The 72,089-nt window shown below is 42.8% G+C and overlaps 2 protein-coding genes and 1 long non-coding RNA gene across 4 annotated transcripts in view; all 3 read right to left on the bottom strand.

The window, feature by feature from the left end:
• ap1m3 (adaptor related protein complex 1 subunit mu 3) overlaps positions 1 to 3,528 on the bottom strand; it is an 87,845-nt gene extending 84,317 nt beyond the window's left edge. For both annotated transcript variants that reach the window (XR_004562978.1, XM_034179528.1), the window contains exon 1: positions 3,332 to 3,528. Coding sequence is in view for 1 of the 2 variants with exons in the window: in XM_034179528.1 (XP_034035419.1) it covers positions 3,332 to 3,373 (42 nt within the window). In the remaining variant the exon portion in view is untranslated. The remainder of the gene's footprint in view (positions 1 to 3,331) is intronic.
• A 26,121-nt stretch (positions 3,529 to 29,649) lies between these two features.
• Positions 29,650 to 31,088, bottom strand: LOC117518412. Its single transcript, XR_004562977.1, has 2 exons — positions 30,215 to 31,088; positions 29,650 to 30,100 (listed from the first exon to the last, which is right to left on the bottom strand). It is a non-coding gene; the product is annotated as an uncharacterized LOC117518412 (long non-coding RNA).
• Positions 31,089 to 32,104: 1,016 nt separating this feature from the next.
• Positions 32,105 to 61,962, bottom strand: c10h1orf210 (chromosome 10 C1orf210 homolog). The gene is made up of 4 exons (XM_034179527.1): positions 61,820 to 61,962; positions 38,613 to 39,030; positions 36,479 to 36,673; positions 32,105 to 32,470 (listed from the first exon to the last, which is right to left on the bottom strand). Exons 2-4 carry the CDS (start codon positions 38,668 to 38,670, stop codon positions 32,250 to 32,252), a joined length of 474 nt encoding a protein of 157 aa, XP_034035418.1. The 5' UTR covers positions 38,671 to 39,030; positions 61,820 to 61,962; the 3' UTR covers positions 32,105 to 32,249.
• Positions 61,963 to 72,089: the final 10,127 nt, after the last annotated feature.

Here is a 72,089-nt window from a genome sequence, read left to right as displayed (position 1 = left end):
CGGCACCGCCCGTTGCCACATCCACCAAATTACAGAACCAGTGACCTCTCCACCTGTTCCCTTGTGTCTTTACAGCATATTTTGTGTAATTTTAAATGGGTTTGACCAGTGCTACTTTCTACCAGCCAGAGCTACCAGTGTTGTGATTAAAATCACATCCAGACCGGATATTTTTTTTTCTTTGGGGTGTAGTAATTTAAGACAAGACCTCATCTGGTCCAGCGAGCAAGCGAGAGGTCTGAAGGTAGCAACTTGCCCCAGGGCAGAGAGAGAGAGAGAAGAAAGAAGCAGAGAAAGAAAACCTTTAATCTGCACAATTAGATGTCCACACTATAATGGACTGATCCTTTTTTCCTTGTGGGTATTGTCAAACATACACGGCTTCTTCAGAATTTCACTCTCGTTTTCAAAGAAATTAAATCACTGACGCTCAGATGTGAACAGTAAGAACGACACGAAATATTGAGAACTGAAAGTGATGCCTCCATATGTCTTGTATGAAGATGGGGTAACTGCATTTTAACGAGAAAAGAAAGCTACATATATCCTAAAGGTGATATATAAACACTTAGAATTTATTGCTATAGCAGTAGTGCCAGAAAAAAAATGAGTGGATTAATTGACCAACAGTAAAATAAGTGTCAAATATAGCAATTAACAAGAAGTCGCTGAATAAAAGAGCTCTCTAATTTTAACTAGTACTAGTGTTTGAAAGGTGAGGATCGATTTTCTACTTCATTACAAGTAGTATGACTACAGTCTACGCTGCACACCCTGGATAATTTGGTTGAAATCGTGCACGTGTCCTGCCCAACATGCATGTTTTGTGGACGGCGCGCCACAGGACACACACCGCGTCATGTGGAACAGAGCTCATGTGGGTTACGTGACATTCAGATCGCCCACTGCATGTTATGATCTGACAGTCAGTTTCACCTGTGCGCGCCGTGCGTATGCTCACTGCAGCCCATTGCAACACCAATATATGTTTTTATGTTGGGTCTAGCTGAGGACAGCAAGCAGACACACACGCGTCACAGTGGAGAGTTGTTAGCTGATGTTCGTCCAAACACGGTACGTGTCCCCCAGCCGTGACGTCCATAACACAGATTTCCATAGCCGATCGTATCAGCGGACAGACCCCTTGTCAGTTCAACGCACACACCAACGTGTGACTGTGTCTGTTTGCAAAGCCACACTCATGGGGGCACATAGACAAATTTCATTCAGCTCAACAGTGATCGTCTCCTGACTGTTGTCGCGTTAATAGTGTGAATGGCCACACAATTTCTAAGTGCCAAGCGAGCAGTGTTAGATGTTCGTGTGTGCCAGCTGGAATTTAGCCGACATCTGCCGCGAGGGGGTTCGATGGACTCTCACAGCGCACACTCTGTCTTTCAACTGCTGGTGTGCGCAAATAGTTATAGCAACAGGTGTACGAGGCACTGGAGGCAGCTACGATTTTACACGTATTGCAAATAAATCCTGCTTCATGCGCACTTCATGCGCAATTCGACCACATCCATACTAGGTGTGAAGGGGCCCTTAACAATAGCAGAATGTATAAAATCATACTTTTAATGGCTGCATGGACTACCTCAGTCTACACTGCTGCACATGCTTTTTTGGTGCAAACATTATTATGACGTCTTCAACCATTGTCATGTTTAATGTCAGAAATTTTTAAGAGAGACTGCGGTGCCCTTTGAACAGCTGTGTCAAATTAAAGGGTGCACTGAAGCATTGTGCAGTGGCAACTAGTGTGAAACACTTGCGCTCTTAACAAAATTCTACTGTGCCTGCATTAATGGTAAATGCCCACCAGGTGGAGATATTGCTCCATTTCAAGGACCTTGAGTAAGTACATCCTGGTGTGGGGCATGACATCAAACCTGTTGCTTAGAGTAGTAGATATGTATAGATTTCTGTACGTAAAGGAGCAAATAAAACTTTGGGGTTTAATTTTTCTGAAATGGATAAATTCCACAGTTTACAATCAGAGCAATTATTTTAATGGTAAGCTAAAACACAGCCAGATTTTGCTGTCACTGCAAATCCATTACTGTTGAATCACCTAAATTCAAAAAACGTTTGGAAATTTGAACAATACTTCTATGGCTTTGTACCGATCTGCTCTGTGTTAGCCTGATCCCGTCAGATCTCAGAAGCTAAGCAGTGCGGGACCTGGTTAGTACTTGGATGGGAGACCACTTTGGAACACCAGCGGCTGTGCGTGTTTCTCCAATTAAAACTGTAGTTGCGTCAGGAAGGGCATCCAGCGTAAAACTTGTGCCAACTACCAATGCGGATCTGACTGTATCTGCTGTGGTGACCCTGAACACAAAACGGAAGCCGCCGAATGGACAACGACAACTTCCATGGCTTTTTACACTTCCAGACATCTTGCACAATCACAGAATTCAGAATCAGCTTTGTTGGCCAAGTTTGTCAATGCAATTTGACTCCGGTTGCACTTGCTTGCAGCACTATCACAAACTAGACAACTAGACATAAACAGGACAAGGATGAGGTCGTAAAGAACAGAACAAACACTGAAAAACAGAAAAAGTACAGCAGAACAAACTACAGAGGCTATCGTCCATAGTGCCATCGCCGTTCCCACATGATCCAGAGCCAATTTCCGAATGTCATATTAACAATTTGTTTTCGATACCTGCCTATTCCGATCAAGGGTGGGGGGTTCTGCTGGAGCCTATCCCAGTGGTTAGTGGGCGAGAGGCGTGGTGTGGCATTAACATAGGGTTTACAGTTTTCCCAGGAGTCTTTGCTCTACAGACCCCACCCAGAGAGAATGCATTGTCTGGTTACCACAACACATCTACAAGTATCATTTACATACCTAACTCTTTAAAAAAAAAAATGCATTTCAACCTCATATGCAGATATTTTTTTTTAACATTTTCTGGAATTTCCCAAACAATAATAATAATAATCTAAAGATGCATTATAAGGAGCTTTGAAACAGGACAGATCAGATAAAAAAAAAAAAAAAAAAAAAGTGCACGGCTGCAAAAGAACAAACCCTGAGTGTGAGTCAAACGAGTTTATCAAGTTTAACCTCTCTTCCTGACTCCTATCCCCTCTTATGCTAACACGAGGACACTTTCTTTTCATTCAATAAAATGTACTATAGATATTCTACGTATTACACAGCTACATGGTTTAAAAATAAATATATCTCACTTTTCAACCATTCGCAGACTTTACATCAGCTGAACTACTGTTAATACTATTTTTTTTATTTTTTTATTTATTTATTTTTTTACGGCAGATGCTTCCTCAACTCACCGACAAGTCGAAACTAACTTACCTTCCCTTTAAGGTCGAGGATAAATATCGCAGACGCCGACATGTTGATGGTGACAAATCCTCGCCTACAACCGAATAGATTTAAAAAAAAAAAAAAAAATCTGTGGCAAATATAAAATATGGGTCACTTAAAGGGAGTAAAAGGAGATCCCATCATCCTGCTTCCTCATCTCTCCTCCTCACACACTCACACTGCTGCTGCTTTTTCCGGACCACGCCGTCAAGCTACACATCATACACACACACACAACTTCCGGTAACAGGAAAAGCGCAAAAGGAAGTTAAGAACACTTTTGCTCAAGTTCATTTTCAGGACGTCAACTTCACTTCATACGGCCACGAATTTAAATAAAAAGAAAAATTACTGATAACATAAAACCTTCCTAGACAACATAATCCATCATAACCATCAATTCAACTGTTTCTAACGCACATAAGGGTAAATGCCATCACATGAAATATTTGAATGAGTGAATTTATTCGGCATACACAGGTCCAGAACAACAAAAAACATACAACAAAAGAGAGAAAGAAAATAGTCCAACAATGCACCCATGTGCCAGAAAGGGTGTGGGCAGAAGCAAAAGCTTGAATAAATGCCTACCCCTTTAACCAAAATTAAAAATTATACATACGAGGTCTGTCCGTGAAGTATCGTACCTTTTTATTTTTTTCAAAAACTATATGGATTTCATTCATATGTTTTTACGTCAGACATGCTTGAACCCTCGTGCGCATGCGTGAGTTTTTCCACGCCTGTCGGTGACGTCATTCACCTGTGAGCACGCCTTGTGGAAGGAGTGGTCCCGCCCCCTCGTCGGATTTTCATTGTCTGGAAATGGCGGAATGAAAAGGACTTTTTTTCCATCAGAATTTTTTCAGAAGCTGTTAGAGACTGGCACCTGGAAACCATTTGAAAAAATTTATCTGGCTTTCAGTGAAAATTTTACGGGCTTCACAGAGAATAAGGACTTTAACTACAGGTTTAAAGACCCCTTTAAAGACGGTCGGTGCGCCGCGCTGCGAGCTGCGACGATGTTGGGACATGTCTATCTCGGCTTTCAGTGCTTACCAGCCCAGTGAGTATAAAAGAACTTGTGGAGAGCTGGACATGTCCCAACTTGTCCTCTAACACTCCGAAACGGAGGTGTTCCTTTGTCTCGCTTCATCAGCGAATCGGTCGTGACGCGCGAAGCCTCCGCGCGGCTTTCCATGACAAAATCTCTTGTTAAAAGTGAAATCTGCCGGAAAATGGCTGATGTCCAGGTCTTGTGATAACCAGAGAAAGAGCACACGACAGTCTCGTATCCACAGAGCCATCAGCTTAGAAATGATCCAGTGGTTTGTGCCACATCGTCGCAGCTCGCAGCGCGGCGCACCGACCGTCCTTTAAAGGGGTCCTTAAACCTGTAGTTAAAGTCCTTATTCTCTGTGAAGCCCGTAAAATTTTCACTGAAAGCCAGATAAATTTTTTGAATGGTTTCCAGGTGCCAGTCTCTAACAGCTTCTGAAAAAATTCTGATGGAAAAAAAGTCCTTTTCATTCCGCCATTTCCAGACAATGAAAATCCGACGAGGGGGCGGGACACTCCTTCCACAAGGCGTGCTCACAAGCGAATGACGTCACCGACAGGCGTGGAAAAACTCACGCATGCGCACAAGGGTTCAAGCATGTCTGACGTAAAAACATATGAATGAAATCCATATAGTTTTTGAAAAAAATAAAAAGGTACGATACTTTACGGACAGACCTCGTATGTATATAAAATTATACATACAGTAGTGTTCAGAATAATAGTGCTATGTGACTAAAAAGATGAATCCAGGTTTTCAAGGATTCAAAGGATTCAAAGAAATTTTATTGTCATATGCACAGAAGAACATGTTCCCTGCACAATGAAATGTGTCTACTGCATTTAACCTATCCTAATTGCCAGTAGGAGCAGAAGTCACCATTAGGCGCCCGGGGACCAGCTCCAGAGGTACATCCCTGCCTTGGTCAACAGCAGGGCTGAGCAAACCAACACCGACCCATAACAAACAACACACACACAACACACAACACATAGGCCGGCCCGGTACATAAAACATATATATGAAAGTAAAACACGAGGGAAAAGGAGAAAAAAAAACCTCATAGCCGCTGCATTACACAGCGGCAATGAGGAAAAAAAAATCCCCATCAGCACAGAAAAACAATAATCACACAGACAAAAACAAGGACACAGGACGACAACCGAGATTTGAAAAGGTCCAGTTTATCAGAACACTCCGGAGGCAGCCTGTTTGGCGCCGTCAACGGCCTTGTCCGACAATTCTGGAGGGGGAGGGGCAGCCCTGAGCAGTCCGAGCAGTCCTGAACAGTCCTCACAGTCAACGTCAGAGCTGGAGAAGCTGAGGGGAGGGGAGAAGACCAGGGAGCGAGGCTTAAGTGTTGATCTTCTGAGGAGGTTTTATCACAGCGACCTTGAAGTGCAGCTGTATTTGGGGAAGCCAAATGAATAGCCAGATTAGCAGACGCCTGAAAGATTCCACAGTTCTGAGAACAGAGTGGCTCTCAATGCATCTGAATGTAGAATGTGGTCTTCACAGACGGTCAGAGCAGGTTTCCAGGGCTGCAATTCTATTCGAGATGATTTCCAACGCTGCGCAGCCACTGCCTTCCCAATTGAATCAATCATGTAGGGCAGCCTGGAAGGACCAATCAAAGCTGCTTCCACTTTTTTGATTTTCCGGTAAACCAGCATAGTGCCCGCTCCACACATCAGAAAGCCGGTCACCACCAAGCCGAATATGTACACATCTTCGACGTCCTCCACAGAAAGCATGTAAAGGCACATGACCTGCCATCTCCTCCACGAGTCCATCACGTAACCCATCACACGCGTCCCGGCAGGACAGGTCAGGTCCTCCGCCCCCGAATGTCTTGTAGAAAAAATAGTGTCAGTTGCGTTCAGAGACCACTTTAACAGATCGATTTTTGTCGTTTTCCAGAAGAGCAAAGCTGAAGCCTCACAGACAACACACCACAGAAGCAGGAAAGATAAGGAGGGAGGGAGAAGAGAAAAGTGCGTCCGTCTCGGCCGAGTGCAAGCTGACTATATTTCTTATGATTACATGGGAAACAAGGTACCAGTAGATTCAGTAGATTCTCACAAATCCAAGAAGACCAAGCATTCATGATATGCACACTCTTAAGGCTATGAAATTGGGCTATTAGTAAAAAAAAAAAGTAGAAAAGGGGTGTTCACAATAATAGTAGTGTGGCATTCAGTCAGTGTGTTCGTCAATTTTGTGGAACAAGCAGGTGTGAATCAGGTGTCCCCTATTTAAGGATGAAGCCAGCACCTGTTGAACATGCTTTTCTCTTTGAAAGCCTGAGGAAAATGGGACGTTCAAAACATTGTTCAGAAGAACAGCGTAGTTTGATTAAAACGTTGATTAGAGAGGGGAAAACTTATATGCAGGTGCAAAAAATTATAGGCTGTTCATCTACAATGATCTCCAATGCTTTAAAATGGACAAAAAAACAGAGACGGATGGAAGAAAATGGAAAACAACCATCAAAATGGATAGAAAAATAACCAGAATGGCAAAGGCTCACCCATTGATCAGCACCAGGATGATCAAAGACAGTCTGGAGTTACCTGTAAGTAGTGTGACAGTTAGAAGACGCCTGTGTGAAGCTAATTTATTTGCAAGAATCCCCCGCAAAGTCCCTCTGTTAAATAAAAGACATGTGCAGAAGAGGTTACAATTTGCCAAAGAACACATCAACTGGCCTAAAGAGAAAAGGAGGAATATTTTATGGACTGATGAGAGTAAAATTGTTCTTTTTGGGTCCAAGGGCTGCAGACAGTTTGTGAGATGACCCCCAAACTCAGAATTCAAGCCACAGTTCACAGTGAAGACATTGAAGCATGGTGGTGCAAGCATCATGATATGGGCATGTTTCTCCTACTATGGTGTTGGGCCTATGTATCGCATACCAGGTATCATGAATCAGTTTGGATGTGTCAAAATACTTGAAGAGGTCATGTTGCCTTATGCTGAAGAGGACATGCCCTTGAAATGGGTGTTTCAACACCCCCTTTTCTACTTTTTTTTACTAATAGCCCAATTTCATAGCCTTAAGAGTGTGCATATCATGAATGCTTGGTCTTGTTGGATTTGTGACCTTTCAGACCTTTTGTCTGACTTAGTGCTTAGCTCTTGCTTGCCTCTACTGGTGGTTGACTCTCACTGCGGTATTGTATCACTTCCTGTTCCGGAGCACAGCGGTGTTTTGCTGTATCTGTTAGCTGTTTAATCTGCGCAGTTAGATTGATCTAGCTAACTAGATAACGATTTGTTTCACAGTGTAATCTTCACGTGCCTTAACTAAAGCACTCCCTCTGCTGAATCACCTCTAAATTATTTACACATTATTCACTTTGTGTGTTTTTAGGAATCCGCTAGTTTAGCGCAGCTACTAGCTCTTAGCCGGTTTAGCATGGCAGCTTCTCCTGTCTCTCCTGCACTTTTCTGCTCTGGGTGTGAAATGTTTAGTTATTCCTCGGCCTCCTTTAGCAGTAATGGTACTTGTAATAAGTGTAGCTTATTCGTAGCTTTGGAGGCTAGGCTGGGCGAATTGGAGACTCGGCTCCGCACCGTGGAAAATTCTACAGCTAGCCAGGCCTCTGTAGTCGGTGCGGACCAAGGTAGCTTAGCCGCCGTTAGTTTCCCTCTGGCAGATCCCGAGCAGCCGGGAAAGCAGGCCGACTGGGTGACTGTGAGGAGGAAGCGTAGTTCTAAACAGAAGCCCCGTGTACACCGCCAACCCGTTCACATTTCTAACTGTTTTTCCCCACTCGACGACACACCCGCCGAGGATCAAACTCTGGTTATTGGCGACTCTGTTTTGAGAAATGTGAAGTTAGCGACACCAGCAACCATAGTCAATTGTCTTCCGGGGGCCAGAGCAGGCGACACTGAAGGAAATTTGAAACTGCTGGCTAAGGCTAAGCGTAAATTTGGTAAGATTGTAATTCACGTCAGCAGTAATGACACCCGGTTACGCCAATCAGAGGTCACTAAAATTAACATTGAATCGGTGTGTAACTTTGCAAAAACAATGTCGGACTCTGTAGTTTTCTCTGGGCCCCTCCCCAATCGGACCGGGAGTGACATGTTTAGCCGCATGTTCTCCTTGAATTGCTGGCTGTCTGAGTGGTGTCCAAAACATGAGGTGGGCTTCATAGATAATTGGCAAAGCTTCTGGGGAAAACCTGGTCTTGTTAGGAGAAACGGCATCCATCCCACTTTGGATGGAGCAGCTCTCATTTCTAGAAATCTGGCCAATTTTCTTAAATCCTCCAAACCGTGACTATCCAGGGTTGGGACCAGGAAGCAGAGTTGTAGTCTTACACACCTCTCTGCAGCTTCTCTCCCCCTGCCATCCCCTCATTACCCCATCCCCATAGAGACGGTGCCTGCTCCCAGACCACCAATAACCAGCAAAAATCTATTTAAGCATAAAAATTCAAAAAGAAAAAATAATATAGCACCTTCAACTGCACCACAGACTAAAACAGTTAAATGTGGTCTATTAAACATTAGGTCTCTCTCTTCTAAGTCCCTGTTAGTAAATGATATAATAATTGATCAACATATTGATTTATTCTGCCTTACAGAAACCTGGTTACAGCAGGATGAATATGTTAGTTTAAATGAGTCAACACCCCCGAGTCACACTAACTGCCAGAACGCTCGTAGCACGGGCCGAGGTGGAGGATTAGCAGCAATCTTCCATTCCAGGTTATTAATTAATCAGAAACCCAGACAGAGCTTTAATTCATTTGAAAGCTTGACTCTTAGTCTTGTCCATCCAAATTGGAAGTCCCAAAAACCAGTTTTATTTATTATCTATCGTCCACCTGGTCGTTACTGTGAGTTTCTCTGTGAATTTTCAGACCTTTTGTCTGACTTAGTGCTTAGCTCAGATAAGATAATTATAGTGGGCAGTGTTGCCACAGTTACTTTGAAAAAGTAATCCAATTACTGATTACTGATTACTCCTTGAAAAAGTAACTTAGTTACTTTACTGATTACTCAGTTGGAAAAGTAACTAAGTTAGATTACTAGTTACTTTTTTAGTTACTTTCCCCAGCTGCCGACAACAACCCCCTGCCATCTCAACATGACAATAATACTTGTTTTGCCAAAACTCACTTTATAGTCATGCTTTCTTGACTTCAATGAAAATAAATACTTGTTTTATAAAAAGTAAAATAAAGACCTCTTTCTTGACCTCATATTTAACTGTTGACATCACTGTAACAGTAAAACTTGAAATTTCTAACCTACATTGTTTATAAATGTAACTATTAAATTTTTTTCTAACATTTAAATTCTCTCTAAACATTTTACTTGTTGAAATTATTATTTTAAGTAGTAGTAGTAGTAGTTGTAGTAAAAAAAAAAAAAAACGGCTTCAAAACTGGACCTTTAATCTAGGGGTGTTGTGGGGAGGTACATCCCTGCCCCACGCCCCCATTCCATCTGGATTCGCCCCTGCCTTGGCGTTTGGGCAAAAAGAATGGATAACATTTATTTACGCAGGAAACATGACCAGATTTACAGGTAAGAAAGTTTTATTGTGTTTTCACATCATGTGGTCCTCAGAAAGAGAGTTTAGGTGTATTTGAGTGGAAAATAGTGTTAGTCGTTGACGTGCATGACGCGTGGCGGAGGACCAGCTATTTTTAGCAGCAGATACGGAGCGCCTCAGAGAAAAAAAAAAAAAGCATAAAAATGTCTTTGTAAAGCTCAGTGCATTTGTGCTGTTGTCACTGCTTTAAGAGGTGAGGACAAGTTGTAGCTGCTGCCCGGGAGCTGCTGCAAAAAACCGTGGATGAAAAGCTCGCAGCTCACTTAAAGTGGGCAGTTCAGTCTTCCTGCCCACGGACCACGTTTAATGCTGCTATCGACCCACAATGCAAAAATAATAGTAACGCACAGTGACTTGGAGAAGTAACTTTAATGTGATTACTGATTTGGAAAGATTAACGCGTTAGATTACTCGTTACTAAAAAAAGTGGTCAGATGAGACCGGCATCAATGATAGTGGGCGATTTTAACATCCACACAGATGCTGAGAATGACAGCCTCAACACTGCATTTAATCTATTATTAGACTCTATTGGCTTTGCTCAAAATGTAAATGAGTCCACCCACCACTTTAATCATATCTTAGATCTTGTTCTGACTTATGGTGTTGTGAAAGTGTAAGTACACGGACCCACAACAGGGGGCGCAAATGAACGGACAATGGAGTAGGTCAAATAACACACTTTACTGTTGTGAATATGCACAACAAGTACAACAGATTACAATAATGGACAAAGTCAAATTCACACAGGTGTCGTGTGGGCAGGCTCGAAGATAGGAGACGCCTCTCCAAAGTAGAACCGGAACCACACAGTTTCCTCCGCCACCAGACCCCGGGAATACTGGAGCCGCCAAGTCCCGAATTCCCAGGTGGCCACTGCCTCCGCGTGTCGGACCTGGTACTGCTGGCGAGGAATAAAGAACAATTAAAGGAGGGCGCGTTCGCACCCAGGAATCCGAACGGCAGGTAAGCTGCCTCCACCTCTCGTTGGAAAGTTCTGCAATCACTCACAAAAATCACAAAAGTTACTGTCAAGCAGTCAGCTGAGATTATTACCTTCTCGGTAGAAACGATATCTCGGCAAAGAGGTGGAGACGTCGTCCTGCTGATATACTCCTGCCGATCAGATGATTGGTAACAGCTGTTGCAGGTGATGCGTGACAGCTGTCACCCTGGCTGCTCCTGTGAGGCGGCTGCGCCCTCTGGTGGTAGGCCAGCAGTACCTCCTCTTCTGGCGGCCCACACAACAGGACCCCCCCCTCAACGGGCGCCTCCTGGCGCCCGACCAGGTTTGTCCGGGTGGCGGCGGTAGACATCGGCCAGGAGGGCCGGGTCCAGGATGAAGCTCCTCTTCACCCAGGAGCGTTCTTCAGGTCCGTACCCCTCCCAGTCCACCAAATACTGGAAGCCCCGGCCCATCCTACGGACATCCAAGAGCCGGCGCACAGTCCAAGCCGGCTCGCCATCGATGATCCGGGCAGGAGGTGGTGCCGGACCGGGAGTACAGAGGGGTGAGGTGTGATGGGGCTTAATCCGGGACACGTGGAAAACGGGATGGATCCGCAGTGAGGCCGGAAGCTGAAGCCTCACTGCGGCTGGACTGAGTACCTTGATGATCTTGAACGGACCGATGTACCGGTCCTGCAGTTTGGGGGAGTCCACTTGAAGGGGTATGTCCTTTGTAGACAACCACACTGCCTGCCCTGGCCGGTACGTAGGGGCCGGGGTCCGCCGACGGTCTGCATGGGCCTTCGTCCTCATCCGGGCCTTCAGCAAGGCAGAACGGGCGGCACGCCACACCCGACGGCACTTCCGTAGGTGGGCCTGGACCGAGGGCACACCGACCTCTCCCTCAACCACCGGAAACAAAGGAGGTTGGTACCCCAGACACACCTCGAAAGGGGAGAGGCCGGTGGCTGCCGACACCTGGCTGTTATGGGCGTACTCGATCCAGGCCAGATGGGTACTCCAGGCCGCCGGGTGCGCGGCTGTCACGCAACGCAGGGCCTGCTCCACCTCCTGATTGGCCCGTTCTGCTTGCCCGTTGGTCTGGGGATGATACCCGGATGAGAGACTCACCGTGGCCCCCAGTTCCCGGCAGAAGCTCCTCCAGACTTGCGAGGAGAACTGGGGACCACGATCCGAAACGATGTCCGATGGTATCCCATGCAGCCGGACGACGTGGTGGACCAGGAGGTCCGCTGTCTCCTGGGCCATCGGGAGCTTCGGGAGGGCCACGAAGTGGGCCGCCTTGGAGAATCGGTCCACTATCGTGAGGATGGTGGTGTTGCCCTGGGACGGCGGGAGGCCCGTGACAAAATCCAGGCCGATGTGGGCCCAGGGGCGATGGGGCACGGGCAGCGGCTGGAGCAGTCCCGAAGCCCTGCGATGGTCAGCCTTGCCCCTGGCGCAGGTGGTGCAGGCCTGGATATAATCCCGGACGTCGGCCTCTAGGGACGCCCACCAGAAGCGCTGCCGGACAACTGCCACGGTTCTTCGCACCCCTGGATGACAGGAGAGCTTAGAACCGTGACAGAAGTCCAGGACTGCAGCCCTAGCTTCTGGTGGGACGTAGAGTTTGTTCTTCGGCCCAGTCCCGGGGTCCGGGCTTCGTGCCAGGGCCTCCCGGACGGTTCTCTCTACGTCCCAGGTGAGGGTGGCCACGATAGTGGACTCCGGGATGATGGGTTCCGGTGGATCCGACAACTCCGTTTTGACTTCATCTTCATGTACCCGGGACAAGGCATCCGATTTCTGGTTCTTGGTCCCGGAACGGTAGGTGATCAGGAAGTCAAAACGGCCGAAAAACAGTGACCAGCGGGCTTGCCTGGGGTTCAGCCGCTTGGCGGTCCTGATATACTCCAGGTTCCGGTGGTCAGTGAAAACCGTGAATGGCACGGACGTTCCCTCCAACAGATGTCTCCACTCTTCAAGAGCCTCTTTCACCGCAAGGAGTTCTCGATTGCCGACGTCATAGTTCCGTTCTGCCGGGGTCAACCTGCGGGAAAAATAGGCACACGGGTGAAGGACCTTATCGGTCCTCCCGCTCTGGGAAAGCACAGCTCCTATCCCTGAGTCCGAGGCGTCCACTTCAACCACTAACTGGCGACTAGGATCGGGCTGCACCAGAACGGGTGCAGACGAGAAGCGCCGTTTCAACTCCTTGAACGCGGCATCGCAACGATCCGACCAGGTGAAGGGGACTTTTGGTGAGGTCAGGGCTGTCAGGGAGCTAACTACCTGACTATACCCCTTAATGAACCTCCTGTAAAAATTTGCAAAGCCAAGGAACTGTTGCAGCTTCCTACGGCTAGTGGGTTGGGGCCAGTCTCTCACCGCCGCAACCTTGGCCGGATCAGGAGCGACGGAGTTGGGGGAGATAATGAACCCCAGGAAGGACAAAGAAGTGCGGTGAAACTCGCACTTCTCGCCCTTCACAAACAGCCGGTTCTCCACCAACCGCTGCAGGACCTGACGTACATGCCGGACATGAGTCTCAGGATCCGGAGAAAAGATGAGGATATCGTCTAGATATACGAAGACGAATCGGTGCAGGAAATCCCGCAAGACATCATTAACCAATGCTTGGAACGTCGCGGGGGCGTTTGTGAGGCCGAACGGCATGACCAGGTACTCAAAGTGACCTAACGGGGTGTTAAATGCCGTCTTCCATTCGTCTCCCTTCCGGATCCGAACCAGGTGATACGCATTTCTAAGATCCAGCTTAGTAAAGATTTTGGCTCCATGCAGGGGGGTGAACACGGAATCTAATAATGGCAACGGGTATCGGTTGCGAACCGTAATCTCATTCAGCCCCCTGTAATCAATACATGGATGAAGTCCGCCATCTTTCTTGCCCACAAAAAAGAAACCTGCCCCCATCGGGGAGGTGGAGTTCCGGATCAGCCCGGCAGCTAATGAGTCCCGGATGTAGGTCTCCATTGATTCGCGCTCAGGTCGTGAGAGGTTGTACAGCCTGGTGGACGGGAACTCAGCGCCTGGAACCAAATCAATGGCACAATCGTACGGACGGTGCGGGAGAAGGGTGAGTGCCAGATCCTTGCTGAAGACGTCAGAAAGATCGTGGTACTCAACCGGCACTGCCGTCAAATTGGGAGGGACTTTGACCTCCTCCTTAGCCTGGGAACCGGGAGGAACCGAGGATCCTAAACACACCCGATGGCAGGTTTCGCTCCACTGAACCACCACCCCAGACGGCCAATCGATCCGGGGATTGTGCTTTAACATCCATGGGATGCCCAAAATCACGCGGGAGGTAGAAGGAGTTACAAAAAACTCAATCTCCTCCCGGTGGTTTCCAGACACCACCAGAGTTACTGGTGGTGTCTTGTGTGTGAGTAAAGGGAGGAGGGTGCCATCTAGTGCCCGCACCTGCAATGGCGTAGGAAGCGCCACCAGAGGGAGCCCTACCTCCTTTGCCCATCTGCTGTCTAGCAGATTCCCTTCTGACCCCGTGTCCACCAGTGCTCGGGCTTGAAGGGTTAAATCCCCGCTCAGGATTGTGACTGGGAGTCGTGTGGCAATTTGTGTGTGTCTCACTTGAATTTCTTGACCCCCCCTTAGCCCAGTCTCTAAGGGTGAGTGTTGACGTTTTGGCCGTTTGGGGCAGTCTCTCTGTGTGTGCTCTGTTGAGCTGCAGAGAAAACACTCTCCACGGATCAGCCTCCCCATTTTGGCCCTGTGCGTTTCCCTAACAACGTCAACAGGGGGTGCTGTTGCCCCACAAAGCGCTGCGGCTGTGGAGCGTGGGGAGGGCGGCCCCTTTTCGAACCCGGAAGGGAGAGGGGCGGCGCGTATCCGGTCACGTCCTTCGCCTCGCTCCCGACGGCGTTCCTCTAACCGATTGTCTAATCGTATAACGAGATCAATAAGCCCGTCTAAATCCCGCGGTTCGTCCTTGGCCACCAGGAGCTCCTTCAGGACCAACGACAGTCCGTTTACGAAGGCGGCGCGGAGGGCAGTGTTATTCCAGCCGGACCTCGCAGCCGCGATGCGGAAGTCGACTGCATAAACAGCTGCGCTCCGGCGCCCCTGTCTCATTGACAACAGCACGGCTGAAGCGGTCTCTCCTCTATTTGGATGATCGAACACTGTTCTGAACTCCCTCACAAACCCATCATATGTCAGAAGGAGCCGTGAATTTTGCTCCCAAAGCGCTGTAGCCCAAGCGCGTGCCTTGCCGCGAAGCAGATTAATTACATAAGCTATCTTACTAGCATCAGTCGTGTACATGACGGGACGTTGTGCGAAGACGAGCGAACACTGCATAAGAAAGTCCGCGCATGTCTCCACACAACCCCCGTACGGCTCTGGAGGGCTTATGTATGCTTCCGGGGAAGGTGGGAGGGGTCGTTGAACGACCTGTGGAACGTCACTGTTACGCACAGGGTCGACAGGAGGGAGAGCCGCAGCAGCGCCCTGAGGGCGCGCTTCCACCTGCGCGGCGAGAGCCTCCACCCTGCGGTTAAGGAGGACGTTCTGCTCGGTCATTAAATCCAACCGAGCCGTGAAAGCGGTGAGGATCCGCTGCAACTCACCGATCATTCCTCCTGCGGACGCCAGTGCGCCCTGTTCTTCCATTGGCCGTTCAACAGCTGGTTGACGCCCCACGGGGTCCATGACGTTGGCCGAGATATCCTGTTGTGAAAGTGTAAGTACACGGACCCACAACAGGGGGCGCAAATGAACAGGACAATGGAGTAGGTCAAATAACACACTTTACTGTTGTGAATATGCACAACAAGTACAACAGATTACAATAATGGACAAAGTCAAATTCACACAGGTGTCGTGTGGGCAGGCTCGAAGATAGGAGATGCCTCTCCAAAGTAGAACCGGAACCACACGGTTTCCTCCGCCACCAGACCCCGGGAATACTGGAGCCGCCAAGTCCCGAATTCCCAGGTGGCCACTGCCTCCGCGTGTCGGACCTGGTACTGCTGGCGAGGAATAAAGAACAATTAAAGGAGGGCGCGTTCGCACCCAGGAATCCGAACGGCAGGTAAGCTGCCTCCACCTCTCGTTGGAAAGTTCTGCAATCACTCACAAAAATCACAAAAGTTACTGTCAAGCAGTCAGCTGAGATTATTACCTTCTCGGTAGAAACGATATCTCGGCAAAGAGGTGGAGACGTCGTCCTGCTGATATACTCCTGCCGATCAGATGATTGGTAACAGCTGTTGCAGGTGATGCGTGACAGCTGTCACCCTGGCTGCTCCTGTGAGGCGGCTGCGCCCTCTGGTGGTAGGCCAGCAGTACCTCCTCTTCTGGCGGCCCACACAACATATGGTATGGAAATTGAAGACTTAACAGTATTCCCTGAAAACTCCCTTCTGTCTGATCATTTCTTAATAACATTTACATTTACTCTGATGGACTACCCTGCAGTGGGGAATAAGTTTCATTACACTAGAGGTCTTTCAGAAAGCGCTGTAACTAGGTTTAAGGATATGATTCCTTCTTTATGTTCTCTAATGCCATATACCAACACAGTGCAGAGTAGCTACCTAAACTCTGTAAGTGAGATAGAGTATCTTGTCAATAGTTTTACATCCTCATTGAAGACAACTTTGGATGCTGTAGCTCCTCTGAAAAAGAGAGCTTTAAATCAGAAGTGCCTGACTCCGTGGTATAACTCACAAACTCGTAGCTTAAAGCAGATAACCCGTAAGTTGGAGAGGAAATGGCGTCTCACTAATTTAGAAGATCTTCACTTAGCCTGGAAAAAGAGTCTGTTGCTCTATAAAAAAAGCCCTTCATAAAGCTAGGACATCTTACTACTCATCACTAATTGAAGAAAATAAGAACAACCCCAGGTTTCTTTTCAGCACTGTAGCCAGGCTGACAAAGAGTCAGAGCTCTATTGAGCCGAGTATTCCTTTAACTTTAACTAGTAATGACTTCATGACTTTCTTTGCTAATAAAATTTTAACTATTAGAGAAAAAAATTACTCATAACCATCCCAAAGACGTATCGTTATCTTTGGCTGCTTTCAGTGATGCCGGTATTTGGTTAGACTCTTTCTCTCAGATTGTTCTGTCTGAGTTATTTTCATTAGTTACTTCATCCAAACCATCAACATGTCTATTAGACCCCATTCCTACCAGGCTGCTCAAGGAAGCCCTACCATTATTTAATGCTTCGATCTTAAATATGATCAATCTATATTAGTTGGCTATGTACCACAGGCTTTTAAGGTGGCAGTAATTAAACCATTACTTAAAAAGCCATCACTTGACCCAGCTATCTTAGCTAATTATAGGCCAATCTCCAACCTTCCTTTTCTCTCAAAAATTCTTGAAAGGGTAGTTGTAAAACAGCTAACTGATCATCTGCAGAGGAATGGTCTATTTGAAGAGTTTCAGTCAGGTTTTAGAATTCATCATAGTACAGAAACAGCATTAGTGAAGGTTACAAATGATCTTCTTATGGCCTCAGACAGTGGACTCATCTCTGTGCTTGTTCTGTTAGACCTCAGTGCTGCTTTTGATACTGTTGACCATAAAATTTTATTACAGAGATTAGAGCATGCCATAGGTATTACAGGCACTGCACTGCAGCGGTTTGAATCATATTTATCTAATAGATTACAATTTGTTCATGTAAATGGGGAATCTTCTTCACAGACTAAAGTTAATTATGGAGTACCCTGACCTCTAGTAATACTGTGAGAAATCTTGGAGTCATTTTTCATCAGGATATGTCATTCAAAGCGCATATTAAACAAATATGTAGGACTGCTTTTTTGCATTTATGCAATATCTCTAAAATTAGAAAGGTCTTGTCTCAGAGTGATGCTGAAAAACTAATTCATGCATTTATTTCCTCTAGGCTGGACTATTGTAATTCATTATTATCAGGTTGTCCTAAAAGTTCCCTGAAAAGCCTTCAGTTAATTCAAAATGCTGCAGCTAGAGTACTGACGGGGACTAGAAGGAGAGAGCATATCTTACCCATATTGGCCTCTCTTCATTGGCTTCCTGTTAATTCTAGAATAGAATTTAAAATTCTTCTTCTTACTTATAAGGCTTTGAATAATCAGGTCCCATCTTATCTTAGGGACCTCATAGTACCATATCACCCCAATAGAGCGCTTCGCTCTCAGACTGCAGGCTTACTTGTAGTTCCTAGGGTTTTTAAGAGTAGAATGGGAGGCAGAGCCTTCAGCTTTCAGGCTCCTCTCCTGTGGAACCAGCTCCCAATTCAGATCAGGGAGATAGACACCCTCTCTACTTTTAAGATTAGGCTTAAAACTTTCCTTTTTGCTAAAGCTTATAGTTAGGGCTGGATCAGGTGACCCTGAACCATCCCTTAGTTATGCTGCTATAGACTTAGACTGCTGGGGTTCCCATGATGCACTGAGTGTTTCTTTCTCTTTTTGCTCTGTATGCACCACTCTGCATTTAATCATTAGTGATTGATCTCTGCTCCCCTCCACAGCATGTGTTTTTCCTGGTTATCTCCCTGAGTCCCAACCAGTCCCAGCAGAAGACTGCCCCTCCCTGAGCCTGGTTCTGCTGGAGGTTTCTTCCTGTTAAAAGTGAGTTTTTCCTTCCCACTGTCGCCAAGTGCTTGCTCACAGGGGGTCGTTTTGACCGTTGGGGTTTTTACGTAATTATTGTATGGTCTTGCCTTACAATATAAAGCTCCTTGGGGCAACTGTTTGTTGTGATTTGGCGCTATATAAATAAAATTGATTGATTGATTGATTTGTGAGAATCTACTTAATCTACTGGTACCTTGTTTCCCATGTAACAGTAAGAAATGTACTCAAAACCTGGATTAATCTTTTTAGTCACATAGCACTACTATTATTCAGAACACTACTATATACCCATCATAACTAATACAAAGTATACATTGATCCATGAACTTGCATTTTAAAAAAACACAAACATGCAAGCAGCAGTGCATAAAAACAGGATCAATCAAAATCAAATCAGAATCAAAAAACAGAATCAATAAACCTAATTTAACATGCCATAGCAAGTAATCAAATAATTTTTACAGAGCCTTTTAAAACCAACCAAACTACTGAGTGATTTGACATTATCCAGGCAATTATTCCAAATATTTACACCTTTAACAGAAATACAGTGGCTACGTTTACATGCTGTTAATATTCAGGATAAGGTCAATATTCCGGTTTCTGAATCATTAGGAATAACCCGTTTACATGCTTAAGCAGACAGTTACTCCTGTATACATGGTCATTGGTATCATTTGGAATATCCCCATCTAAACAGCGACGCACGTCTTCCACCGGTGCTTGATTTGGTCTGGCGTTTGTGCAAATCCTGCTTCGCGTAACTTTTTGGCCACCTTCTTGTAAATGTCGCTATCTCGGTACTTTCTACCGTCAATAAAAGACATTATATTCATGTCTTTCATGATACTAATGAAGTACTCGGCTTCTTCCTCGCTCCAAAAGTGTGGTGCTGTGCTGCCGCGTCTGGATTTCCCCATGCTTGTTTACCTCTGCTTCTGTGGTGTCTGGTGGGTTGGGCGAGCCGCATACAAGTAGTTGCCGTACTCAAAAGGCCGAGATTCCTTGTGGATAGGACATGCACAAAACACAAAATAATGTTCCTTTCTATGGGGATATTCCGATGCGCATTTATATGACCTGATATTCGGGTTAGAAAAGGAGTAACCCAGGGGTCATATTCGGGTTTTTGCGGGTGTTTACATGGCCATGCGCAACTGGGTTATTGCTAATATTTCGGTTATGAAAGGGTTATGAAAGGGTTATTGGCTGCCTGTAAACGTAGTCAATGAGTTTTTACAATAGTTTGAATCTTTGATTTCTGAAATAATAATGTCCCTCACTCCAAACACGTCATGGACGTGTTGTGGCAGAAGTACATTTTTCACTTTGAACATAATTTGTATTATGATGTAATCAATCAAGTCCCAAAATTTCAAAATATGCAAACAAAGGATTAGTTGATTTAATCAGTGATGCTATAAAAATGTCACAGCAGTGTCACGTTCTGCATTGTAATCATGTCTGCAATAAAGTGTGGACTTATCACCAACAGATTCAGAATGGATGAAATTGTGTATGTGTGTGTGTGTGTGTGTGTGTATATATATATATATATATATATATATATATATATATATATATATATATATATATATATATATATATACACACACTCCTCCCACTTGTTCCCCTCAAGACTCAAACCTACAATCTCTTGCATGGGAGCAAATGCCCTGACCAGTCAGCTAAAACCCGGGCTCCGGCCTGAGTGGCCAGAGTATCCTTTGGCTGTCGTGGGAGTGAGGCCTCTTGACGACACAGTGACTCCTGCTGACCTCCGTCACATACACACAAGTACCTTGCCCATAAGGGCAATGGACACAGCTATAAGTTTGATGAAAATAGTTATCTTATTTCCCACAAAAGTTTACTTTTCAATGAATAAACAGTGGAGACCTTGTTGCACATTTGAGCAGCCTTTTTCGCCATCTAGCGGTGATGTGAGTATTACAGGGCTTCTGGTACATTTCTTGGAAATGGAACCCAGATTTCAGTTAAAAAAAAAAAAGCATTTCAAAAAGTCAGAAATGCATGATTTTTTGTCACTCAGAGCTTTGACCTCCCAGTATTAATGTATACAAAATTGATTTTTAGAATTTTATGGTTCTTGAGTTTTAAGATGCAAAAAATTGCCAAGAAGGACTTAAAGAATATATATTTCAATTTCAATTAATTTCATTTTATATACTGCCAAATCACAACAAAGCTGCCTGAAGGTACTTCACACAAGAAAGGTCTAACCTTACCAACCCCTGGAGCAGAGGTCTTCAACTCATTCCAGAAAGGGCACCCATTTTCATATACAGTCCCTTCATTGTCAAATGACATAAGTAATAGTTAGTCATGCAAACACAACCTGATATTATTTATTTCAACTCCACTAGAGCCATAGTTACTGAATTTGTGTCACTGTCCAAATATTTATGTACCTGCCTGTATTTTCACCGGTATTTTTGCTTGTTTATTTAGCAGCATACTAACATTAAATATGATGAGAGGTTCACTCAGAGCAAATATTGCAGCAGGGATGTCTTAGAAGGTCCATTAGGAGTTCATTCATGATATCACCAAACAACAAACAACATAAAATTTTAACAAGATGTTACTGTTGTATGAAATACATTCACATTCTATGTACACTTAGTTAAGTTAGCAGCACCATACACCAGCAAGAACATGTTTGATGATTTCATTTATCCCATTAGCCTAGCTCTACTGTGATAGGCTAAATAGTTGTGTCCGAGGTAATCTTATGAGCACACTTTTTCCGTAACTACGGATTTTTTATGTCGGGTCTTTCCGAACTTCCAAGTGTTCTGATTGCAGCATTATACCAGCTGTCTCTCATTTTTTGTGATACTATGACATGAATTCTATGACATGGTCAAGTTTAGGTCACTACTTTTAACCCTAAGCCTAACCATATGTAACGGAGGCCAGCAGGTGTTGCTGTGCAGATGTAGTTCGTAAACTTCACTCTCAACAGCTCAAAAAAAGGATTCTCTGGTCACAATTAAGGCCAGAGCCCTGGGTTTTAGCCTTCTGGTTAGACAGTTTGACTCCCATGCTGGAGATTGTGAGTTTGCATTCCAAGGGGAGCAAATGGGCGGAGTCATAACAACACAATGCAGAGTGCAGCCGCTACACATAACCCCAACGGAGGTTTGTAACCCCGAATTTCGTGATACAATTTCCATGTTATATTTTCCTGATGGTATCACAAACTAATAGACTGTTGATGATGTCATCACGAACTTCGTGTGAGAGGTTGGTGATTATACAGAACTTTATGGCTTAAAATGTTTTAAACTACGATGTTCAAAAAAATTCACATCCTGTACAGTTGTCATGAAGGAGGAGTATGGAAGTAAATCTGTGCCGTCAGAGTTTGAATTTGAATTTTTAAGGTAGAATTTTTTTAGTATCAAAATCATAGTTTGAAATTGAATTTCTAAGGCTGAATTTGTTTGCCATCAAACTATTCAGTCTCAAAAACTTCAATCTAAAAAAAAAATGCAACCTAAAAAACAATTCTACCTCAAAAAAAAAAAAAAAAATTCAACCTCAAAAAATTCTAATTCAAAAAACAGAAAAGCAGGGAGAAGCAATTTATCACGTCGTCATCTGTTGTGTCGGCCGCTGAAGAGGAGGTACTGCTGGCCCACCACCACAAGATGGCGCCCTGCTTGAAGTGCGGGCTTCAAGTACGAGAGGGCGTCGGAGCGACCAGGAGTGACAGCTGTCACTCATCATCCGTACCAGCTGTCACTCATCCACTACTCATCACCACCACCATAAAGGCCAGACTGCAACTCCACCTCCCCGCCGAGAAATCAGCTACCATCCAGGTAACCTTCTCTGCTGTAATTATTGTTGTCCAAAACATTGTTCTGTGTGCAGCCGTGTTCCTGCGGGCTCTGTCGGAGGTTGGATTGGCGGACAGTGAGAGGACGACGTTCTTCGCCTCTCACTCCATCCAGGAAAAAGACCAACAGGAGCTGCACGGGTGAAATGGTTGCTAGAGGTGGAGGTTCTCCCTCCTAATTGTGTACAGACTGTGGGATTATTGAGTGTGCGACCTCACACTCATCAGGACTGTCTCTGTTCTCTGCCAGCAGTACCGGGTCTGACTGCTGAAGACAGCGGCCACCTGGGGAGCAGGGCTTGGCGGCTCCGGTGTTCTTCAGCTCCTTGGCGGTGAAAGCTGTGTGGGATCCGGCTCTTCTCTCGCCAGGCGTCTTCTATTGTCGAGCCTGCCCACACGTCACCTGGTGTATGATTGACAGTCACCATATTGTTATTGTCTGTACGTCGTTGTGCGATTCACAACATTAAATTGTTACTTTTGGCTTATCCATTGTCCGTTCATTAACGCCCCCTGTTGTGGGTCTGTGTCACGACACTTTCACAACAGGATTTCTCGGCCAGCGTCATGGATCCCGAGGGGCGTCAACCATCGCTTGAACAGCCAATGGAAGAGCGAGGTGCACAGGCGCCAGCAGGAGGCGTGTTGGGTGAGCTGCAGCACATCTTAACCGCCTTTACCGCTCGGTTGGACTTAGTTACCGAGCAGAGCACTGTTCTCAATCGTAGGATGGAGGCTCTCACCGCCCAGGTGGAAGCACATGCTCAGGGCGCTGCTGCAGCACCTCCTCCTGCTGACCGTGTGCCAGAAACAGACATTCCGCTGGTCGTTCAACGAATCCCCCCACCTTCCCCTGAAGCATACATAAGCCCTCCGGAGCCATACGGAGGCTGTGTGGAGACGTGCGCGGACTTCTTGATGCAGTGCTCGCTCATCTTTTCACAGCGTCCCGTCATGTATGCATCAGACGCTAGCCGGGTGGCTTATGTGATCAATTTGCTTCGAGGAGAGGCACGCGCCTGGGCTACGGCGCTTTGGGAGCAGAATTCACGGCTCCTAACAGTTTATACTGAGTTTGTGAGGGAGTTCCGACAGGTGTTCGACCACCCTCATAGAGGCGAGACCGCTTCAAGTGTGCTGCTGTTGATACGGCAGGGGCGTCGGAGCGCAGCTAAGTATGCAGTTGACTTCCGCATCGCGGCAGCGCGAGCCGGCTGGAATGCTGTTGCGCTCCGCGCCGCCTTTGTAAACGGACTGTCTCTGGTCCTTAAGGAGCACCTAGTGGCGAAGGACGAGCCACGGGATTTAGATGGGCTTATCGACCTGGTTATACGGTTAGACAACCGATTAACAGAACACCGACAGGAGCGAGACGAAGGGCGTGGTCAGGCACAAGCCGTCCCTCTTCCTCCCGGGTCCGAAAGGGAGCCGACTTCCCCACGCTCCGCTGCCAGGGCTCTCCACGTGACGACAGCATCCCCTGCTGACGTTGCTAGGGAAACGAGCAGGGCCAAAAAGCGATCAGATCAGAGACAAAGGAGGCAGATCCGTGGAGAGTGTTTTCTCTGCAGCTCTACCGAGCACACACAGAGAGAATGCCCCAAACGGTCAAAACAGCAGCACTCGTCCTTAGAGACTGGGCTAAGGGTGGGTCACAACACCCACGTGGGGAAACCCCGACGATCTGCACGAATCCGTCACGATCCTGAGTGGGGATCTAACCCTTCACGCCCCAGCACTGGTGGACACGGGGTCGGAGGGGAATCTGCTGGATAGCAGATGGGCAAAGGAGGTTGGGCTCCCTCTAGTGGCCTTACCATCACCATTGTCGGTGCGGGCGCTAGATGGCACCCTTCTTCCACTAATCACACACCAGACACAGCCAGTGACATTGGTGGTGTCTGGGAATCACAGGGAGGAGATTGTGTTTTATGTAACACCTTCTACCTCCCGAGTGATTTTGGGTTTTCCATGGGTGTTAAAACACAATCCCCAGATTGATTGGCCGTCTGGGGTTGTGGTTCAGTGGAGCGAAACCTGCCACCCGGAGTGTTTAGGATCCTCAGTTCCACCCGGTGTGACAGCTAAGGAGGAGGTTTTAGTCCCCCCCAATCTGGCGGCGGTGCCAGCTGAGTACCATGACCTTGCTGACGTCTTCAGCAAGGATCTGGCACTCACGCTGCCCCCGCACCGTCCGTACGATTGTGCCATTGATTTGATACCGGGCGCTGAGTACCCGTCCAGCAGGCTGTACAACCTCTCACGTCCGGAACGCGAATCAATGGAGACCTACATCCGGGACTCGTTAGCTGCCGGGTTGATCCGGAACTCCACCTCCCCGATGGGTGCTGGTTTCTTTTTTGTGGGCAAGAAGGACGGCGGACTCCGTCCATGCATTGATTACAGAGGGCTGAACGAGATCACGGTTCGCAACCGATACCCGTTACCTCTGTTGGATTCAGTGTTCACGCCCCTGCATGGAGCCCAAATTTTCACGAAATTGGATCTTAGGAATGCTTATCACCTGGTTCGGATCCGGGAGGGAGACGAGTGGAAGACGGCATTTAACACCCCGTTAGGTCACTTTGAGTACCTGGTCATGCCGTTCGGCCTCACCAATGCACCCGCGACGTTCCAAGCATTGGTTAATGACGTCTTGCGGGACTTCCTGCATCGGTTTGTCTTCGTGTATCTAGACGATATACTCATCTTTTCTCCGGATCCTGAGACCCATGTCAAGCATGTACGTCAGGTCCTACAGCGGTTGTTAGAGAACCGGCTGTTTGTGAAGGGTGAGAAGTGTGAGTTCCACCGCACTTCTTTGTCTTTCCTGGGGTTCATAATCTCCTCCAACTCCGTCGCCCCTGACCCGGCCAAGGTTGCGGCGGTGACAGATTGGCCCCAACCGACGAACCGTAGGAAACTGCGGGGGGTTGAAGGGGGGGGGTCCTGTTGTGTCGGCCGCTGAAGAGGAGGTACTGCTGGCCCACCACCACAAGATGGCGCCCTGCTTGAAGTGCGGGCTTCAAGCACGAGAGGGCGTCGGAGCGACCAGGAGTGAAAGCTGTCACTCATCATCCGTACCAGCTGTCACTCATCCACTACTCATCACCACCACCATAAAGGCCGGACTGCAACTCCACCTCCCCGCCGAGAAATCAGCTACCATCCAGGTAACCTTCTCTGCTGTAATTATTGTTGTCCAAAACATTGTTCTGTGTGCAGCCGTGTTCCTGCGGGCTCTGTCGGAGGCTGGATTGGCGGACAGTGAGAGGACGACGTTCTTCGCCTCTCACTCCATCCAGGAAAGAGACCAACAGGAGCTGCACGGGTGAAATGGTTGCTGGAGGTGGAGGTTCTCCCTCCTAATTGTGTACAGACTGTGGGATTACTGAGTGTGCGACCTCACACTCATCAGGACTGTCTCTGTTCTCTGCTAGCAGTACCGGGTCTGACTGCTGAAGACAGCGGCCACCTGGGGCGCAGGGCTTGGCGGCTCCGGTGTTCTTCAGCTCCGTTGGCGGTGAAAGCTGTGTGGGATCCGGCTCTTCTCTCGCCAGGCGTCTTCTATTGTCGAGCCTGCCCACACGTCACCTGGTGTATGATTGACAGTCACCATATTGTTATTGTCTGTACGTCGTTGTGCGATTCACAACATTAAATTGTTACTTTTGGCTTATCCATTGTCCGTTCATTAATGCCCCCTGTTGTGGGTCCGTGTCACGACACTTTCACAACAGTCATCTTCTTTTTCTTTTGATTTGGTCTCTGTGTCACATGACCAATGGAGCAAAAGATAATTGGCTGAATGTTGAACCACTGCGACAGAGATCAATTGCTTCCCTCTGCTTTTCTATTTTTTGAGGTTGAAATTTTTTTTGGTTGAATTTTTTGAGGGTGAATATTTTGATGCTAAACAAATTCAGCCTTAAAAAATTCTAATTCTGATTGCACAGAGGAAGCTATCTGCAGAGAGACAAACCATTTTTTGTACCAGGATGTAAACATTTTTATTTCTGGTCTAACGTTGGACATTTAAAAACATGGATTCCTGTGAGAATGTGCTCTGTTTTGTAGCCAGCCTCAAGCGGCCAGTCAAGAAAATGCAACATGTCCAACTTCCAGTACACCTTCAAGTGAGACACTGAAGTTTACTGCTTGACTGGAAAATACAAAAGGTAGTGCCAACATGTCAGTTTTGGGCCACTGTGTCAACACCGTGGCCTCTTTGAAGGGGACCCAGTAACCGTAGATAGGCTCATTCTAAGCTTATGAAAACACCTCAGTTCATTATTGCAGGTTATAAAACATTAATGAACAGCTGATTATCAAAGCAATTCTGATAATAAATACCCCTAAATTCAACAAATTGTAGCTTAAATTTACAATTTTATCTATTGTTAGCTAGCTAGAGCTAACATATGCCCGAGCTAACTTTAGGTAGCTAATACTCAGAAAGATGTTAGGTAGCCACGAGAAATCCGACTTTTTAAACTATCTCTCTGGATGGGGAGTTGGATTCCTGTCGGCTTCAGGCCTTTCAGACCGCTCTCATCAGCTGAATGTTCTCTGAGGATCCAAAACACTGCAGGCCTGTTCCAGAGGTCAATTTCATCAGTGTTCTTATGGAAAGTATGCAAAAAAGTGATTAACTGCAGTTTATGACATGATGAGATGAACAACAACTTGAAACAAACATTGAGGGAAAATTTTACATTATCCATGCAAACAAGGTGCACTTCAGATTTTTTTTTTATTGAAGCCGCACTTTGCAGATTCCTCAATGCTGTAAAATCCATGGACAGCCATAGCTTTCTAAAAATTCTTGAAAACCTCTAAATAAGTTCTGGAATAGCTGAAATTGCAATATACAGTGATGTTGTAACACGACAATATGATTTTAAAACTTGCCTTGAAGCTCCTTTCTCCTGTAAAGGAAAAATGATTTAATACAGACAACAATCACTGCTAAAGAGCGTATCACAGTGCCATAACTGCACATCATGGCTGTCCTTAATTAAAAAGAAAAAAAAAAGCTTTATAAGTTACAGCACAAAGTGGTCTAGTGATGTCAAACTGGCAGCCCGTGGGCCATTGGTCAAACAGGTCACAGCTCTTGATGTGCCTCAGTACACTTCCAGAAATTTTAAAATACACCCATGAATTTGGACTTGTACGAGTTATTGTTACTTTAAGACATCAAATGTACCGTAAATCACATTAAAACAGCATATATATATATATATATATATATATATATATATATATATATATATATATATATATATATATATATATCAAAAATAGGTATATATATATATATATATACCTATTTTTGATATATATATATATATATATATATATATATATATATATATATATATATATATATATATATATATATATCAAAAAATAGGTAGCCAACATTTTTCAAGGTGTGTGATTCCAGAGTTTTTAGAACCTTAAGTCTAAGTTTTTAGAATCTTAAACCTTAGACCTCAACAGTTTTTAGAAGAGGACTCAACCCTTTTATTTCCTGTTAATTACATATTTTTTAATGTTTAATTTTTTTAATGTTAATTTTCTGTCTTAATGTATTTATAAATTGTTTAGGTTCTGGTTATCATATACACGCTATTATTATTCTTATTATTATCATCATTATTATTAATATTATTATTATTATCATCATCATCAGTATTATTGTTATTATTTTATTTTTACTTCTATTTTGTCATTTGATTTTGAAATGGACCACAATGGAAATAAGTGTTTTCACTTTCTTGTGTCATCCATGTATTTTTAATGTATTTAGAATTATATTATGTAATTACACTGCACTTACTAAATAAAATCATGCACGCACTCATGCTGTTAATATATAGATGATATATCACCCCCTGCTGGATTGGCATGAGTCCAGAATATCAATGTCCATTGTTCAGTGTTGTTAGCTAATATAGCTTTTCTCAAAATATTAGTTCAATCACTATTAATTTTTTTGGCACTGTTCATCGTTGAACCAAAATATATAAACATACCAAACAGCAAATGTCAGCTCTCCCCAGTTTGTGCATGATCAAAATTGCACACACAGCTTTTTGTCTTTTCTGCATTCTGCTGTAAGCAAGTCCTTTTAATATGACAAACAGAGAGTGCGTCAGAAGACACTGACAGCACTACACTTTTCACTTGTGGTACCGGGAGTATGACACTTAAGTCATTCATGGTAACAGCAGCATAATGCTTAACTAAACTGACTACACCAATTGAACTACAAAAACCAAATGACCTGGCTATTATAATATAGATGTACACAGATAGATAGATAGATAGATAGATAGATAGATAGATAGATAGATAGATAGATAGATAGATAGATAGATAGATAGATAGATAGATAGATAGATAGATAGATAGATAGATAGAATTTTTTTTTCATTACACAATCACAGGCAGTGGTATTCTTGGTTCTAATTAAATTCAGCACATATGATGATTTTCCTTTTTGCTATAAAAAGCACTTTGCTTCAGTCTTGTGCTCTTGACCTACTGAGGTGCTGTGAGCAACATATAATAAACTCAGCCAATCACAGGTCAAAATATGGCACATGATAAATTCACAAATGTAACTGATGTGGCTCATTAAGAGGAAGTTAAAAGAAGAACAAAGCAATCCTGTTATAGCTTTGCAAAGCGATAACATCTGAAAATGTTCTCAATGTTGATCAAATGCATCAACTACATCAGACCTAAGGACTTAACAGCGTCACCAGTTATGTGCTTATCTATAGAAAATTCAGACAGAAAATACCCTGAAACTGTCTAACAATGACATTATACAGGTATTAGGTTAGGTTAGGTTAGGTTAGGTTAGGTTAGGGAAGAGGGGGTGGACTACCAGCCCAGCAGAGCATAGGCCACAAAAGGGCCCATTGTTCCCCCCATAATGAACTTTCTTAGTTAAACCTCAGGCATTTGGCTGAGGTTCATTTAGTCAAAAATACATTTACCTTTTTAAACAGTTTTCATTTATCATGTACATTTGGAAAAAAATGATTATTATAACTTTAGTGTTGTACCCCAAAACAACTCCTTTGTCCTTAATAATAATACCAGTCTTCAATTTTTTTTACATCTGATTTCACATTGAAATCAATTATTCACACACCTTACTTGACATTAGTTCACACTCAAGATGAGTATAATCGCAACGTTTTTTTTGTTTTTTTTTAGCTATACTCGACGAAACTATAAATGCAACACTTTTATTTTATTCCCATTTTCCATGCACTGAAGAAAATATGTAAAATGTCTTCTGTTCACCACCACCAACAAAAAATATTTCTCTCAAATTTTGTCAATTAATTTGTTAAAACCTGTTATTGAGCTCTTGACCATTGCTAAGATACAGTAATCCATCCACCTGTGTGTGACATATTAAGATCCTGATTAAACGGCATGATTATTGCACACGGGTTCCTTGGACTGTTCACAGCAAAATCCAACTCTAACATTTGCAGTTTTATCAAACAACACAAAGCCACAGATGTCATTTGGAGAGAGAGAGACAGCATATAATCGACATGCTAAATGCAGAAATGTCCACCAGAGTTGTTGGCCATGAACTGAATGTTCATTTCGCTACCACAAGCACACTCCAGTGTGTAATGGTTTAGGCAGAGGACTATGGAGTAAGATACCTGCCATAAAGATGTGTCCATAATTCTAACCATTCGTATTTGTAACTCTAATTTCTATGACAACAAAGTATTCACCGTGTATACAAATTCAAGACGACCCCTATGCAGAGAACCACAACAATGGCAACAACAAACCAAATTACCATGTGCACAGTTTTTAGCAGAGTTTGTATCAGCAGGAAAGTGGGCTTTCATGAAGCAGGCAGAGGTCAGGCACATGGATGATCAGTGCAACAGGCAACAGTCTTTCTGAGGGAGTAGAAAGTAGGATATCCAAAGTACAAGCAGTAGGTGAGTACACAAAAAATTATCACACGAGATGAACAAATCCAAGACGCCAACAAAAGTCTGTAAAAGAGATGAAAAAATAATGAAAAAGTTACCTGCATAGCACCTCTCTGCCTGTAACCTCCTATGGGAATATAAACACGAAAGAGGAAGATAAACCCAAACAATCTGGCAGTGAGAGACCATTCTAACAGTGAATATATGTAGGTTTATTTTCTAACATGTTGCAAAATTACAGCTCATTTTAATAAAGAGGACATATTTATCTGGTGGGAAATTTCATAGTGAATAGTCTTTTCCTTCATTGCTGTCATGCTGACTAACTACAGGAGGAAGCGTGTGTATGTGCATGCGTGAGGTTTTGAGATTACCTGTGACCCATCTTGCATTAGCATTCTTAAGATTTCTTGTAAATCACTTTCAGATCTACCAAATGTTGTCATAGCATTCGATCCCTTGAATTTCTCCCCCTCAGGTGTTGAAATTATAAATTGTTTCCAGGCAGCATGAATTTTGATCATATTGGCAACACCTTTTTATGAATCCCTTATCTAAATGCTAAGGAATGATAGTGGTGCTGAAGTAAATTATTTTTATAACTTAAATCTTAAAAACCCAGTTGCACTATATCTTTAATGGAAACACACACACACACACACACACACACACACACACACACACACACACCCATCTTCAACTGCTTATCCAAGTTCGGGTTGCGTGGGGCTGGAACCTATCTTAGCCCATAGGGTGTGAGCGGGGTACACCCTGGATATATATATATATATATATATATATATATATATATATATATATATATATATATATATATATAAACTCTCAAATACCACAAAGTGTTTTTAATGTTTGCATGAGGTAGGTTTTCAGGCGATTCAAAAAAGTCTTATTTTGAAATCTGTCAATGGAAAAGGTTTTTCCAGTATTGCAGGTCACATGACATACAGAAAACATCATATAACATTAAAAAAAAAATGAAATACATGTTTTCAGAGTAAGACCATTGTTAAACAATATAAAAAAAAATGCCAATATTGAGTAGGACTTACCTTTCCATCACCATGTCTGGATTTACAGTTCTCACGAGAGAATCACTAGAATGACATTCGTGAGAACGCAGAAGCCAAAAGTCACATTCCATCAGTTAATGGAAATGTTGCCATTTTGCTTTGTCGCCATTCTGAAAATACCAGTGAACTTCTGAGCAAATCTACTGTGTAGTGGAAACCAGCCAGAGACAGAATAATGCCAGAAAAAGGATAATGCGGAGACCAAACCCAAACACAAAAACGTGCCCCATTGTACAATGTTATTTCCAACCAAACATCTGCAGACCATGTGTAACCACGCCAGCCAAGGACCACCACATCAACATCCAACTTCATCTGATAAGGACCTTAACTAAAAAAAATAAGACTGCCTGCAAATTTTAGAGAGGCCTTTCATTCTGACCAGTCTATGCAATACATGCAATAATCATGCTGTTTCATCAGCATCTTGATATCCCACACCTGCCAGGTGCAACGTAAAGTGCAAACAGGGATTTAAACAAATTTGTGAAAAAAAAAAATTCAAGACAAATAAACCTTTTGGGTGCATTGAAGTCTCGGATCTTTTACTTCAATGCAGAAAAATGGGAGCAAAAATGACAGTGTTGCATTTATAGTTTATTATGTCTTGTGATAAATCAGTGTTCATCAAGTGTTCTGTTCATCATTTTGAAACAGCTATTCTGACAATAAAATGAACAAAGTGGGAGTGGAAATGGTGTCTCAGTTATCAAAAAAAAAAATGGAGCTGAGGAGGTGTAGTTCCATCTTCATGCTTCTAGGTTATGGTAAATTCAATCTCATCCATCTCTTCTTCTGTGTCCCCCAAACTCTCCGCTGCTTTCTCGGCCCTCGCTCTCTCACTGGGTTGGATGTAGTTATCCTCAATGAAGCCATCATCATCTTCATCATCATCATCATCATCATCGTCGCATGCGGGAGGCACACGATGAGCATCCACTGCCCACTCATGATCAATGGTGGATACCAAACCCATGCCTGTCAGTGGTAACACAGTCTGTCATCACTCTCCATGAAGACACTTTGTCATGGTTCAACAGTAAGTCTTTTTAACAACTACACCAGTGGATCAGTAACCTGTGAGTTTCAGTCAACCTTATGTACATCAACTAGACCTAAATTAATAAAAGTATTACAATGAGGTGCTTGCGTACTGTACTTATGTATAAATTTGTACTTTACTTGAGTAACTCTACTTTCTGCTATTTTATTCATCGAGGCAAATATTGTATTTTTTACTCCACTGCATGTAGGTGCCATATGGTTCATCGATTAAGCTTAACAATACAAAATATAATCAATACATAAATTATATTTTGACATCAAGGGCGATATATTGATCCACAACATTGTTGAAAATGTTTTAGAAATGAATTAAAATAAAATACATGCATTTAGATCAGCAACGTTGGCCAGATGCATCATTAAAGCAATGAGCACTTTAATGCTAAAATCAATATAATCCAACAATAAAATAAATATTTTCTGAAATGGTCCACTTTGTGTAATGAGTTTACTGTGGCGCTATAATTAGATTTTGAAACAGCAAATATTTGCACAAAAACAAAAAAGTCAGCTTGAACATTAAATATCTTGTCTTTGCAATGTATTCAATTGAATATAGGTTGAAAAAGATTTGCAGATCATTGTATTCTGTTTTTATTTACATTTCACACAACGTTCCAACTTCATTGGAACTGGGGTCATATATATATATATATATATATATATATATATATATATATATATATATATATATATATATATATATATAGTAGTGTTCAGAATAATAGTAGTGCTATGTGACTAAAAAGATTAATCCAGGTTTTGAGTATATTTCTTATTGTTACATGGGAAACAAGGTACCAGTAGATTCAGTAGATTCTCACAAATCCAACAAGACCAAGCATTCATGATATGCACACTCTTAAGACTATGAAATTGGGCTATTAGTAAAAAAAAGTAGAAAAGGGGGTGTTCACAATAATAGTAGCATCTGCTGTTGATGCTACAAACTCAAAACTATTATGTTCAAACTGCTATTTTAGCAATCCTGTGAATCACTAAACTAGTATTTAGTTGTATAACCACAGTTTTTCCATGATTTCTTCACATCTGCGAGGCATTAATTTTGTTGGTTTGGAACCAAGATTTTGCTCGTTTACTAGTGTGCTCGGGGTCATTGTCTTGTTGAAACACCCATTTCAAGAGCATGTCCTCTTCAGCATAAGGCAACATGACCACTTCAAGTATTTTGACATATCCAAACTGATCCATGATACCTGGTATGCGATATATAGGCCCAACACCATAGTAGGAGAAACATGCCCATATCATGATGCTTGCACCACCATGCTTCACTGTCTTCACTGTGAACTGTGGCGTGAATTCAGGGTTTGGGGGTCGTCTCACAAACTGTCTGCGGCCCTTGGACCCAAAAAGAACAATTATACTCTCATCAGTCCACAAAATATTCCTCCATTTCTCATTAGGCCAGTTGATGTGTTCTTTGGCAAATTGTAACCTCTTCTGCACATGTCTTTTATTTAACAGAGGGACTTTGTGGGGGATTCTTGCAAATAAATTAGCTTCACACAGGCGTCTTCTAACTGTCACGACACTTACAGGTAACTCCAGACTGTCTTTGATCATCCTGGAGCTGATCAATGGGTGAGCCTTTGCCAATACTTGCCGATACTTTTCTAACAGACCTCATATATATAACTTGTTAGCCTGCATTAGTAACCAGCAGACAGAATATAGGCAAGCAACTACTGATTCCTCTTCTTTTTCTTTCAGCCTTCCGACTGTGCTGGAAAATGCTAAAGTTGGAGTAAGCATGCTCATTTTGGGCGACTGTATTAGGGGGGCCTGCTCCCCTGTAGATATGAAGGGCTTCATCTAAGGTTATGAATTTGATTCATATTCGCACTCACAGACTTCTGGTGTTTCTGTATGATTCTACCTAAATGTCCATTCATATCAGATCATTATGTAATTGTACCATTTAAATGGTTAATGGTTAAAAACAGAAAATCAGTGGCAAAGATAACTTGCTATTAAACGGCACTGTATAAATGAAATGAAAATCCATATGTGGCGGTCATTGTTTAAAATGAACCAGATAGACATGTGGTTGTGCTACACATGAACCACGTTCAAGTTTTTAAGGTTGTTCTGGTGTGTCTTAATACCAAACCCCATTTGCATTTAAAATAATAAAGAAGTGTTAAGGTTCAATCTGAGAATCTAAAGCTTCATCTCCTTAACTGCAGATGGTAGCAAGAAGCAACATCTCACACCTTTTTTTGGTCAAATTAAACGACTTGCTAGATAATGAAAAATGGAGTTAATGAATATAATATCTCAGTCAATAAAGATTCAAGAGAAAGTCATATGATTTCTCCTGTTTGTGCATTTTATCTGTTCAGATGTATGATCCTTCCACCCCTAACCCTAACCCCATTCGGGTTCACCACAGCAGATCCAAGGTGGATTTGCATGTTGATATTGGCTCAGGTTTTACACCACATGCCCTTCCTGACGCAACTCCACGTTACATGGAGAAATGTGGCAGGGGTGGGATTTGAAACTGGAACCTTATGTACTGAAACCAAGTGCATGAACCACTTGGCCACCACACCCGCTCATTCATGGAATGACAGCGTAATATTGTGGCTGAAAAAAAAAAAAAAAGAAAATTCAAACTAGTATTAAGCAACTTTTCCCAACATGAATACTAACATAAAAAAGTCAAACATGCAAAGTAAAATATTATTTTCTTTATTGTAAACCATATCTTTCATAATCACCAGTAGATTTTTGACAGATTGACCAGGACTCTCCAAAAACACTATAATCTAAAATAGTATCATGTAGATCATAGACATTTATCCTACTTCTATGGACAGATGATATAGAGTAAACATTGGATATTGTTGAACACAGTGACATATGTTCATTTTTTTTTTTTAGTAGAAGATAATGACTAAGAAATTGTGGCAAACATAACCCAGTCTCATGAGTTTTTTCGTGTTCCCGTCACAAACTGAGTCACATTTTCGTAATGGTTTCTTTTTTTAATCTTACTATTACTCACCCTACCCCTCCCCCTAACATAACCATAACCATTGCCTTCTGTAGTTTGTTTTTCATATAGCTTGTTTACAACCTTGCTTAGTTTTGCTTAAGTAATTATGTTCCATTTTCAGTCCTCATGTTCATACCCTGTTCTTGGTTATGTTATTCTGCCCTCAGTTTTTATTTTACTTTTGTCCATAGTTCTCAGTTTCCCTCACGTCCAGTTAATTATGTTCACTCCACGCCTTGCATCTGCCATTATGTTTTTCCCTCACTTTGATTCAGTCTGTTTTGTTTCCATTCACTCATACTCTTGCACCAGCTCACGTGTCTTTGTCTATTACATCACGCCACTTTGCACAATCCCTTCCTCACTGTCTTGCCCCATCTATACTCTTTGTTTACTAGCCACACCCCCTTTGTAGATCCTTCTCCTTAGGTGCACCTTGTTAACACTTGCTTATTTAGTGTCTTCCCAGCCACCACTCCTTTGCCAGTTTGTTGTTGCTTCTTGCACACATCCCAGCCTTTTGTTCTCAGTCCTGTTTTTGCCAAGCCTTGTATGGATTATTGTTCTGTTCTCCTCGACCACGCTTTTTGCCTCGACCTTGATTACTGTGTTTGCCTGTGCCTTGACCCCTGCTTGAGCATGACTGCGTTTTTGTCTGACCCCAATTGGACTTCTCCTCTGCTACTTGACCACCTGGGCACCGAACCTAAGCCTGAAATAAAGACCATGTTTTTTTCCTACTCCAACACCAAGTCTGGGAGTCTGCGTTGCGAGTTCAGCCGCTATGGTTGTCGGGCAGTCGCCCGTCCTGACAAAGACAGCATTTCCCCAAAATGTTTCCCCAAAATCACTATGTTAATGTGATGCACGTGTAAGTTTAGTCACTTGAAACAAACCTGGTGATTCACAGCACCTAACACTGTCTGTCTCCCTCAGCCGTGTGTGCCTGTAGCTGGCCAGGTAGCGGCGAACCACGTGGCATTTAGCAAGGAGAGCAATCAGAAGGGAAAGAAGGATGGCTGCTGCCACAATGCTCACCAGGAACTCCCATTTCTGAGAGCTGGGTTTGCCTGTTGGGACTGACACGGTGTCTGTCAGTGAAAAAAAAAACAAACCATGTTATACTTCACTCTCAACTGTATCAATGATTGTCATGTGTTGTGGAGCAGGTCGTTCAGCGGGATAAAGAACTGGACGACCAATGCGTAGACTAGGGTTTGATTCCTGGTCACTCTACCTGTCTGTGTCCTTAGAATAGACACTTCATTTGCATTGTCCAAGTTCACGCATCTGTATAAGGGTGCCAGTGTCGCAGACCGAACAGTCCCCCCTAAAAACTGGTCCGCTCTGCCTTCAAGGCGCATGCATCATTTCGGACCACAGCAGCACGTCTGACGGAGTCTCTACAACCAAAGTGACCAAAGGGAATAATGTGATTATTAATCTCGTAAATCATTCTAAAGTCAGTTTTAAGCAGAAATGAGACGATTGCCACATTTCACTACTGACGCTCATCGTAGATGCAGCAGCACGTCAGACTTAGACGTGCTTATGTGTCTCTCTGATCGCTTCCTTCATCTTTTATGATGAAATAATGCTGAATTTATGTGGATTTGATGGTTGTACAAAAGCTTCAGATATCTGTTGCTTAGACAGATGATGACTGGAGTGCAGTTTTAAGTACGTAGAAACGAGGTAATAATCGGTGGATCGCAGCTGGCGCTTAGAAATGACACATGCGCAGTGAAGGGGCAAATTTTTATGGGGGACCGTTCGGTCACCGACACCGGCCTTGGCTGGCAAAGTACTCTGTGATGGACTGGCGTCCTATCCTAGGTGAGTCAGGCCCATTTGATGAATCTTACATTTGAAAAGGAACAATTGAATGGAAAGCTGATGCTTGAATTCAATAGCAAAACAAGTTTTTGGTGGTTTTATTTTTTGTGTCTGTAGGTGACCAAAATGTAAATTCACACATATTTTAGATCCAGTTTTGTGAAATACCCTTGATCGAAGAAGACACTTTATTTTATTTTAGCTGTAGCTGTGGAGCCGGCAAAGCTTTTTATCAAACATGCCACAAACTCTAAAAGAGAACACACTGCTCAACTTTAAAAAAAAAAGGTACATCACAATTTGTATGAATCTTTTTAAAAATAATTTCACCTCAACCATTACTGAGTACATGCTTTTACTATAGTCAGACGAACTCAAAGATGTTAGTTAAGTGGTTCAGTACATTAAATTTGCTTTGTACTCTATGAGGTTAATGAAGGTGAACCAACTTATAAAAGTTCTGGCATTATTACGTAGCCAAATTATTTCATTCAAAGCATTCTAACGTCTTTATTTTGCAGAAATGTCTATGCATATTGTTCACTGAATTTTTTTTAAATTTTTTTTTTATATAAAAAAACTTATTTCGCTGAAGTCCGAATAAATTACATGTTGCAATTCCAGGTCTACAATCAAATTGTTTTAAAATCATTGTTCAACTTTTAGAAAACCTGTCACTAATTTTGTGTCAACATCTTGTAATTTATCAACTTACTAAAGTGTGAGCATGTAAAACGTTTTCCCCATTCTGAAAATACTCTTCAATTTAAGTTATACAAACTAACAAAATGAGTCGTTTTTTTAAAGAGTGTATCATCACTATAGATTGATGTTATTAGCAAGACAGGATGAATCTTCTCAGAGCTCTCCGTCTTTTCAGGTTTGATCTATCTGCATTCTGTTTGATCCCAGTTACTTTGGAAACAGCGCGTGGCAAGAAGCATCTCCTTTCCACTTAAAGAGGCAGGCTCAGAAACAGGTTGTTCCTTATAAGCCTGAAAATGGGATGTTTAGGATCCATCATATCAGCATTTATTGGGTATTTTTGGCTACAGTCTCATTTAAAGACACTTTTTGACCTTTGCTGAAAATATATTACCATATAGCTCCTTTAAGACAAACACTGCTGAAGTTCATTTATGAGGATAAATGAATGGTTTCAGATTGATGCGGCAGGTGAAACAGAATCCTTACCGTTTTGTGCCGTTGTTTGTGTTGCTGTAGGAAACGTGTTCGTTGTTGAGAACTCCATCTGGTTAAGCTCCTGTTTGTCTCAAGTGGCTTCTGCGTATCTTGTTTCGGGAAACCATTAACTCTTGGAACAAAGTTCTTAAATTGCTAGCTGAAGCTAATACGGAAGCTTTACTTCACCTTGAACCAAAGGTTAGGATTGTTGAAAGCCTGTAAATGTGATATTTGTTCCACCAGGCAACATTAAAAGGGATCTGAGGGAGACGTCGTAGAGCAGACATCTCCCCACATGAGGGAGGTTGTCATCCTGAAGAGCTTTCTTGACCTGGAGGATGCGAAACCTTCAAATCTCCACTAGATGGCAAGGTTTAGTGACAGGGGCGCCTCTTCCTGCCATGAGATACATCAGTCAGTCTTCTTGCTGCAGTCAAATGAGGTTTCAGAAAGTGAAAGAGGTAAATCACAGTGAATTTTTATCTTGCACTCACAGTTTAACACACTTGGCTTCAAAAGCATCTCCAAAGGCACCTTTAAATTTCATCACTATACCCCCATTGCATTGCTACCCAATGTGCATTGTGGCTTTTGATTGCTTCAGACTCTTTTTGAAGAACAAAATGCATGATCAAAAAAAAAAAGATGCTACCATCCCTTGAATCCAGACATCTTTGAGTAGAAACTTGTCGGGGTGGGTGGATGAGGATATCATCCAAAATGGGGAAAAGTGTGTCACCAACAGGTCCATCACTGCATAGAACCTTCTCTGGAGCCAACACTAAATGGAAGATCACTGTATACATTTTGCTGCTTCTTTGAGGAGCTGCAGATACTGCTTGATTTCTAACGATTGAGAAAAGAAGGTCGACATACAGAGACATGCATTTAAACCAGTAAGTCTAAATGCTTTCCCTGAACTTTTTACATCTGCTTCATGCAGCTTGGTAACAGAGAAGAAGAGAAATATTGTATAATATGGCCAATACAAGGTTGTAATTACACATCTATTTGATATTTGCAGTACATTTCTTTATGTGTATAATTTGACATTCATTAAAACCTATCACGTCTAACTGTGTCATTGATTCAAGGACTCATACTGCACTTCAGCCTGTGCAAGTTGGCTTTATGATGAATGCAAATAATATCTCACATTCAAGATTAACACAACTTTGACTGAGAGTTTAGTTTCCTTTATAGTCATTTGCATATTCATCCCCTATTTGAATTCATGGCTCAAACAGCTGTCTCGCAAAACCTCCAATGCAACAGTAGATTAAGTCCAGTATACAATATATTTATATGGATTAGAAATTTCAGCAATTTTAAATGTGAATTCTTTGGTGCTTTTGTGGATTGTTTGTTCACCAATTCTTTCTAAAGTTGATGAATAAATAACCAGGCAAAGCTTCATATTAAGACTGGTCATTCTAGAAATTGTACAGTTATATCTGAAAGAAAGAGAAAACACAGTTGTCAGACTCGGCTGACTGTCACAGCGGCAGGATGGACGAGTGCTTCACGTCAACGAGTTTGAGGTCGATTTAAAAAAAAAAATCACACTGCAAGAATGACCTTAAACATATACCTTCACAAACTACAGACCGGTCTCTCTACTTCCACAATTTTCCAAAATTTTAGAAAAGCTTTTTAACAACAGGTTAGGATCCTTTATAGAAAAATATAACATAATTAACGAATGTCAATATGGGTTTAGGTCTGGTAGGTCAACTTCACTTGCAATAATTGAAGCAATAGAAGAGATTACAAACACCTTAGATAGTAAAAACTAGTTGGAATATTCATTGATTTAAAGAAAGTGTGTGACACAATCACTCAATTCTACTCAATAAATTGGAAAGATATGGTATCAGGGGAGTGACTTGGAACTGGATTCAAAGCTATTTAACGGAGAGACATCAGTTTGTGCAGATGGGTGCATTTAAATCTGGGTGTTTGGGCATCCTTTGTGGGGTCCCACAGGGATCCATACTGGGTCCACATTTTTTAAATCTTTATATAAATGACATATTTAATGTGTCACAATTATTAAAATTATTATTATTTGCAGATGATACCAATATATTCTATTCCAGTGATAACTATAGCAAACTTATTAATGTGGTAAATAGTGAATTAATTAAGCTGGAAACTTGGTTGAATATTAATAAATTATTCCTAAATATAAAAAAGACTAAAGTCATGTTTTTTGGAAATCATAATGTCAATTCTAATTTACCAATAAATATAGACGGTGTCGAAACAGATAAAGTGTCAGAAGTCAAATTTTTAGGGATAACCATCGATAGTAAATTAAGCTAGAAGTCTCATATCAGCCACATACATAAAAAAGTTTCCAAGAATGTCTCTATTATGTACAAAGCAAAATATTTTCTGGATCATAATGCATTATATTTATTGTATTGTTCTTTAATCTCTCCTTACTTAACATATTGTATAGAAATCTGGGGTAACAATTACAAAAGTTTGCTACATCCCCTCTGTATAATCCAAAAGCGGGCAATAAGAATCATCTATAAGGTAGGATATCTTGATCACACAAATAGTCTATTAGTGCAATCCAAATTGTTGAAAATGCCAGATCTGGTTAATTTTCACACTGCACAATTATTATATAAAGCCAGTAAAAACTCATTACCCAGTAATATTCTGAGTCTCTTCACCCAGAGAGAAGGAAGCTATAACTTGAGGGGATGTGGTAACTTTAAAGTCAAGGCAGTGAGAACTACCAGGAAAGGTTTCTGTGTGTCTGTGTGTGGCATTAAGCTGTGGAATAGTTTGGCACCTCAGCTCAAGCGATGTCCTAACATCCATCAATTCAAAAAAAGATACAAAGAAATGGTTCTGTTGAAATACATGAATGAGGAGAGAGGTGCGTGATCGTCACGTCTTTTTAATTTATTTCTAGTTAATTTACCTTTGCTTTTTTGCCTTGTCAGCAATAGAAGGGGTCTCGCTAGGACACACAAACTTTCATAAAATACCTGGAATTATCCTGTACATCAATTTAATTATATATATATCATAGCCATAATTGTAAACTATATTATAAAAAAAATGATAATAATGATAAGAAAATCTTACTATATGTTTGTTAATATAATAGATGTTAACATATTTGCATAATACCTGTTATTGCCGGTGTCGTAACCATGGTCAAAAGTATTATTTTTATACATCATGATCCTGTAGTTGAAATGCTAGTCAAATAGAAGTATGGTGATGATGGTAATAACTTAGAGAGAGGGGGAAACATGTATATGTATGTATGTATATATGTATGCGTATATATATGTGTATGTGTGTGTGTGTGTATGTATGTGTGTGTATGTATGTATGTACATATATATATATATATGTATGTGTGTATGTATATATGTGTATGTATAATATGTATGTATATGTGGGTGTGTATGTATGTATATATACATATATGTATATTTATGTTTACATTTATATAAATATGTACATATGTAAGTTTATTGATACATAAAAAGACTTTTCCTTTTCTTTCCTCCTTGTTTCCCCCTCTTACATCACTTACATCATTATCACCAGATCAGGGTCGGCAAGTGGGGGTCTAGGTGATGTATGTGTGTATTTTGTGTATGTATGTTCGCATGTATGATGTGTATATATATATATATATATATATATATATATATATATATATATATATATATATATATATATATATATATATATATATATATATATATATATACATGTATATATTGAGACAGAATTACCATCGACACACACAAGAATAGTCCTTTTAAATAGTCATTTTCTGAGTAAATGTGGGGAATTTATTGACATATGAAAATGGCTTAAGGAATGACACCAGCAATATCAATATCAATTAAAAAAAAAATGGTAGTAATATAATAATAGAAATAAAAAAAAACAAAAAAAATGTTTTGATTGACAATAATTATTGTCATTATTACTGTCTATTATGGTGGGAATTGTTTTTATCATCATTATTATTATTATGATTATTATTATAGATACTCATCACTAATATATGATATCAATTACATAGTAATAAAAAAGGAATATTGGTCACAATCGGTAGTCGTAATAACGTATGGGTATTTGGGGGTGGGATTAAATAAATTCGTCTTCATCCCACCTCTTTTCAGGTTAAGTGCGCGGGTATGTATGCGTGTATGTTTGTATCTCCTGTTCTTTTCAAACCAATGTGGGTAAATGAAGATGTCAAAGAAATGCTTATTTTGTAAAACTCAAAATAAATGATCAATCAGTCAATATGTATGTATATGTACGTGTATCTATGTATATGCATATATGTAGTATGTATGTGTATATATGTATACATGTGTGTGTGTGTGTATGTATGTATATGTGTGCGTGTATATATATGTGTATATGTGTAGGGGTATGTATATGTATGTGTAGGTATAAATGTATGTATGTGTATATATATGTAGTGTATATTTATTTATATGTTAGTGGGTATGTATATAGGTATATATGTGAGTGCGTATATCAATCAATCAATCAATCAATCAATTTTTTATATAGCGCCAAATCACAACAAACAGTTGCCCCAAGGCGCTTTATATTGTAAGGCAAGGCCATACAATAATTATGTAAAACCCCAACGGTCAAAACGACCCCCTGTGAGCAAGCACTTGGCTACAGTGGGAAGGAAAAACTCCCTTTTAACAGGAAGAAACCTCCAGCAGAACCAGGCTCAGGGAGGGGCAGTCTTCTGCTGGGACTGGTTGGGGCTGAGGGAGAGAACCAGGAAAAAGACATGCTGTGGAGGGGAGCAGAGATCGATCACTAATGATTAAATGCAGAGTGGTGCATACAGAGCAAAAACAGAAAGAAACAGTGCATCATGGGAACCCCCCAGCAGTCTACGTCTATAGCAGCATAACTAAGGGATGGTTCAGGGTCACCTGATCCAGCCCTAACTATAAGCTTTAGCAAAAAGGAAAGTTTTAAGCCTAATCTTAAAAGTAGAGAGGGTGTCTGTCTCCCTGATCTGAATTGGGAGCTGGTTCCACAGGAGAGGAGCCTGAAAGCTGAAGGCTCTGCCTCCCATTCTACTCTTACAAACCCTAGGAACTACAAGTAAGCCTGCAGTCTGAGAGCGAAGCGCTCTATTGGGGTGATATGGTACTACGAGGTCCCTAAGATAAGATGGGACCTGATTATTCAAAACCTTATAAGTAAGAAGAAGAATGTTAAATTCTATTCTAGAATTAACAGGAAGCCAATGAAGAGAGGCCAATATGGGTGAGATATGCTCTCTCCTTCTAGTCCCCGTCAGTACTCTAGCTGCAGCATTTTGAATTAACTGAAGGCTTTTTAGGGAACTTTTAGGACAACCTGATAATAATGAATTACAATAGTCCAGCCTAGAGGAAATAAATGCATGAATTAGTTTTTCAGCATCACTCTGAGACAAGACCTTTCTGATTTTAGAGATATTGCGTAAATGCAAAAAAGCAGTCCTACATATTTGTTTAATATGCGCTTTGAATGACATATCCTGATCAAAAATGACTCCAACATTTCTCACAGTATTACTAGAGGTCAGGGTAATGCCATCCAGAGTAAGGATCTGGTTAGACACCATGTTTCTAAGATTTGTGGGGCCAAGTACAATAACTTCAGTTTTATCTGAGTTTAAAAGCAGGAAATTAGAGGTCATCCATGTCTTTATGTCTGTAAGACAATCCTGCAGTTTAGCTAATTGGTGTGTGTCCTCTGGCTTCATGGATAGATAAAGCTGGGTATCATCTGCGTAACAATGAAAATTTAAGCAATACTGTCTAATAATACTACTATGATGAATTCTAAAACCTGACTGAAACTCTTCAAATAGACCATTCCTCTGCAGATGATCAGTTAGCTGTTTTACAACTACCCTTTCAAGAATTTTTGAGAGAAAAGGAAGGTTGGAGATTGGCCTATAATTAGCTAAGATAGCTGGGTCAAGTGATGGCTTTTTAAGTAATGGTTTAATTACTGCCACCTTAAAAGCCTGTGGTACATAGCCAACTAACAAAGATAGATTGATCATATTTAAGATCGAAGCATTAAATAATGGTAGGGCTTCCTTGAGCAGCCTGGTAGGAATGGGGTCTAATAAACATGTTGATGGTTTGGATGAAGTAACTAATGAAAATAACTCAGACAGAACAATCGGAGAGAAAGAGTCTAACCAAATACCGGCATCACTGAAAGCAGCCAAAGATAACGATACGTCTTTGGGATGGTTATGAGTAATTTTTTCTCTAATAGTTAAAATTTTGTTAGCAAAGAAAGTCATGAAGTCATTACTAGTTAAAGTTAATGGAATACTCAGCTCAATAGAGCTCTGACTCTTTGTCAGCCTGGCTACAGTGCTGAAAAGAAACCTGGGGTTGTTCTTATTTTCTTCAATTAGTGATGAGTAGAAAGATGTCCTAGCTTTACGGAGGGCTTTTTTATAGAGCAACAGACTCTTTTTCCAGGCTAGGTGAAGATCTTCTAAATTAGTGAGTTAGTATATGTGTGTGTATAAGTGTATATATGTATATAATGTGTGTGTATGTATGTACGTATACAGGTATATATGCACGGCCCAAGCAGAGGGTCACCCCCTAGAGCAGGGGTGGGCAATCATGTGCCATAAAGGGCAGAGACACTGCAGGTTTTCCGTGCAACCAGTCACCTCAGCAGGTGATTTCATTAATGATCAGGTGTCTCAGCAGGTGATTTCATTGACAATCAGGTGTTTATGTTCAGAGGAGAAGCTCATCAGCAACCCACCTGCTGAGGTGAATGGTTGCATGGAAAACCTGCAGTGTCTCGGCCCTTGACGCCCACCCCTGCCCTAGAGCCTGGTCTGCTTGAGGTTTCTTCCTAAGAGGGAGTTTTTCGTCACCACAGTTGCCTAGTGCTTGCTCTGGGGGTCAGCAGGGTTAATATGGAGTGACTTGAGCCAAGTTTGCTGTGATTTGGTGCTTTATACATACTTATTATACATGAATTGAAATATAATTGAATATTGAAGTGTATGTCTGTGTTGATATGTAGTGTGTTGTGAATTTGTGTATATGTTGTTATGACTGTTATAATTGTTGGACTCATTCTAGCAGGGGTGGGCGTTGATAAGCTTTGCTTCTGCCCACACCCTTTCGGACTCACAGGCTTGTTTATATAACATTCATATTACTGGTATGTTTCTGTTCTTTCGGATTTGTGTGTGTGCCGAATAAATCCATTCATTCATTCATTCATTCATTCCGCGAATCTGACATGGTTAATCATGTGAGATTTCTGACCATAAAATATTGCGTTGACAGTAGCAAAGTTGACGAGATGAAGAAATCTGTGGGTTTGTTTTTTCCAGTTTGGCATGAAGACGCTGTTGCTACGGTAAGCTTCGCTGACCGACATACTTAACGAAAAATAAACCGTAGAATGGGAATAACCCTGTTGTGTCTGATGATTTGCGGACGTTAATGCTGGATTACAGTCGCAAAAGGAGTTTTACTGGCAATGCGTTATATTCCCTAAATTACTTATTTATTCTTTGTGGCACTGCAACCCAGTGAAGAACTTTGGCCTCATGGATTACTGCAGTTGTGTACAATTCAAAATACATGCAAAGAAGAAAAAACTCAACACGAACAATATCCTTGTTACTCAGGATACTGTGGAAAGTTTTCATTAACGCTGTCTTTTACTGAAGATTACCGACAACGAGCTCAGTGTTAATATTTTGCAAATTAGGAGGACAGAACACCCAGTTCAAAAACAGCTTGTATTATGCTGAGTAACCATTTCACCTCCAACATCAGTTATTCTTTCACCTGCATAACAGGGCTGCTCAAAAAAAAAACAAACAAAAAAAAACACTAAGACCCACTTAAAGGGACAGATCTATTTAATTTTAACATATTGCATAATACATTTTTCATGAAACGACTAATCACTTCCAGAAATCACTGACTACTGTGAGCACTGGGGTGGATCCATACAGGCTTTGAACCATGACCCCCCCCCCCCCCCACACACACACACACACACTGCCCGCAGGTTCTGAACGACCGAGCCAGGTCATCACTGCAAGATGGGCTTGTGGGTAGGCTGCCGGACTACTTTTGAGGCTTCCTGGATGTAAACAACCTGGCATGATGCCACACGCATGCATCAGTGAGAGGGTTAGTAATCATGATTCAGTTGAAATTTTTGCCATTCGTGTGACTTAAAACATTGTCAAATTAATACATCGGCAAGTCATGCGTTGTTTTGCAGTGCAGTTATTCATTTCTGTGGGACTACTTTAGGTGTAGTGATCGCTTCTTGGTGATGAGGCCAGAGTGTGGATGCGCACAGAATATTAAAACTCATAATAGTGGTTCGGCCCAACGGAGAGAGACCACTGCAGCCCGAGCAGTGGTGAACGGTACAGGATGCATGACACTTTCTTTTTAACATCATAAATAAATACATTAAATATTTGCATAAGTACTCTATAAGAGGCCCTTTTGTGTGAGATTTTTTTTTCTTTTAATAATGCTCCCTCTGTTACTGGTTTGTGCCAGCAGCCATTTAGCTGCTTCCCCTCTGTCTTCTTCAGCTATTATGTTTAATGGTGTTAGCTGTAAACACACCAACGGGGCCGCCTTTATCTCTTCCTGTCGTCTTTCCACAAAGGGAAAGCACAATAAATATATATATTTATATATATACACACACACACACAGAGCACAACAAGAGACGAACCCGGGAGCAAGAAATACACGGCCGTGTTCACATTACCAGCTAAAATGTCCTGAATCTCATTTTATTTATCTATTTTGCCTGCATTTCACATATGGTGCTAGATTTGATTATCTACATCAATGTTCTTTAAAAACAGTTACATACAGACCAGTTTAAAAGAACTGAAAAAAAAATCTTCCTTTAATTTACTTGACATAGATGTGTACATCTGCATGTGTCCGACTAACTCAATTTTCCTCATCATTTTTGGAAAATGATGCCCATTTGGGATATTATGATCATGTGGGATTGAGTAAATCCTGAGAACTTTTCTCCGGGGCGGAGGATTAGCAGCAATCTTCCATTCCAGCTTATTAATTAATCAAAAACCCAGACAGAGCTTTAATTCATTTGAAAGCTTGTCTCTTAGTCTTGTCCATCCAAATTGGAAGTCCCAAAAACCAGTTTTATTTGTTATTATCTATCGTCCACCTGGTCATTACTGTGAGTTTCTCTGTGAATTTTCAGACCTTTTGTCTGACTTAGTGCTTAGCTCAGATAAGATAATTATAGTGGGCGATTTTAACATCCACACAGATGCTGAGAATGACAGCCTCAACACTGCATTTAATCTATTATTAGACTCTATTGGCTTTGCTCAAAAAGTAAATGAGTCCACCCACCACTTTAATCATATCTTAGATCTTGTTCTGACTTATGGTATGGAAATAGAAGACTTAACAGTATTCCCTGAAAACTCCCTTCTGTCTGATCATTTCTTAATAACATTTACATTTACTCTGATGGACTACCCAGCAGTGGGGAATAAGTTTCATTACACTAGAAGTCTTTCAGAAAGCGCTGTAACTAGGTTTAAGGATATGATTCCTTCTTTATGTTCTCTAATGCCATATACCAACACAGTGCAGAGTAGCTACCTAAACTCTGTAAGGGAGATAGAGTATCTCGTCAATAGTTTTACATCCTCATTGAAGACAACTTTGGATGCTGTAGCTCCTCTGAAAAAGAGAGCTTTAAATCAGAAGTGTCTGACTCCGTGGTATAACTCACAAACTCGTAGCTTAAAGCAGATAACCCGTAAGTTGGAGAGGAAATGGCGTCTCACTAATTTAGAAGATCTTCACTTAGCCTGGAAAAAGAGTCTGTTGCTCTATAAAAAAAGCCCTCCGTAAAGCTAGGACATCTTTCTACTCATCACTAATTGAAGAAAATAAGAACAACTGGATGGCATTACCCTGACCTCTAGTAATACTGTGAGAAATCTTGGAGTCATTTTTGATCAGGATATGTCATTCAAAGCGCATATTAAACAAATATGTAGGACTGCTTTTTTGCATTTACGCAATATCTCTAAAATCAGAAAGGTCTTGTCTCAGAGTGATGCTGAAAAACTAATTCATGCATTTATTTCCTCTAGGCTGGACTATTGTAATTCATTATTATCAGGTTGTCCTAAAAGTTCCCTAAAAAGCCTTCAGTTAATTCAAAATGCTGCAGCTAGAGTACTGACGGGGACTAGAAGGAGAGAGCATATCTCACCCATATTGGCCTCTCTTCATTGGCTTCCTGTTAATTCTAGAATAGAATTTAACATTCTTCTTCTTACTTATAAGGTTTTGAATAATCAGGTCCCATCTTATCTTAGGGACCTCGTAGTACCATATCACCCCAATAGAGCGCTTCGCTCTCAGACTGCAGGCTTACTTGTAGTTCCTAGGGTTTGTAAGAGTAGAATGGGAGGCAGAGCCTTCAGCTTTCAGGCTCCTCTCCTGTGGAACCAGCTCCCAATTCAGATCAGGGAGACAGACACCCTCTCTACTTTTAAGATTAGGCTTAAAACGTTCCTTTTTGCTAAAGCTTATAGTTAGGGCTGGATCAGGTGACCCTGAACCATCCCTTAGTTATGCTGCTATAGACGTAGACTGCTGGGGGGTTCCCATGATGCACTGTTTCTTTCTCTTTTTGCTCTGTATGCACCACTCTGCATTTAATCATTAGTGATCGATCTCTGCTCCCCTCCACAGCATGTCTTTTTCCTGGTTCTCTCCCTCAGCCCCAACCAGTCCCAGCAGAAGACTGCCCCTCCCTGAGCCTGGTTCTGCTGAAGGTTTCTTCCTGTTAAAAGGGAGTTTTTCCTTCCCACTGTAGCCAAGTGCTTGCTCACAGGGGGTCGTTTTGACCATTGGGGTTTTACATAATTATTGTATGGCCTTGCCTTACAATATAAAGCGCCTTGGGGCAACTGTTTGTTGTGATTTGGCGCTATATAAAAAAATTGATTGAATTGATTGAATTGAATTGAATGTGAACCTCCAGCTGAAAAAAAAAAAAAAAAAATAAATAAATAAAAATCAGAACTGCCCAGGTGGCAATCGACCGTTGCTTGGTGGTTGCATTAAAGTGACAGTAATGTCAAAGTGTTGATGCAGCGTTCATTTCTTTACTCTTCAGAATGTTGCTGAGATGTTACCAGCTAACAGATCAACAACATTTTGACATAATGTTGTTGGAATCTTATTATTTGAATGCCCCTCCCTACAAAAGTAAACTAAGTAAGGGAACATGATAAAACCAAATAAATAAATAAATAATAATAATAATAATAATAATAATAAATGGATATTGAAGCCTGGAATCACGACTATCAAGGAGTACAATAAACTAAGATTAGTGTAGGTACATGCTGAATGTGCCTACTGATGGATTTACACCCATATTATTTATTATATAACAGCTGAGTGGATCCTTGTCATTTGATTGGTGCTTTCTATGTCACATGACATGTGTTGTGTGGGCCGCTGAAGAGGAGGTACTGCTGGCCCACCACCACTAGAGGGCGCCCTGCTTGGAGTGCGGGCTCCAAGCACGAGAGGGCGCCAGACCCAGAGGAAGTGACAGCTGTCACTCATCACACCAGCTGTCACTCATCTACACCAATACTTAAGCCGGACTGCAACTCCACCTCCCCGCCGAGAAATCGACTACCGAGAGGTAACTTCTCTGCTGACTCATATCATTGAGTGGATTCTGAACTTCTGTTGCAGCCGGTATCCTGTGGTGTTCGCCCTTATCTGGGGAATTGGCGTGTGGCGTGACGACGACGACTGCGCTACAGATAAGTGGTTACACAAGGAGCTGCACGAGTGTGTGATTCGGAGGTGGAGGTCCTCCTCCTGACTGTGTACAGACTATAGACCACTGAGTGTAAGGACTTACACTCATTCATCTTGTCTCTGCTTTTGCCAGCAGTACCAGGTTCGACAGCCGAAGACAGAGGTCACCTGGGGACTCGGGACTTGGCGGCTCCGGTGTTCTTCAGACCGTTGGTGGTGGAGGCCGTGTGGGACGCGGCCTCTCTCTCGTCGGGGTCTTCTATCTTCGAGCCTGCCCACACGTCACCTGGTGTTAATTGACTTTGCAATTTCTGTATATTTAGTTGTGTATTGTCACAACATTAAATTGTTACCTTTTGGCTTACTCATTGTCCGTTCATTTGCGCCCCCTGTTGTGGGTCCGTGCTACGACACCTTCCCAACAGGATTTCTCGGCCAATCGTCATGGATTCCGAGGGGCGTCAGCTCGAGCGTGAACGGCCAATGGAAGAGCCAGGAGCGCAGGCGTCAGCGGGAGGCGTGTTGAGTGAGCTGCAGCAGATCTTAACCGCCTTCACGGCTTGGTTGGATTTAGTGACCGAGCAGAATGTCCTCCTTAATCGGAGAGTGGAGGGTCTCGCCGCCAGGGTGGAAGCGCACGATCAGGGCGCTGCTGCAGCTCCTCCTCTGGCTGGTCCTGGGCCTGAATCAGACGTACCACTGGTCGTTCAACAAACCCCCCCACCATCCCCTGAAGCATACATAAGCCCTCCGGAACCGTACGGGGGCTGTGTCGAGACGTGCGCGGACTTCCTCATGCAGTGTTCGCTCGTCTTTTCACAGCGCCCTGTCATGTACGCATCAGACGCTAGCCGGGTAGCTTATGTTATTAATCTGCTTCGAGGAGAGGCACGCGCATGGGCTACGGCGCTTTGGGAGCAGAACTCACGGCTCCTAACGTCTTATACTGGGTTTGTACGGGAGTTCAAACAAGTGTTTGATCATCCCAACAGAGGCGAGACCGCTTCAAACGTGCTGCTGTCGATGAGACAGGGGCGCCGTAGCGCAGCCGAGTATGCAGTCGACTTCCGCATCGCGGCAGCGAGGTCCGGCTGGAATAACGTTGCGCTCCGCGCCGCCTTTGTAAATGGACTGTCACCGGTCCTCAAGTAGCACCTACTGGCCAAGGAGGAACCGCGAAATTTTGACGGGCTTGTCGATTTGGTTATACACTTAGACAACCGTTTGAATGAGCATCGTCGGGAGCAGGCCGGGGGGCGTGACCGGGTACGAGCCGTCCCTCCCCCTTCCGGTTCCGACAAGGTGACGTCGTCCCCACGCTTCACTGCCAGAGAGCCCCGTGGGGCTACAGCTCCCCCTGCTGAGGAGGCTATGGACACGAGCAGGGCCAAAGTAAGATTAAATGTCAGACAAAGGAGGCTGGCCCGCGGGGAATGTTTTGTCTGCGGCTCTTGTGAGCATATGCAGAAGGACTGCCCCAAAACGGTCAAACTACAATGCCCGTCCTTAGAAACTGGGCTAAGGGTGGGCCATAACACACACGCGGAAAGACCCCGCAGATCAGCACGAATCCCAGTAACAATCCTTTGTGAGGAGTTAACCCTTCACGCCCCAGCACTGATAGACACGGGGTCAGAAGGGAATCTGCTGGACAGCAGATGGGCAAAGGAAGTAGGGCTCCCTCTGGTGGCTCTGCCGGCACCAGTGCAGGTGCGAGCACTAGATGGCACCCTGCTTCCATTAATCACACATCAGACACAACCAGTGACCTTGGTTGTGTCTGGGAATCACAGGGAGGAGATAGTGTTCCATGTAACACCGTCTACCTCCCGAGTGATCTTGGGTTTTCCATGGATGGTGAAGCACAATCCCCGGGTCGATTGGCCGTCCGGGGTTGTGACGCAGTGGAGCGAAACCTGCCACCGGGAGTGTTTAGGATCCTCGGTTCCCCCCGGCACTACAGCTAATGAGGAGGTCAAAGTCCCTCCCAATCTATCGGCGGTGCCAGAGGAGTACCATGATCTTGCTGACGTTTTCAGCAAAGATCTGGCGCTCACTCTTCCTCCGCACCGACCGTATGATTGTGCCATCGATTTAGTCCCGGGCGTTGAGTACCCGTCCAGTAGGTTGTACAACCTCTCACGTCCGGAACGCGAATCAATGGAGACCTACATCCGGGACTCCTTAGCTGCCGGGCTGATCCGGAACTCCACCTCCCCGATGGGTGCTGGTTTCTTTTTTGTGGGCAAGAAGGACGGCGGACTCCGTCCATGCATTGATTACAGAGGGCTGAACGAGATCACGGTTCGCAACCGATACCCGTTACCTCTGTTGGATTCAGTGTTCACGCCCCTGCATGGAGCCCAAATCTTTACGAAATTGGATCTTAGAAATGCGTACCACCTGGTTCGGATCCGGAAGGGAGATGAATGGAAGACGGCATTCAACACCCCGTTAGGTCACTTTGAGTACCTGGTCATGCCGTTCGGCCTCACTAACGCCCCCGCGACGTTCCAAGCTTTGGTAAATGACGTCTTGCGGGACTTCCTGCATCGGTTCGTCTTTGTATATCTGGACGATATACTCATCTTTTCCCCGGATCCTGAGACCCATGTCCAGCATGTACGTCAGGTCCTACAGCGGTTGTTGGAGAACCGGCTGTTTGTGAAGGGCGAGAAGTGCGAGTTCCACCGCACTTCTTTGTCCTTCCTGGGGTTCATCATCTCCTCCAACTCCGTCGCCCCTGATCCGGCTAAGGTTGCGGCGGTGAGAGATTGGCCCCAACCAACAAGCCGCAGGAAACTACAGCAGTTCCTCGGCTTTGCAAATTTTTACAGGAGGTTCATCAAAGGTTACAGTCAGGTAGTTAGCCCCCTGACTGCCCTGACCTCCACCAAGGTCCCCTTCACCTGGTCGGATCGGTGCGAAGCCACGTTCCAGGAGTTGAAACGCCGGTTCTCGACTGCACCAGTTCTGGTGCAGCCTGATCCTGATCGCCAGTACGTAGTAGAAGTGGACGCCTCTGACTCAGGGATAGGAGCCGTGCTGTCCCAGAGCGTGGAGGCTGATAAAGTTCTCCATCCTTGTGCCTTTTATTCCCGCAGGTTGACCCCAGCTGAACGGAACTATGACGTTGGCAATCGGGAACTTCTTGCGGTGAAGGAGGCTCTTGAAGAGTGGAGACACCTGCTGGAGGGGGCGTCGTTGCCCTTCACGGTTTTCACTGACCATCGGAACCTGGAGTACATCCGGACCGCCAAGCGGCTGAACCCCAGGCAAGCCCGCTGGTCTCTGTTCTTCGGGCGCTTTGACTTCCGGATTACATATCGCCCCGGGACCAAGAACCAAAAATCAGATGCATTGTCCCGGGTGCACGAAGAAGAAGCCAAAGCGGGGCTGTCGAACCCCACCGAGACCATCATCCCCGAGTCCACTGTCGTGGCCGCCCTTACCTGGGACGTGGAGAAGACCGTCCGGGAGGCCCTGACCAGGAGCCCGGACCCGGGGACTGGCCCCAAGGACAGACTGTACGTCCCACCAGAGGCAAGAGCTGCCGTATTGGACTTCTGTCACGGGTCCAAGCTCTCCTGTCATCCCGGAGTGCGTAGGACCGTGGCAGTAGTCCAGCAGCGCTTCTGGTGGGCGTCCCTGGAAACCGACGTCCGGGACTACATCCAGGCCTGTACCATCTGCGCCAGGGGCAAGGCAGACCATCGGAGGACGACGGGCCTCCTCCAACCCCTGCCAGTGCCTCATCGCCCCTGGTCTCACATCGGCCTGGATTTCATCACGGGCCTCCCGCCATCCCAGGGCAACACCGTAATCCTCACGATAGTGGACCGGTTCTCCAAGGCGGCCCACTTCGTGGCCCTCCCGAAGCTCCCGACGGCCCAGGAGACAGCAGACCTCCTGGTCCACCACGTCTTGCGGCTGCATGGGATACCTTCGGACATCATCTCAAATCGTGGTCCCCAGTTCTCTTCACAGGTGTGGAAGAGTTTCTGCAAGGAGCTGGGGGCCACCGTGAGTCTCTCGTCCGGGTACCACCCCCAGACCAACGGCCAGGCAGAGCGGGCCAACCAGGAGTTGGAGCAGGCCCTTCGGTGTGTCACCTCCGCACATCCGGCGGCCTGGAGTCACCATCTGGCCTGGATCGAGTATGCCCACAACAGCCAAGTTTCATCTGCTACCGGCCTCTCCCCTTTTGAGGTGTGTTTGGGGTACCAGCCCCCATTGTTCCCGCTGGTGGAGGGAGACGTCGGTGTGCCCTCGGTCCAGGCCCACCTCAGGAGATGTCGCCGGGTGTGGCGGACCACCCGCTCTGCCCTGTTGAAGGCCCGGACGAGGGCCAAGTCCCATGCGGACTGCCGACGGTCCCCGGCCCCCACGTACCAGCCCGGGCAGGAGGTGTGGCTGTCGACAAAGGATATCCCCCTCTGTGTGGACTCAACCAAGTTGAAGGACAGATACATTGGACCGTTCCCTATCCTCAAGATCATCAACCCGGCCGCAGTGAAGCTCCGTCTCCCGGCTTCGCTGCGGATCCACCCTGTCTTCCACGTGTCCCGTCTCAAACCGCACCACACCTCGCCCCTCTGTACACCTGGACCCACACCGCCTCCTGCCCGGCTCATCGACGGGGAGCCTGCTTGGACGGTCCGATTTTTTTTTTTTTTTTGCTGCACTGAGGACATACACAGTCTTTTTTTTGGTAGTACAGTGGTCCCTCGCTATATCGCGGTTCACCTTTCGCGGCCTCGCAGTTTGGCGGATTTTTTTTTGTGCAATTTTGCATGCTTCTTCTTTTTTTTAACAGCACATTGTATTCTGTGTCCTCATCAGGCGGGCCGGTCAGCATCACCGCGATTGCTCTCACTGCCTCCGATGAGCTTACTGAGTCTGCGGGCTCGGTAAGCGCTGCAGCGGGCCACTCACAATGCCCCACTGTCTGCTGTGCAGAGTTGCAGCCAAAATCTGGCAACAGGTCCAGACTACGCTTGCTGTTTTGATGCAGAGCGCTCCAGCAGCCCGCAAGGATAGAATTCAGCAGCGCTGCATGGTCTCAGTAACCGCAGCCGCAGAGCTCCGTGGCCCCCTGAGAGAAGTTTGTTTCTTTTTAATGACTTGGATTCTTTGTGGGTCCCACATCCATCCCGCAACGGTAACACTGGAGGCAGTGAGCGAAGGGAGAGCATGCGCATTGTGTTCTGCGTGTGTCTGTTTCTAACAATCTTCTCACCCAGAAGAAAAAAAAGAGCGCCAACAACTACCCATAACTGTGTTCTTCACTCGGAAAAAAACACCTGCACCGAGGTGTGACTCAGTGGAAAAACACACTGCGGAGTGGCGCCAGGACGAAGAGGCGCGATCAGAGGAACTGCGAAATACTGGTCAGTCACTATTAATAAGTTCTTATGTGTCCAACTTCGTAGGTTGATCGTTAAAATTAAATTTGTTAGTTCTAAAAGCCATCATAATTATTTATAGGAAAACGTTCTATTTTTATTTCTCAAACAAATGTTTGGGCCTGAAAACAGGTTTTGATCTTTGGTTTCATTCTATAATACTGGTCTTATTTTTCTACTAAGGTTTGAACTTTGAGAGTGTTTACACAGGAGAGAAAAGTGAGAAAATGTGTGTAGTGAGGGGTTTTACAGCCTTAAAACATCTATAATAATTGTAAAAAATAACGCTGACTACTTCGCAGATTTCACCTATCGCAGGCTATTTTTAGAACATAAGTCCTGCGATAAATGAGGGACCACTCACGCACAAGCACTGGCCAGGTTGTGTGCGCGCGCACGCGGGGGACAACAACTCTCCCGAGACATAATATGTTTGAGCTAACTGATGCTGCTAATTCTTGTAAGATACACACACACACACACACACACAAAACAAATCCACTGTGCTGCCTGTTAGCAGGAAGAGAGAAAGAAAAGCTGGACTCATTTCTGACATGATTTTTTTTTTTCGCTGCATTGAGGATGTACACAGTCAACCGAGCTGGTTGCGTGTGTGTGTGCATGCGGGGGACAATGACACAATGATTTGATTGAGTTAACTGACGCTGCTACACACACACACACACACACACAAAATCCACTCCGCTGTAAGCCGTCTGGATGCATGAAGACCTGTTCACATGAAACACTGATGTGATTTTTGGCTGGACTGAGGAACTACACAAAGTCTCTTTTTTATGGAAGTCAGTGCACAGCATCACTGAACTACACGTCACAGTGGAACACCAAAATGTAAGTCCCTTTTCTTTTGTTTGTAAATTAATAAAATAGCAAATGACAAGGATCTATTTTAGCCATTATATAAAACAAATAATGAATCTTCGCCTCATTGAATGGTTTGTTCCAGCTTTCACCTCATGAAATATTCGTACCATTGAACTCATAAAAATTCATTATTTGTATATTATAACATGTATGTTATGTTTCTGCATGTTCCACCAGTGTGCAAACAATGGCAAAAGCTGCAGTGGAGAGTTGCCACTTTTTATGCTACAGGAAATGATGTGGCTTTTTAGACAACTATGTGCAGGACTGTTGTGCATTTGTTCCTGTTTGTGTTTGTTCATGCATGTCTGAGCTCTTATAACGTCTTTGTCTGCAGCCTCCTGTGTTTGCGTATTACTCTCTGAAAGCAGGAAGTTCCTTTTTCCTCGCTCGTTCTGCAGTTCTTTGCTCCACATTGTGAGTGCAGTGTCAGTTTTGGCACTAATGATGGCCGGAGGCTGGAATTGTTCTGTTGTCAAACTGAATTAAACATCAAAATGATATTGTGTGTGCGTGTGGAGTGTGATCACATTCCTTTGAACTGACAAACTGACTGCAAGCCATGAGCCACAATAAACAGCTTTGTTTATGTAATGACAACAAAGTGCACGTTAATGACATGTCCTCATAATGTGCACTCAGCTTCATTTGACATATTACAAACACACGTTTGGAAAACAACACAGAGAGATCTTCAAAACTCTCCAAGCACATTGTTTTTAGCATGTGGACTGATGGATTGACTTAACCTCTGACATCTGTGTGTCCGTCTGACTTTCCGTATTCATAACGGTTTATCTTTTTTTTTTTTAATCGGGGGGGTAGTAGTAGTAGTACACTTAATATGCTTTGTCCTCTACAAGGTTAATTAAGTTGAACAAACTTAATTTCATTCAAGTTATTCAACCATTTCACTCAGAAATGTCCACGCAAATGAATACTTTTTGAGGTTTTTGTTGTTGTTTGTTTTGTATATGTAAATCAGAATAAACTGTATGTTGCACAAATCATTTTTATAGCATAGATAAAATGACACAGAAACAAAATGAATGCTCTATCTTCAGAAATAATAATTTTGTTTACGCATGACTTGATAAATTAGAAGGGATTTTGAAGGCTCAAGGTCATACTGTTGTTTTTGATTGACTTTTTTTTCTAAGAAAGGACAAAAAAGCAAAATGAGTGTTCTGTGTTCAGAAATAATGAGTTTTCAACTAGCACGACAAGATCAAACAAAACACTGTTGAAGGCTCAAGGTCTAGCTTAGGGCCCCTTCACACGTAGCGCAAATTTGGTCAAATTGCGCATGAAATGCGCATGAAGCAGGATTCGTATGCAATACGTGCTGCTTCCAACGCCTCGTACACCTGTTGGAGACCAAACATTCATGGAGAATTTTGGTGGTGATCCACCTATTATCACATCACCAATATAAGAAAGATTTTTCCTTTTACCTAACGTTGTGAGAGTTTTCAAGGATCCCACTATAGGCAAAAGATTTTACAAACAATCAAACTGTCTTTGGCAGATGTTGTAGATCTCTGAGTGCCCCCTGGTTACAACATCTAGTTGTAAAACAACTTTAGCCAATAATTATCATGAATACAAACTATGAATCTCAGCAGCCGGTCTGCTCTGTGTTAGCTTGATCCCGTCAGATCTCAGAAGCTAAGCAGTGCGGGACCTGGTTAGTACTTGGATTGGAGACCTCTTTGGAACATCAGCGGTTGTGTGTGTTTCTCCAGGTAAAAACTGGAGTTGTGTCAAGAAGGGCATCTGGCGTAAAACTTGTGCCAATTACCAATGCGGATCTGGTTGTATCCACTGTGGTGACCCCGAACGAAATCGGGAGCAGCCGATTGAACAACAACTATGAATCTCATTCACTGTGCCTGCTCCCAGCACCCTCAAAATCAACTCACTTGTGTGCTACGTGTGGAAATTTTTTTCAAGAAAATGTAACAGCTGTGTAAGATTAAAGCTGCTTCCTCCCTTCCTGTAGCTGCTAAGATATTCATATCTACCTGATTATCACAAGGCCGTCCTTCAGCTGACCCTCATGCAAAACGAGCTACAAAGCAATGTGCAGGACGTCTTTCTTCCCTGTTATCCCACTGCCAAGTCATGTATTTTTTTGCCTCTCTTTGAAATCTGTGAAGGAGTCTGGCTGCTCCACTGCCTGTCAAGGATAATAACGTGTCCGATAGCACAGTGAATTAAAAAAACAGCTGGCCGACACATTGTTTATGAGTGTGATTATTGCATGCAAGCTTTTGGAGGAATTTCATCTATTATAGATGAAAAAAAAGATTATGGTATGAATCATGGTTAACTGCATCTATTTTACATGTGCTATCTTGTTTCATTAACACAAAGTTATAACAGCTTTAATGTGGCTTGCAAAGCGAGAGAGTTTGGCTAGTTAGTATGTAGCTAGTTCAAGGAAAAGCAAAGTGCTCAGTTTTTCTGCTTTTCTGTCTTAAAGTAATGACAGTGAAAAGCAGTAGATACACAAGGAGATTTAAAAAAGCCAACTTCAAATAACAGCAAGAGAAACATGCACCATACGTGGTAAGACACTACTGATGTTAGCGTGTAGCGTGGTGCTGTAGTTTACAGCATCCTGCTCCCTTGTGGAATAAATAGATCGAAATAAGACAGCGGAAAAAAAACAAGTAAATACACAGTAGTGCATGGAGTAGCTGTGTTTTGGGTGAAAACATAAGCTATCTGACATCAACATGCGGGTTAGAACACCATAGCTGTTTCACACAAAGCCAGTTTTGTAATGATAACCCATGAGATTTGTGTGCTTTTTAAAAAATTCAATGAAATTCTCCCAGTGCCCACTCACAAATTACTTTTTACTCCTGACCTGGAGGTCATGGTTAGAGTTAGGGTTAAAATTAGTGATCCAAGGGTGAATGCGTCATGAAAATGTACTACATTTCATGACAGCATCACCAAAAACAAAACAAGACTAAAAAATACATGAGTTTCAAAACCTTTGACTACTACCATCAAATTTTAGAAAATTTTACTGGACTTGAATATGAACAATTCCAAAATCAAAGTTCATCGCGTACAGGGAGTCCCCTGAACGTCATCCGCCATCTTCAGCTCCAACCCATCCTTGCTGTTGGGGCCCTATACCTGAAGGAAATGAAGCGTATGGGCGGCCCCAGGTTAGGTGCCACCTGGTGAGCGACAGCAATTGTAAACAGTAAATGTAGTCCAGTTACATCCCCTCTGTGTGCAGTAATTCATGTTTTAGAAACCAAGCTAGTTAGCATGCTAACATAGCATCAGACTTACCTTCACATAGACAACACAGTAGCCATGGCAGGAAAGGTAGCTATGTGGCTATCAATATTTTGAAATTAGTCAGTTTTTGTACATTTTATTCCAGTCAAATCCAAGTAAACTCAAATCTAGAAGTGGATATACAGTGCATCCAGAAAGTATTCATGGCGCTTCACTTTTTCCACATTTTGTTATGTTACAGCCTTATTCCAAAATGGATTATGTTATTTTTTTTTCCTCAAAATAGTACACGCAATACCCCACAATGACAATGTGAAAAAAGTTTTTTTTTAGATTTTTGCAAATTTATTAAAAATAAAAAATACTAAGAAATCGCATGTGTAAGTATTTACAGCCTTTGCCATGAAGCTCAAAATTGAGCTCAGGTACATCTTGTTTCCACTGATCACTCTTGAGATGTTTCTACAGCTTAATTGGAGTCGACCTGGGGTAAATTCAGTTGATTGGACATGATTTGTCTATATATAATGTCCCACAGTTGACAGTGCATGTCAGAACACAAACCAAGCATGAAGTCAAAGGAACTGACTGTAGACCTCTGAGACAGCATTGTCTCAAGGCACAAATCTGGGGAAGGGTACAGAAACATTTCTGCTGCTTTGAAGGTCCCAATGAGCACAGTGGCCTCCATCATCCATAAACAGAAGACATTCGGATCAACCAGGACTCTTCCTAGAGCTGGCCGCCCGTCTAAACTGAGAGAGGAGAACCTTCCAGAAGGACAACCATCTCTGCAGCCATACACCAATCAGGCCTGTATGGTAGAATGGCCAGACAGAAGCCATTCCTTGGTAAAAGGCACATGGCAGCCCACCTGGAGTTTGCCAAAAGGCACCTGAAGGACTCTCAGACCATGAGAAACAAAATTCTCTGGTCTGATGTGACAAAGATTGAACTCTTTGGCATGAATGCCAGGCATCATGTTTGGAGGAAACCAGACACCATCCCTACAGTGAAGCATGGTGGTGGCAGCATCATGTTGTGGGGGATGTTTTTCAGTGGCAAGAACTAGGAGACTAGTCAGGATTGAGGGTAAAATGAATCCAGCAATATACAGACAAATCCAGGATGAAAACCTGCTCCAGAGTGCTCTTGACCTCAGACTGTGGTGATGGTTCATCTTTCAGCAGGACAATGACCCAAAGCACACAGCTAAAATATCAAAGGAGGGTCTTCAGGACAACTCTGTGAATGTCCTTGAGTGGTTCAGCCAGATCCCAGACCTGAATCTGATTAAACATCTCTGGAGAGATCTGAAAATGGCTGTGCATTGACGCTCCCAGTCCAACCTGATGGAAAGAGGAATGGGCAAAACTGCCCAAAGATAAGTGCACCGAGCTTGTGGCATCATCTTCAGGAAGACTTGAGGCTGTAATTGTTGCCAAAGGTGCATCAACAAAGTATTGAGCAAAGGGTGTCAATACTTACATACAAGTGATTCTTAGTTCTTTTTTAAATTTTTAATGAGCAAATTTATCTCCAAATTTATCTCCAAAGAAAGGCTTTTATTCACATTGTCATTATGGGGTATTGTGTGTAGAAGTTTGAGGAAAAAAATTATTTACTCCATTTTGGAATAAGGCTGTAACATACCAAAATGTGGATAAAGTTTAGCGCTGTGAAAATGATGCACTGTTGTGTATATATAATTACATGCTCTAAATGCCAAACCCTCACTTTTAGAGAAACAGTTCTTTATTTAAAAACTTACCTGATCACTGGTCTGTGTTTGTCCCTCTGCTTCTGTGCGTTCACCTGCCGTCTGTCACAACTGACATTTCACAGTCCAACTTTTGTTTGTTTTGGTTTGTGTGTAAAATGGAGAAATGTTGTGCAAAGGTTGAATGAGGCACTGCAGCGTCCCAGAAGGACAAGTTAATGGATAACTTTGTAACTAAGGCGTGCTCACTCCCTGTTCCTCCTTTTTGTCCAATGGTGTCACTCGGCAAGAAAAAAGAAGGAAGAGGCTTATGTGAAGTAAATAATTTATGAGAAATATGCTGTCATATTTTTCATTGCAAATCCCAAAAGTCACACCTGATTTTATCAACATACTCGTACATGACTTTGCATTTTCAGGGAGCAAATAAATAAATAAATAATAACTTTCTTGCCTTCAGCAAAGGGAACTATGGCTTCACTCAGGTACAGGTAATAAGAAACAAAATTTCTGATTAATTTTCCTGAAATTTGTTGAAGAGGAGGCATGGGCCAAGACAGAACCCAGTGGATTTATCTGGATCCAGGGGCGGCTCCAGGTGAATATTTTTCACTTGAATCACACTGCATTTTCAGCCTGTTTGTAAAATTTTCAAAAACTTATCAATTAGCAAAAACAGCAAAATGTAAAGGTAAAAAAAAAACAACAACAATTGGAAGATAATGTTATAACCACACAAAGAAAAAATGATGAGTTTTAAGTGTACATTTAAAATAATTAGACTACAGTATATAACTACATAATAATGCATGGACTGCATTTATTTAAAAACATCATTGATTTTTCCGTTTAAAAATATAGTTTATATGGTTGAAGGGTCTGTTGTGCCCTGTTGGAGAACTGTTCTCATCTGGGTGCCCATCTGTTTTTTTTAAATCAGCTTTTAGCAACATTACTCAAACCATTTATTAGGTGTTCTCCATAAAATTTGATAGAATTGTCACTCCAACCAGGATCTGTTACGTTAGCATTAATTAATTCAATCATTTCCAGTCATTTATCTGAGTCCAAATCACAGTGGCAACAGACTACAAGCAGCTCATCCCACACTTCACACTGTCCTCTGCCATTTCATTACCCGATGCCATCAAATAACTAACTCAAAGCTAACTTCCGCTCTTTATGCTCATTATGCGCACATGCAAGCCGTTAACATGTGAATAAAATATTGTTTATGACTGATTTTACTGATCGATAGATACACACACACACACACACACACACACACACACTTTGCACTGGGATACCAATTAAACAACTGCAAATCATAAAGGAGACAATGCTCGTATGGCCGAGGGTATTTTAGCATTGCGGTAATTTTTTTTTTTTTCGCATTAATCAGAATCTGCATTGTTTCCTTCCTTAGCCCTAAACAGAAGCCCCGTGTACACCGTCAACCCGTTCACATCTCTAACCGTTTTTCCCCACTCGACGACACACCCGCCGAGGATCAAACTCTGGTTATTGGCGACTCTGTTTTGAGAAATGTGAAGTTAGCGACACCAGCAACCATAGTCAATTGTCTTCCGGGGGCCAGAGCAGGCGACATCGAAGGACATTTGAAATTGCTGGCTAAGGCTAAGCGTAAATTTGGTAAGATTGTAATTCACGTCGGCAGTAATGACACTCGGTTACGCCAATCGGAGGTCACTAAAATTAACATTAAATCGGTGTGTAACTTTGCAAAAACAATGTCGGACTCTGTAGTTTTCTCTGGGCCCCTCCCCAATCAGACCGGGAGTGACATGTTTAGCCGCATGTTCTCCTTGAATTGCTGGCTGTCTGAGTGGTGTCCAAAAAATGAGGTGGGCTTCATTGATAATTGGCAAAGCTTCTGGGGAAAACCTGGTCTTGTTAGGAGAGACGGCATCCATCCCACTTTAGAGGGAGCAGCTCTCATTTCTAGAAATCTGGCCAATTTTTTTGGATCCTCCAAACTGTGACTGTCTAGCGTTGGGACCAGGAGGCAGAGCTGTGGTCTTATACACCTCTCTGCAGCTTCTCTCCCCCTGCCATCCCCTTATTACCCCATCCCAGTAGAGACGGTGCCTGCTCCCAGACCACCAATAACTAGCAAAAATCTATTTAAGCATAAAAATTCAAAAAGAAAAAATAATATAGCACCTTCAATTGCACCACAGACTAAAACAGTTAAATGTGGTCTATTAAACATTAGGTCTCTTTCTTCTAAGTCCCTGTTGGTAAATGATATAATAATTGATCAACGTATTGATTTATTCTGCCTAACAGAAACTTGGTTACAGCAGGATGAATATGTTAGTTTAAATGAGTCAACACCCCCGAGTCACACTAACTGTCAGAATGCTCGTAGCACGGGCCGAGGCAGAGGATTAGCAGCAATCTTCCATTCCAGCTTATTAATTAATCAAAAACCTAGACAGAGCTTTAATTCATTTGAAAGCTTGTCTCTTAGTCTTGTCCATCCAAATTGGAAGTCCCAAAAACCAGTTTTATTTGTTATTATCTATCGTCCACCTGGTCGTTACTGTGAGTTTCTCTGTGAATTTTCAGACCTTTTGTCTGACTTAGTGCTTAGCTCAGATAATTATAGTGGGCGATTTTAACATCCACACAGATGCTGAGAATGACAGCCTCAACACTGCATTTAATCTATTATTAGACTCTATCGGCTTTGCTCAAAAAGTAAATGAGTCCACCCACCACTTTAATCATATTTTAGATCTTGTTCTGACTTATGGTATGGAAATAGAAGACTTAACAGTATTCCCTGAAAACTCCCTTCTGTCTGATCATTTTTTAATAACATTTACATTTACCCTGATGGACTACCCTGCAGTGGGGAATAAGTTTCATTACACTAGAAGTCTTTCAGAAAGCGCTGTAACTAGGTTTAAGGATATGATTCCTTCTTTATGTTCTCTAATGTCATATACCAATACAGAGCAGAGTAGCTACCTAAACTCTGTAAGGGAGCTAGAGTATCTCGTCAATAGTTTTACATCCTCATTGAAGACAACTTTGGATGCTGTAGCTCCTCTGAAAAAGAGAGCTTTAAATCAGAAGTGTCTGACTCCGTGGTATAACTCACAAACTCGTAGCTTAAAGCAGATAACCCGTAAGTTGGAGAGGAAATGGCGTCTCACTAATTTAGAAGATCTTCACTTAGCCTGGAAAAAGAGTTTGTTGCTCTATAAGAAAGCCCTCCGTGAAGCTAGGACATCTTTCTACTCATCACTAATTGAAGAAAATAAGAACAACCCCAGGTTTCTTTTCAGCACTATAGCCATGCTGACAAAGAGTCAGAGCTCTATTGAGCTGAGTATTCCATTAACTTTAACTAGTGATGACTTCATGACTTTCTTTGCTAACAAAATTTTGACTATTAGAGAAAAAATTACTCATAACCATCCCAAAGATGTATCGTTATCTTTGGCTGCTTTCAGTGATGCCGGTATTTGGTTAGACTCTTTCTCTCCGATTGTTCTGTCTGAGTTATTTTCATTAGTTACTTCATCCAAACCATCAACATGCTTATTAGACCCCATTCCTGCCAGGCTGCTCAAGGAAGTCCTACCATTATTTAATGCTTCAATCTTAAATATGATCAATCTATCTTTGTTAGTTGGTTATGTACCACAGGCCTTTAAGGTGGCAGTAATTAAACCATTACTTAAAAAGCCATCACTTGACCCAGCTATCTTAGCTAATTATAGGCCAATCTCCAACCTTCCTTTTCTCTCAAAGATTCTTGAGAGGGTAGTTGTAAAACAGCTAACTGATCACCTGCAGAGGAATGGTCTATTTGAAGAGTTTCAGTCAGGTTTTAGAATTCATCATAGTACAGAAACAGCATTAGTGAAGGTTACAAATGATCTTCTTATGGCTTCGGACAGTGGACTTATCTCTGTGCTTGTTCTGTTGGACCTCAGTGCTGCTTTTGATACTGTTGACCATAAAATTTTATTACAGAGATTAGAGCATGCCATAGGTATTAAAGGCACTGCGCTGCGGTGGTTTGAATCATATTTGTCTAATAGATTACAGTTTGTTCATGTAAATGGGGAATCTTCTTCACAGACTAAAGTTAATTATGGAGTTCCACAAGGTTCTGTGCTAGGACCAATTTTATTCACTTTATACATGCTTCCCTTGGGCAGTATTATTAGACGGTATTGCTTAAATTTTCATTGTTACGCAGATGATACCCAGCTTTATCTATCCATGAAGCCAGAGGATACACACCAATTAGCTGCAATTAACTGCAGGATTGTCTTACAGACATAAAGACATGGATGACCTCTAATTTCCTGCTTTTAAACTCAGATAAAACTGAAGTTATTGTACTTGGCCCCACAAATCTTGGAAGCATGGTGTCTAACCAGATCGTTACTCTGGATGGCATTTCCCTGATCTCTGGTAATACTGTGAGAAATCTTGGAGTTATTTTTGATCAGGATATGTCATTCAAAGCGCATATTAAACAAATATGTAGGACTGCCTTTTTCCATTTACGCAATATCTCTAAAATCAGAAAGGTCTTGTCTCAGAGTGATGCTGAAAAACTAATTCATGCATTTATTTCCTCTAGGCTGGACTATTGTAATTCATTATTATCAGGTTGTCCTAAAAGTTCCCTAAAAAGCCTTCAGTTGGTTCAGAATGCTGCAGCTAGAGTACTGACGGGGACTAGCAGGAGAGAGCATATCTCACCCGTGTTGGCCTCTCTTCATTGGCTTCCTGTTAGTTCTAGAATAGAATTTAAAATTCTTCTTCTTACTTATAAGGTTTTGAATAATCAGGTCCCATCTTATCTTAGGGACCTCGTAGTACCATATTACCCCATTAGAGCGCTTCGCTCTCAGACTGCGGGCTTACTTGTAGTTCCTAGGGTTTGTAAGAGTAGAATGGGAGGCAGAGCCTTCAGCTTTCAGGCTCCTCTCCTGTGGAACCAGCTCCCAATTCAGATCAGGGAGACAGATACCCTCTCTACTTTTAAGATTAGGCTTAAAACTTTCCTTTTCGCTAAGGCTTATAGTTAGGGCTGGATCGGGTGACCCTGGACCATCCCTTGGTTATGTTGCTTTAGACGTAGACTGTGGGGGGGTTCCCATGATGCACTGTTTCTTTCTTTTTTTGCTCCGTATGCATCACTCTGCATTTAATCATTAGTGATCGATCTCTGCCCCCCTTCTCGGCATGTCTTTTTCCTGGTTCTTTCCCTCAGCCCCAACCAGTCTCAGCAGAAGACTGCCCCTCCCTGAGCCTGGTTCTGCTGGAGGTTTCTTCCTGTTAAAAGGGAGTTTTTCCTTCCCACTGTGGCCAAGTGCTTGCTCATAGGGGGTCGTTTTGACCGTTGGGGTTTTTCATGGTTATTGTATGGCCTTGCCTTGCAATATGGAGCGCCTTGGGGCAACTGTTTGTTGTGATTTGGCGCTATATAAGAAAAAAGTTGATTGATTGATTGATTGATTTTATGCAACAAGTTAGGACATTTTTGACATTTTAATCAGGGTTTGTAATGGTTTCTAGCCAATCTGGGCTCTGAAAATGAACTAATTTGGCACCGACATGAAAAATGATGCTGAAACTATCCAGTAAGATGACACATTCAGAATGAATGAATGTGTTTTTTTTTCCTTTAAGACTGGATGTGATGTCAGCAAGTTGTCATTTTCCAGACAAGTGGCCAACAAAATGCAATGTGATTAGCTAAAATGCACATGTGAAGGAGAAATGCATTAAGTGAAAAGTTGATTGTTTTGGTCATTAATGAAGTTAGCGTGCAGAAAGTTTTTTTTTAAGTTTTCTGTAGGGAGGAGATCTCCCAGAATGGCCAAAAATGCCACTGAACTGTCTCTACAAATGGCCATAATTCCTTAATGGTTAATGCAATATTTTCATTGTACCCTTTGATTTAAAGCTTATCGTCTACTCTCTAAGCACGTTGATTCAACTCCGCTGTGGTGGCATACAGAGATAAAATTACCAAAACTGTGTCACTGTCCAAATACCTCTGGACATGACTGTACATTTAAACAGGCATTGTAAAAATAACAGGTCCCAAACATATCATGAAAATATCCAGGATTGTCCAAACTTGGCAGAAGTTTACACTCTATGGGTGGCCTACTAGCTTGTTGTATGTTCACATAGCCTCTGCGGCCTGCAGAAGGCGCCGCGCCTCACTTTGTTTCCCTGAACCCTTGTGTGTCTCTTTAATTCAGGCGTGGGAGGGCAGCAGACAAGATAGTTTACAGTGACGAAGAGCTTTGTTTACTTAAGACGTGCAGCCTGATGGGAGAGAACAAACCTCTGGTAGCTCCAAAAGGAAAAGTCAGGTGACCCTGAAAAGAATAGGGTCACTTCCTGACCACTGGCCTGTGCGCTCTGCAGTTTTATGCGCCCACTCCCTCTGGCCTGTCGGTTTCAGGATGCTTCAGCTGCACGTCTTGGGGCAGATGCCAGGGTGAGGACAGTAAAATGATAAGTCAGCATCAACTCAGCAGGACGGGTTTCCCATCACTTTGGGGATGTTTAATGGTAGATAAGTTTGTTTTTATGTTTCTGTGTGTTCCTCTGTAGTTTTTGCACATAATTTAATCATGAAATCAGGTTTTCATGGCTGGCTACATTTAGTGTGCAGCTTTATCTGATATTGCTTTCACATTAAAAGACTGCACTCACATCTGGTCATGTTTTGGTGGTGTAACCCCATTAGCTACAAATGAGGGCATCAAACAGGTGGCGTTTGTTGTGTGATTGGTGTTCCCAGGGCGTGGCCAGCTCGTGGTCACTTGGCATTACTGTGCACACTCGTGGTGTGCCATACTGCAAGATTTGGTATCGATCCGATATCAAGCAAATACAGGGCCACTATCGGTGATATGTTTTAATAATTAAGGTGGATACATCATCAAACTGCTAAATCTAAATTAATTTTCATGACCTTTAAGCGTTTTTGTGATTTTTGAGTATTTAATTAGGTAAAGCCCAGAACAGAATTTATAGTTAAGTAGAATTTTTTTTTATCATAATAAAAGGTTTGTGTTCAGAAACACCAGAACGGTAACAAAGTAATTTTTCCACATACATTGTCATGTCTGGATTTTTGTTCTTAAATCAACAAAGTGCACAAAAGTATCACTTGAGAACAAATTAAAATAAATTCTTTTCTTTTTTTTTCAGGTAGAGAGTTCAGAAACGTCAATACAAAAGTTGATAAAATTTCTTCCTTCATTGCACTTCTTTTCTGGATTTTTTGTTAAATGAACAAAGTGTATAAAATTATCACTCCACAACAAATCTTATAAAATAAGTCTGGGTCACCACAGTGGATACAGCCCGATCCGCATTCATATTTGGCACAAGTTTTACGCCAGATGCCCTTCCTGACGCAACTCCAGTGTTACCTGGAGAAACACACACAGCCGCTGGTATTCCAAAGAGGTCTCCCATCCAAGTACTAACCAGGTACTGCACTGCTTAGCTTCTGAGATCTGATGGGATCAGGCTGACACAGAGCAGATCAGCTGATACGAACATAATTCAGATTAAAATACAATACAATAATAATAAAAGGAACCACTAAAATGCAATTAAAAAATGATCAAACTAAGCCTCATTGGTGTTAAAAGCCAAGGAAAAAAGATATGTTTTTAAATGAACTTTAAAAATGATCAATGAGGTCATTTTCTATCATCAATATTTGGATTAATGCCACTCGTGCACACTGTTTAACCATAGATTATAAAGGACGGGAAAACCTGACTGTGACTGCCCGTATGAGTTGTTCCTCTGATTAATCACTTCAGAGGTATTTTCTGGTTGCAAAAACAACATTCTTAGATTTAGTAGTGTTTATTTGGCACTAATCTTTACAAAATATATGGTGACAATGTCAAACATTAGATTTATGCATAAATACGGTTGTTTCAGAGCGTACCTTTCCATCCTGGACTATTTTGTTTGAGCAAACAACCATCTGACATGTTGCCTTCACTCAGATTGGCAGTCATGTCATGTTTCTCAGTATTTGTATAAAATCAACTTCCCATCTATTTTGGACCCACCTACTCAACAAAAATATAAACGCAACACTTTTGGTTTTGCTCCCATTTTGTATGAGATGAACTCAAAGATCTAAAACTTTTTCCACATACACAATATCACCATTTCCCTCAAATATTGTTCACAAACCAGTCTAAATCTGTGATAGTGAGCACTTCTCCTTTGCTGAGATAATCCATCCCACCTCACACGTGTGCCATATCAAGATGCTGATTAGACACCATGATTAGTGCACAGGTGTGCCTTAGACTGCCCACAATAAAAGGCCACTCTGAAAGGTGCAGTTTTGCTTTTATTGGGGGGGGATACCAGTCAGTATCTGGTGTGACCACCATTTGCCTCATGCAGTGCAACACCTCTCCTTCACATAGAGTTGATCAGGTTGTCAATTGTGGCCTGTGGAATGTTGGTCCACTCCTCTTCAATGGCTGTGCGAAGTTGCTGGATATTGGCAGGAAGTGGTACACGCTGTCGTATACGCCGGTCCAAAGCATCACAAACATGCTCAATGGGTGACATGTCCGGTGAGTATGCCGGCCATGCAAGAACTGGGACATTTTCAGCTTCCAAGAATTGTGTACAGATCCTTGCAACATGGGGCCGTGCATTATCCTGCTGCAACATGAGGTGATGTTCTTGGATATATGGCACAACAATGGGCCTCAGGATCTCGTCACGGTATCTCTGTGCATTCAAAATGCCATCAATAAAATGCACCTGTGTTCTTCGTCCATAACAGATGCCTGCCCATACCATAACCCCCACTGCCACCATGGGCCACTCGATCCACAACACTGACATCAGAAAACCGCTCAACCACACGACGCCACACACGCTGTCTGCCATCTGCCCTGAACAGTGTGAACCGGGATTCATCCGTGAAGAGAACACCTCTCCAACTTGCCAAACGCCAGCGAATGTGAGCATTTGCCCACTCAAGTCGGTTACGACGACGAACTGGAGGTCCTGGGCTGGTGCGGTTACACGTGGTCTGCGGTTGTGAGGCTGGTTGGATGTACGGCCAAATTCTCTGAAACGCCTTTGGAGACGGCCTATGGTAGAGAAATGAACATTCAATACACGAGCAACAGCTCTGGTTGACATTCCTGCTGTCAGCATGCCAATTGTACGCTCCCTCAAATCTGTGGCATTGTGCTGTGTGATAAAACTGCACCTTTCAGAGTGGCCTTTTATTGTGGACAGTCTAAGGCACACCTGTGCACTAATCATGGTGTCTAATCAGCATCTTGATATGGCACACCTGTGAGGTGGGATGGATTATCTCAGCAAAGGAGAAGTGCTCACTATCACAGATTTAGATTGGTTTGTGAACAATATTTGAGGGAAATGGTGATACTTGTGTATGTGGAAAAAGTTTTAGATCTTTGAGTTCATCTCATACAAAATGGGAGCAAAACCAAAAGTGTTGCGTTTATATTTTTGTTGAGTGTAGTTGGCAGCATAACAACCACTGTGTCTTGTTGGAACGGCTACGATGACTGAAAATGAATGACAGTTTATAGGTTATATATAAGGCTATAAATCTATAACTTGGTGCACTTCAGCTGATTTTACAAGCGGTTCACACCTTGCTGCATTTGGTGCCAAGTCTTCAGGGCAAACGTCACTTGAGAATTTTGTTTTGTTTTTTTCTGGAGGTCCTGGACTTATAACCTCCTCTGCCCCACCTACCCCAAGCCTGGGAAAGGTGCAGCTTAACTCAATGCAACTTTAGATAAACCTGTTTTACACTCTGTCCTCAATACTTGATATCTCAGAATGCATTTTTTCCATGCTCTACCTTAAAACGGGACAGAGGTGTGTCGAGTCTTGAGGCATCTGGGAGTCCAGCCGAGCTCTGGAAATTTTGAACATTTCTCATCTTTTGCTGATCTGTACTGAGCAGTATGTTGAGAAATACAACCCCTGGCAAAAATTATGGAATCACCGGCCTCAGAGGATGTTCATTCAGTTGTTTAATTTTGTATAAAAAAAGCAGATCACAGACATGACACAAAACTAAAGTCATTTCAAATGGTAACTTTCTGGCTTTAAGAAACACTATAAGAAATCAAGAAAAAAAGATTGTGGCAGTCAGTAACGGTTACTTTTTTAGACCAAGCAGAGGAAAAAAATATGGAATCACTCAATTCTGAGGAAAAAATTATGGAATCACCCTGTAAATTTCATCCCCCAAATTAACACCTGCATC

The sequence above is a fragment of the Thalassophryne amazonica genome, chromosome 10 (assembly GCF_902500255.1).
Source record: "Thalassophryne amazonica chromosome 10, fThaAma1.1, whole genome shotgun sequence".
Classification (NCBI taxonomy): Eukaryota; Metazoa; Chordata; class Actinopteri; order Batrachoidiformes; family Batrachoididae; genus Thalassophryne; species Thalassophryne amazonica.
This window is presented reverse-complemented; position numbering and strand designations above follow the sequence as displayed.

What these genes read in the sequence shown, in the direction of transcription:
- c10h1orf210 (XM_034179527.1), bottom strand. Translation starts at nt 38,670, where the DNA reads ATGGAGTTCTCAACAACGAACACGTTTCCTACAGCAACACAAACAACG. An exon ending in ACAAACAACGGCACAAAACG is followed by an intron (nt 36,674 to 38,612) that starts GTAAGGATTCTG and finishes TTTCACTGACAG; the next exon opens with ACACCGTGTCAGTCCCAACA. An exon ending in TAGGTGCTGTGAATCACCAG is followed by an intron (nt 32,471 to 36,478) that starts GTTTGTTTCAAG and finishes TACCACTGACAG; the next exon opens with GCATGGGTTTGGTATCCACC.